Source organism: Homo sapiens, chromosome 13, assembly GCF_000001405.40.
Source record: "Homo sapiens chromosome 13, GRCh38.p14 Primary Assembly".
Lineage (NCBI taxonomy): Eukaryota > Metazoa > Chordata > Mammalia > Primates > Hominidae > Homo > Homo sapiens.
Window position 1 is genome coordinate 38,313,880 of NC_000013.11, and position 72,089 is coordinate 38,385,968.

General features: G+C 34.9%; 1 protein-coding gene across 7 annotated transcripts, besides 4 other annotated features; it reads left to right on the forward strand.

Annotated features, from left to right (window-relative positions):
* Nucleotides 35,502-35,611: a silencer, noted in NCBI's record as "silent region_5272". NCBI's record gives its function as "represses an Ori minimal core promoter by ATAC-STARR-seq in GM12878 lymphoblastoid cells {active_cell/tissue: GM12878}" and the evidence as "EXISTENCE:reporter gene assay evidence [ECO:0000049][PMID:35858748]".
* Nucleotides 35,722-35,931: an enhancer, noted in NCBI's record as "active region_7595". NCBI's record gives its function as "activates an Ori minimal core promoter by ATAC-STARR-seq in GM12878 lymphoblastoid cells {active_cell/tissue: GM12878}" and the evidence as "EXISTENCE:reporter gene assay evidence [ECO:0000049][PMID:35858748]".
* Nucleotides 35,972-49,740, forward strand: UFM1 (ubiquitin fold modifier 1). Of its 7 annotated transcripts, none has more exons than NR_104584.2 (7): nt 35,972-36,042; nt 36,120-36,176; nt 40,360-40,417; nt 41,132-41,192; nt 44,214-44,253; nt 45,422-45,454; nt 46,832-49,740. NR_104584.2 is itself a non-coding variant. In NM_001286705.2 (7 exons), coding segments are annotated over exons 1-6 (216 nt in total). In that variant the 5' UTR covers nt 35,972-36,040; the 3' UTR covers nt 46,188-46,197; nt 46,832-49,740. The 7 variants fall into 7 exon arrangements, 5 of the variants coding, with proteins under 5 accessions (NP_001273634.1, NP_001273633.1, NP_057701.1 ...); NM_001286705.2 differs by lacking the exon at nt 41,132-41,192 and adding an exon at nt 46,162-46,197; NM_001286704.2 differs by lacking the exon at nt 41,132-41,192 and having other exon boundaries at nt 36,120-36,348.
* Nucleotides 36,309-36,523: a silencer, noted in NCBI's record as "fragment chr13:38924325-38924539 (GRCh37/hg19 assembly coordinates)". NCBI's record gives its function as "represses an EF-1alpha promoter that drives an FKBP-Casp9 reporter gene in an ReSE screen in HepG2 liver carcinoma cells {active_cell/tissue: HepG2}" and the evidence as "EXISTENCE:reporter gene assay evidence [ECO:0000049][PMID:32094911]".
* Nucleotides 50,245-50,753: an enhancer, noted in NCBI's record as "OCT4-NANOG hESC enhancer chr13:38938261-38938769 (GRCh37/hg19 assembly coordinates)". NCBI's record gives its function as "activates a minimal SCP1, AML or CMV promoter by ChIP-STARR-seq in naive H9 embryonic stem cells {active_cell/tissue: H9 hESC(naive)}" and the evidence as "EXISTENCE:reporter gene assay evidence [ECO:0000049][PMID:30033119]".

A 72,089-nucleotide genomic window follows, 5' to 3' on the forward strand; every position in this document is an offset into this window, starting at 1 on the left:
GGTGCACATGTGAACACACTTTTATAAGATATATACCCAGTAGTAGCATTACTGATTATAGAGTATGCATATTTTAAAATTTAGAACACCTGGTTAAAGAGTTTTCCACAATTATTGTATCAATTTTTACTCATTCTAGCAGTTTATGAGAGTTCCAGTTTTTCCTCGTCCTTGACAACACATACTATACTATGCTTAATCCTTTTTGTATATGTCTTAATGGAGTGTGTACAGTAATACAGCACTGTTTTCCTAAAATGTGCACACTTTTCCACAGGCTTATTAGAATCTGGTTATTCCCTTTTGTAAAGAACTTGTACAAAACTCTTGCTCACTTTTCCATAATGTCTACAGTGATAGCTTTTTATTAAATCTTGTTTTAGTTACTTGTTAACACCTTTTTCTTTTCTTTCTTTTTTTTTTTTTTTTTTGTTTTGAGACAAAGTCCGGCTCTATTGCCCAGGCTGGAAGTGCAGTGGTGCAATCTTGGCTCACTGCAACCTCCACCTCCCAGGCTCAAGCATTCCTCCCCGCTCAGCCTCCTGAGTAGCTGGGACCACAGGTGGGCACCACCATGCCTGGCTAACTTTTTATATTTTTTGTAGAGATGGGATTTTGCCATGTTTCTCAGGCTGGTCTCAAACTCCTGGGCTCAAGCCATCTGCCCACCTAGGCCTTCCAAAGTGCTGGGAATACAGACATTACACCGAGACCTGCCTGCTGTTCCCTTTTTCTATTTTATTTATTAATTAGTATTGTCAGAAGGACCTCATGTTCAATTATCAATTTAATGACTGTAGTTAACATTAACCAACTATACATTTCAAAATAGCTAGAAAATATTTCCAATGTTTCTAGAGTAAAGATAGGTGATAGGTATCCCAATTACCTTGATTATATGAATGTATCAAATTATCACATATACACTGAAAATATGTAATATACACAGATAATATGTATTAATTTTTTTTTAATTTATGTTTTTTCAAAGAACCAACTTCTAGATTTGTACGTTGCTTTTTCATTAATTTCTGCTCTTCTCTTTATTTTTTTCCTTCTATTATACTCTCACTGGGTGTGATTTGCTGTTCTTATTCAAACTGCTTAAGATGGCCACTTGGATGAATACTTTTCAAATTTTCTTCTTTTCTCACATACACATGTAATGCTATAACCCTTTGTTTAAGCATGGTTTTAGCTGTGCTTTGTATATTTCATATGCCATATTTTTATTATCCAGCTCAAAACGTTTTTGAATATCTACTGTTTTCTAACATCCTAATTAAAGTTTATTGAGAAGTGTATTACTTGATGTTCAAACATTCGGAAATTTTTTAGTTTGGGGGGGTTTTGTTATTTATTTCTAGGTCAACTGCACTGTGAGCAGATAAAATATCCTGTTTTATTTTCTAAATAACTTTTCTTGAAAATACATTATTTTTAGAGCAGTTTTATGTTCACAGAAAAATTAAGAGGAGAGAGAGTTCCCATGTAGTCCTTGCCCCTACACATGTACAACCCCCCTCATTCTCAATATTCCACACCACAGTGGTACGCTTGTTACAATCAAATCAACCTACATTCACAAATTTTGAGATTTTTGAGGGCTCATCCTATAGTCAATGTTTTTAAGTGTCCTATGTGCCACTAGAGAAGAATGCACATTTTGAAATTGTTGGGTATATTGTTTTGTATATATCAGAAAGTCAATTTTGTTCATTATGATCTTCAAATTTTCTATGTCACTTCTTATTTTTTACTTTCTATTAATGTTAATTACTCAGACATGTGTATTATAATTTTGTATTTGTCAATTTTTTCCCTCAGTGCAGGTAATTTGGCTATCCATCTTTACCTATCTATAATGATTTTTTGCCTCACATTCCCTTTTCCCAATTTTCATAGACTATACTTTCCAAATCACTTACTTTCTATATTTAGGTATGCTTAAAGTTAAGGTGTTCCTTTAGTAATTGGTGTATGTTGGGTGTTTGATTTTTGTCCTGCCTGAGAATTTTTATCCTTAAATTGAAGTATGTAATTTATTCATATTTAAGAATATCACTAATGCATTTGGAGTTAAGTCTACCATCATATTACTTGTTTTATGTTGGTACCATCTGCTCTATGTTACTTTTTATCATGAAGAGGTATTCTGATTCAGTCAAAATCTTTATTTGCATCTACTAAGATTATCATGTAGGACTTGGCAAGGGGAGAGTAAACTAAAGCAACCGTTATTATCTGTTGGTCAGAATAGGCTGTTTTATGCTGCATTAACAAACAATTCTCAAATTACAGAGTTTGAACCAATAAATTCATATGTTTACCCTATATCCTTATAGTTTCACTGCAAGTCTCTGCTTCTTCCATCCTCAATCCAGGGAGAGGGAGCTTCCAGCATTTGCAATGCAGTGGTTATCATGACTGCATGAAGAGTATGGATAAATTTACACCCACTTAATGTTTCCATCTGGAAGTGACATATTTAAATTACACTATCATGTCTTGGCCAGTGCTAGTAACATAGCCTCACAGACAAGGAAATTTGAACCCCCTCTCCCTCCCAAATACTTGGAAGTAGAAAGAAACTAAATAACAGTGAATAGTTATAATACCCTCCAAATGCCTAGAGTTTCTTATTCTAATATTGTAAATAAATGGAAAGATAATGCAACATGAAGTCAGCTTGAGGTATATCTTATCCTAGTTAAAAACAGGGAATCATTGTTTTGAAAGCAAATGACATCTACAAGTGTATCCCTTTTATTCTTTCATCAAAGAGCTTGTAATGACAAAACCTTCTCATTTTAAATGTCTTTGCTGTTGCCCACGTTAGTAAAATAATAACAGAAGCAAAAATGTTGCTAAAAATTATCCACATTACCAAACAGGTTTTTGATTTGCAATGTACTTGTTACTAATCTTTAAGCAACAACTGTCTAAATACAGATGAGTTTGATAGAATAGACAATAGGAAGTAGGTAAACGTATCCAGAATAACTCCTCTGTTTTGCTTCTTAATGCAATTCATTGTATTTATTGACTTTAATATTTGAGTATAATAATTGTTTTGTTATGTGATGAGCCTGGTCATTTATTCATTCAATGAATATTTACTTCATTTATCCTATGAGCAAAGCATTACTCTAGGTAGGAACCAGGGATTCAGTGGAGGTGAAAAAGAAGTCTTCAACAAATATATATTCTCAAGTTTAACCAGATTTAGATTTTCATTCAGAAACAATTTCATTTCATTTTACCATCAGTTCTTTTGCTTTGAAAATTTTCAATGGTCATTTTATTACTGCTTATATAGAAAAAAACTCAACCTTGAAGTCCAGAGAAAGACTTATGGTCAAAATCTTTACCTTTCTCTCCTTAAATAAATACATTTTGCAAGCATGATTTAGAGTCAAAAAATACGTTATTTACTCCTTTTCTAATATTCAGTGTTTTCTACTGAACAAGAAAAGGAAAGCATGATGAAATAAAGCAACAGTAATTTTAGTAGCTTTTTAAAAAAACTATCCCTGAGTGGCTTTTCTTAATCATTTAACTTTATGATCAACAAAGGCATTTAGAAACAATCATTCCAACAAATACATAGAATCAAACAAAACAAAATTTATCTCCTAGTCTGTTGATATCCTATTATAAAATTTGAATAGAAAATTAATAGCTACTAGTCAGAAATATTCCTTGGTAACAAGTCATTTAAAACAAAATTATGGTATAAATTAGAAGCTGAAAACCAAAATAAGTTACAATTCAACTGTAGCCAAAATATCTCAGATGGGAGTATGTAGATACCTACTTTAGACTTCAAGTCAACCAAAGTCATCTGTGATACAAACCTAAGCTATTGTGACATGTAAAAGGGGAGGGAGGGGAAGAAAAGGAAGGCACCTATCCAAATTACAATAACCGGAAGTCAAGTGGTAGAATCATCTTGGAGAGATTCTATATCCGTTTCTAAGGGAAGGTAATCATTACTTGATCAATTTTGGTCACAATAGCAGGAATCCATAAGCAGAATCAATAATTTTGTGGCCAAGTGAGTAAAGTAACAGTTTTTAAATTTATTTCCAACTTTTATTTTAATTTCAGGGGTACATGTGCAGGATGTGTAGGTTTGGTACATAGGTAAATGTGTGCCATGGTGGTTTGCTGCACAGATCAACCCATCAAACAGGTATTAACCCCAGCATTCATTAGCTATTCTTGCTGGTGCTCTTTCTCCTCCCAACCCACCCCCCGCTCCAACAGCCCTCAGTGTGTGTTGTGCTCTCCCAGGTATCCATGTGTTCTCATCATTCGGCTCCCACTTATAAGTGAGAACTTACAGTATTTGTTTTTCCGTTCCTGTGTTAACTTGCTAAGGATAATGGTCTCCAGCTCCATCCATGTCCCTGCAAAGAACATAATCTCGTTCCTTTTTATGGCTGCATTCCATGGTATATATGTACCACTATTTTTATCCAGTGTATCATTGATGGGCATTTAGGTTGAATCCATATCTTCACTATTGTGAATAGTGCTGCTATGAACATACATGTGCGCGTACATTTAAAACAGAACAATTTATATTATTTTGGGTATATACCCAGCAATCTCATTGCTGGGACCAATGGCATTCCTGTCTTTAGGTCTTTGAGGAATCGCCACATTGTCTTCCACAATGGTTGAATTAATTTACACTCCAACAGTGTAAAAGCATTCCTTTTTCTCCATTTGATAGAACAGACAATAGGAAGTAGTAAATGTACCTTGAATAACTCCTCCGTTTTGCTTCTTAATTCAATTGAATGTATTTATTGCATCTGTTGTTTTTTGCCTTTTTAGTAATAGCCATTCTGACTGGTGTGAGATGGTATCTCACGGTGGTTTTGATATGCACTTCTCTGATGGTCAGTGATGTTTAGCTTTTTTTCATGTTTGTTGGCTGCATGTATGTCTTCTTTTGAGAAATTTATGCTCATGTCCTTTGCCCACTTTTTAATGGGGTTGTTTATTTCTAGAAAATTTGTTCAAGTTTCTTATAGATTCTGGATATTAGACCTTTGTCAGATGCATAGATTGCAAAAATTTTCTCTCATTCTGTAGGCTGCTTACTCTGTTGATTGTTTTTTGGTGTGTGTGCAGAAGTTGTTTAGTTTAACTAGATCCCATTTGTCAGTTTTTGCTTTTGTGCAATTGCTTTTGTCAACTTGTTCATGGAATCTTTGTCTGTGCCTATGTCCTGAGTGGTATTTCCTAGGTTTTCTTCTAAGGGTTTTATAGTTATGTGCTCTACATTTAAATATTTAATCAATATTCAGTTGATTTTTGTGTATGATCTGAGGAAAAGGTTCAGTTTCAATTTTCTGCATATGACTAGCTAGTACTCCCAGCATCATTTATTAAATAGGGAATGTTTTCCCCATTGCTTCTTTTTGCCAGGTTTGTCAAAGATCAGGTGGTTGTAGGTGTACGGTATTATTTCTGGGTTCACCATTCCATTCCATTTGTCTATTTGTCTGTTCTCGTACCAGTACAATGCTGTTTTGGTTACTGCTGCCTTGTAGTATAGTTTGAAGTCAGGTGGAGCGATGTCTCCAGCTTTGTTATTTTTTTATTTTTTGAAATGGAATCTCTCCATGTCACCAGACCGGAGTGCAGTGGCGTGATCTGAACTCACTGCAACTTCCGTCTCCTGGGTTCAAGCAATTCTCCCGCCTCAGCCTTCTCCCGCCTCAGCCCCCCAAGTAGCTGGGATTACAGGCACGCGCCACCACGCCCGGCTAATTTTTGTATTTTTAATAGAGATGGTGTTTCACCGTGTTGGCCAGGATGGTCAGCTTGTTGGGGAAACCAGCCCCACACCACCCAGCGGGTACCCCGAGTCCGGTGGAGACAGGGGAGTTAGAAAGAGACAGAACAAGCATTTAAAAGGCGGGTCCAGGGGACCAGAGCATCAGAGGCTTGCTCACTGCCCAGAACTCTTGGGTCCACCCAATTTGTTGGTTTACAAGCTCTTTGTTCTTAGGGCAGATGGGAGGGGATAAGGAAAAGGATTAATCAGTGAAGGAGAACTCGTGAGTCATTCGGTTAAGATGTATAGCAGTGGTGGTTTCTGTGAATTTCCTTGAGCAAAGGCGTGTGTCTAAACTACTTAAGAGTTTTAACTTATCGGGACTGAAATGGGTAGGAGCGGGATTCAGGAGGAGCCAAGATGTTTGATTATACTCCACTGCTTCAAGGGAGTGTCGTCTCCCTGAGCAACCTGTGGTATGCCGCTGAGCGGTTATGCTCTGGGGGTGTAAAGACATGAAGGCAATAAGGAGACTTTTCTCCTCAGAGGCCGCCCATGGCTTCCCATGGTTGTCTCACACAGGGAAGACCAACTCAACTGGCACCCCAGAAACTCTCTTTCCCACATAGCTTTGTTCTTTTTGCTTAGGATTGTCTTCGCTATTCGAGCTCTTTTTAGTTCCACACGACTTTTAAAATAGCTTTTTCTAATTCTGTGAAGAATGCCAGTGGTAGTTTAATGGGAATAGCATCGACTCTATGAATTGCTTTGGGAAGTATGACCATTTTTATAATATTTATTCTTTCTATCCAACATTTTTTCTTTCATTTCAACCTTGGAAAATCTGATAATTATGTCTCTTGGGGAGGATCTTCTCATGCAGCATCTTACTGGGGTTCTCTGGATTTCCCGAATTTGAACGTTGGCCTGTCTTGCTAGCTTGGGGAAGTTCTCCAGGATGATATTCTGAAGTATGTTTTCCAAATTGGTTTTATTCTCCTCATCTCTTTCAGGTACACCAATAAGTTGTAGACTCAGTATCTTTACATAATCCCATATTTCTCAGAGGTTTTGTTCATTCATTTTTATTTTTTTCTCTATTCTTGTCTGCCTGTCTTATTTTAAAAAGAGAGTCTTCAAGCTCCAAGGTTCTTTCCTCCTCTTGGTCTATTCTGCTATTAATACTTGTGATTACACTGTGAATTGCTTGAACCCAGGAGGCGGAGGTCACAGTGAGCCAAGATTGCACCACTGCACTCCAGACTGGGCAACAGAGTAAGACCCTGTCTCAATAAATAAATAAATAAATAAATAAATAGTTGTTTAGAGAAAACTAGGAATTAAAGGCTATTGAGAGAGAGAGGAGAGAAAGAGAGTGCTCTTTTATTTCTTCTTTTAGTCCCTCTGGCCCATGAATTCTCAACAGTGGTAATATCACTTCCAAAGGAACAATTGGTTCTTGGAAGGGAGACGGCAATAAAATCTTAAATTTTGCAATAATTTTGGCACTCCAAAGCTCAAGCCTACCTGAAAAAAAATCATATTTATCAGTATTTAGTTTCATAAGGAGAGAGATAATTAGGAAAGGACATCTAACATGGCTCCTTAGGAGGATGATAATGAAAAAAAAGTTGAAAAATACTATTGTAGACCCATATTTAGTTAACAACAATTATTGAGCATTATTTAAATATACCAAGCACACTCCTAGGCAATAAAGCAGTAAAAATTCTGTCTCACTGGAAGCATCATGTTCCAGAAGACATCTCAGCATCTTTTAGATAGCTTTAATATTTTCTGAAGCAAGTTTGACTAGATGCTCTTATTTGAAAGCAAATTCTTGCTAAGGCAATGAGCCATCCTTCCAGCCAAGCAGGAAGACATTTAATCTGATGTTACATGTAGCTTCTTTGACTCCGACGAGTACAGCAACAAGTTATTAAACACTCTCTACATGTCAGATAATTAATGTAAATTACTTTCAACCTCGGCCAAAAGTCACGAGCTAGGTATGCTTTTTTACTATTTTAAAGGTGAGGAAATTGAGATTCAAGGAGTCTAACTTGTATAAGACTTCACAGCTAAGAAATGAAGGAACTGAAATTTTTCACTAGTACTATCTGGTTCTAAAACAATGCTTTTTATACGATACCATGCTGCTGATTTGCATGCCTAAGCACTGCGCAAAAAAAAAAAAAAACCTTTCTAGTTTTTGTCATCTCCTCTGAAGTTTTGATGAGTCATTAAATTCCTCTGAGTTTTAGTTATCTCATATATAAAATCTGGAAAATAATGTCAAAATAAGGTAGATGATTTCTTAACCTAAAATTATTGTTCACTTCTTATGGGTCTGTCATACAACCGAACAATTAGAGCATAAGAGACCTCATCAACATGAGAGACCTCCTCAAGGTAATACCATTCATAGGAATGTCAGCTTGTAATTTAAGATGTTCATCTCTAAAAAAGAAGTCCAGTATTCTGACTTCAACTGTAGAAGTTTATTACTAGTATTTTTTTTTCCTAATAGAAATAGGACTCATTGGCTCTTGTATGATATGGAGAATTGTTTCATAAATCTTGCATAGTTATAGATTTTTTCCATGAGACACTATTAGGCTGGTGCAAAAGTAATCTCAGTTTTTGTCATTTAAAGTGATGGCAAAATTGCAATTACTTTTGCACCAACCTAATACTATACTTCATTTTTGACAATATCTAAATTATATTTTTAAAGATTATATTTTTGCTTTTAAATAAAAAATAGAAAAGGTCAGCATACTATTTAATTTTTATTTTTTTAAATATTTTTCCTTTCGTGCCTAGTCCCAAAGATCACCATACTATTTAAAGGAGACAGGGAAATGGATGATGGAGAAGAAAGCCTTTCTCTCTCCCCCAGTGTCTTTCTATCTCTTTTCCCATCTTTCTTTCCTTCTTTGTTAATAAAAATACTAATCCTCACAGTGCCCTGTGAAGTACATTATTATCTCTCTATGTAAAAATGACAAAATGAAGCGCAAAGACATTAAGACACAAAACACTAAGCAGCTAATGCCTTAATTAACAGAGTCAAGATTTATATGTGTGACTGTGTAACTCTACAGCCCATGCTTTTTTTCCCATGAAAACATACTGCCTCCTACAATTTCAATGTAAAATCCATTCCCCATAAAAAGAGGCTTTCCTCCATTAGCTCAACTTTTGTAACATCAATTCTTTATGAGAACTGAATTTATAATAATGAATTCCCTTCTATGCCTACATTTTCATTTCTTTTTTAGTTTTATTAGGCCTCAAGCAAAGCAATTTATATTAAAGACAAAAGTACCCTTATGATGTTTCAGGACAAAGTCATTTATCTTAGGAAACACATAAGATAGTGCAGACATTGCATATTTTAAATGAGCTCACAAATACAAATATAAGGGAAATTTTAAAGGGAAAAAAATGTGCCTTGATTGTATCAAGCCTTCTTTTGACCCACCTCCTTGCAGAAGTGGGAGGATCCTCCAATTGCTCACACATTCAGGCTCTGCAACATTCACCACAAGAGAAATGCTCTGCCTTCCATATTTCTTGTCTCAGAAGTATATGGTTATGTAACCAACAGCATAGAATATTGGAAATTCACATTCCTGTTATAAAACTCAAGTATGAATCAACCCTAATCCAACATATGTCTAAAACCCAAATGAGACAACAGACAAGAACATATAGGAATCCCTTTCTCTAGGGTACAACTTCTTAAAGAGTGGTTCACCTGTATTATATTCATATAGAGTGCTTCTCAAATAAAGAGGCAGATTCTCTAGTTTATCCCAATTTACTGAGTCAGAATCTCTGGGAACTTGGCCTGAGAATCCACTCTGGAATGAACAAGATCTGTAGGTGATTCTGATGCACATTCATCCACTCTAAGTTTCTGGTGTTTTCTTTTTATATGGCGTTAGGATTTATAGAAAGCAATACTCAGATTATATTAATTATATAGAAATGGTATTAACTGAGTAGGAACTTATTATGTAGATTTATTTTATAAATCGTGTAGATTTAGGAAATATCTCCTAAAAACACTTCTTATTTCTCTTTTTATGAGCATCCTATGACAAATTTTTCCCTTAGTTTCATTTCTTAGAAAGTATCTAAAAGAAAAAATACAGTACATATGAATCACCAAAACATAGGTCAACTACTACTCTAGGTAGAGGAGATCTAAGACAGGTCCTCTTTTAATAATATATTATAGGCACACAAATGGTGCAAAGGAGTTAGAAAGTGTTTCTCCTGGCCTTGATCATCAAAAATGTCAAATTAAATTACTGACTTCCAGTTTCATCTTCTACATAAAAAAGGCTTGAAAGCATAATTCCCATCCATGCAACAGGAAAAGGCTGGGCAGGCTTAAAATCAACCATCTTTTTTGACCCATCAGAGAACTGAGATTGCAGGACAAATTGCTCCACCAAAATTTAAGAAAGACAAACACATCCAGAGAATCATACATAAGGCCTACTAGAGCAGAAGCTGCTGGCACAATAAACTGATAGAATTCCTTAAGTGGTAATTTAGACGAATTGCTGGAGACTGGGTATAGACTAGTTTGAGAGTGAGAAACTTCTGGGGGACACATTGATAGGGGTGTCCTATAATTTTATAGCCTTTACTTCTAGGAATCAAAATTTCATGATGAAGAACTGATACAAAATCCATGATTATCTCTGGCAAGGGGAGGAGAAGTGTAATCATTGTTATATACACTCCCAGCGCCTACTTCATAACGAACACCTACTCTCAAGGGGAAAACATTTTGCCAGACCCTGTTCTAGCTGGAGGAAAAAAATTCATCACACTCCAGCTCCTTCTAGCTTTTCTGTCTCACGTAAGTGAGAGATACAGTCTAGGGTCAGGGTTTCAAGAAAATATATTAGAAGCACTGCAGCCGGAAACACCTATACCACCAGAGAAACACTTATAAACATCACAGGGTTTGGTTGGCCCTGATAAACAGACCCACTAAAAGACTTATATTTGATTATAAGATTAGACTACTTCTATTCCCCACATCTTACCACCAGGCCACCAGGGATCCAGTATAGTAACAGCGGATAACAGCTGAGAGAACTGCGTGAGAGACTCTCTCTGAGAAGGAGTGCTTAGGAAAGCCCAAAGTCAGGATAGAAGACAAAAGCAAGGAGAACAGAGGAACTGGAAACCTATGGCAACTACAGCCACATTACAGCACCTATTTACAGCAAACATGAAAAACAAACAGCCAACTCTTAACAAGAATAACATAAATCCTCACACTAAAAGACCTGTTTATCTCAGTTCTTAATAGTCAACACCACATATCCAGCGTTCCACAAAAAAAAATACAAGACATGTCAAAAGGCAACAAAAAATACAAGCTAAAGAAACAAACACAAAAAAATCACACCCAGACTCAGATATAGCACAGATACTGGAATTCTCAAACAGAAAATGTAAAATAACTATGATTAATATGTTAAGAAATAGAGTAGAAAAAGTAGACAACCTATAAGAACAGATGGGTAAAATAAGCAAAGAGATGGAAACTCTAAAAAGCAAGCAAACAAAACAATGCAAAAAGGAAATGGCCAAAATAAAAAACATTGTAACAGATACAAGAAATGATTTGATGGGCTTCATAGTAGATTCAACACAGATGAGGAAAGAATTCATAAACTTGAAGACAGATCAATAGAAACCTTCCATGCCGAAATGCAAAGAGGGGGAAAAAATAATGAAAACAAAAACAAAAATCAGATCATCAAAGATGTGTGGGACTATTTCAAAAGGTATACCAGATAAGTAATTGGAATACCAGGATACCAGAAGAAGAAAGAGAACATAAAGCAGTGAAAATACTTGAAGTAATGATGGCCGTGAATTTTCCAACATTAATGACAGACATCAAACCACAGGTCTAAGAAACTCAGAAAACAGCAATCTGGATAAACACAAAACAAATTAAAAACAACACCAACACATATCATATTTAAACTGCAGAAAGCCAAAGGCAAGGTAAAATATTGAAAGAAACCAAAGGGGAAAAAATACTTCACCTGTGGAAGAACAAGATAAGAATTACTACCAACTTCTCCTTAGAAACCATACCAACAAACAATTTCAAGAACAAAAGGGATCTGAGAAGTTGGAAGAGAATGGAGTGAAATACTAAAAGTGTTAAAATTGACCAGGCACGGTAGCCCACACCTCTAATCTCAGCACTTTGGAAGGCCGAGGCAGGAAGATTGCTTGAGTCCAGGAGTTCAAGACTAGTCTGGGCAACATAGGCTAGTTGCCCAGTTGTAAAACCAACCAACCAACCAACCAACCCTGTTTATTTTTTACAAAAGAATATTGTATTAAAAATTTTAAAAGTGTTGAAAAAGACCAACAATCTAGAATTCTATACAATTCAACCATCTAGAAATCAGTGAAATGAAGAAGACATACTTTCTCAGAAAAACAAAAACTGAGAGTAATTATTACCTGCAAGTCTCCTCAACCACATGCAGCCTATGCCTCAGTCACATGAAGTGATTTTTTTAACATAACAAATAATTCAACCTCTTTATTCATGCTGATTAGTTTTCTCAGAATATCTTTCAGCTTCCCAGTCTGCATGTCACATTTGACTTTCATATGTTTTAAGAAGTATTTATTATTCTATGACAAAGCTCATATATCTTTTCCAGGCAAAATTAATCTTTCTCCGCTGTACCAGATGTGGAAGTGAATGCTAATGCCTACAAAATAAAGGAGGAACATTCCTAAAATGGCTTGAAAGTTTCTTACTGAGTGTTAGGAAATTTTACTCAATGAAATAAGAAAACAGAGAGGAGACAGACAGACATTAGGGGAGGAAGATGCCGAATTTTGCTTTAGTCATTCTAGGTTTGACGAGCCTACTAGACTTTTAAATGAAGAGGTCTAGCTCTTGGTAAATAAAGAAGTGCTAAAATTTGCCAGTGAAGTCGCATTGAGTTGATAATAGATATGTGGGGTAGATAAGCTCCATTTATTTATTTATTTATTTATTTATTTATTTATTTATTTTTGAGACAGAGTCTTGGCTCAGTCGCCCAAGCTGGAGTACTGTGGCACTATCTTGGCTCACTGCAACCTCCACCTCCCAGGTTCAAGCAATTCTCCTGCCTCAGCCTCCTGAGTAGCTGGGATTAGATAAAGAGACAAAAGACCTGGTGCGGTGGCTCACGCCTGTAATCCCAGCACTTTGGGAGGCCAAGAGGGGCGGATCACTTGAAGTCAGGAGTTTCAGACCAGCCTGGCCAACATGGTGAAACCCCATGTCTACTAAAACTACAAAAATTAGCCGGGAGTTGTGGCGAGTGCCGGTAATCCCAGCTAATAGGGAGGCTGAGGCAGGAGGATTGCTTGAACCCTGGAAGCAGAAGTTGCTGAGATCACACCACTGCACTCCATCCCTGGGGGACAGAGAGAGACTCCATCTCAAAAAAAAAAAAAAAAAAAAAAAAAAAGAAAAAGAAAGAGAAAGAAAGAGAAAATATAGGTCAAAAAATATATAGAGCATACAAGGAAAGACTCTTAGAAAAAGAAAAAAATGGAGCAGTCAAGAGACAGTAACAACCCTAAAAATCAGTTTCTCACAGAAAACAACAAGAAAATGTTTCAGAAAGGTAAATTTGGTCAATGGTGTGAATATTGGACAGAGATAGGAGGTGAGGCTATGAGGAAGCTATTAGCTTGGCTCTTAGGAATATGAGACATCAAATTTTCCACCATTATAAATTGGCTTCTTTGGTGAGCTACAGCTCCCACGTTCTAAAGTAATTCTGATCAGCCTATGTGGTTAAAGTAAGATTTACTTCATCTCAGATTTCAGTCCTAAAGGTGTGACCCTGTCCACAGTGATTTATTCAGAAACAAGTACACAACCTGAGTTGAACCACGTATCCTGCATATTATTGCAGTAGCTATCAGGAATGATGGTTTTTTATTCTCTTCTATTTGAAAGTGGCAAGGAAATTGCGATATGTTAGGAGACACTCTGCCACAGCATGAAGAAAGACCATGTGAGAGAGAATACATTTTAATCCCAAAGTACTCTTCAGTTTTGCAACTGGCTAGCTTTCTCTCTCTCTCTCTCCTTCTTTCTTTCTTTCTCTTTCCTTCCTTCTTTCCTGATCTCTATTTCTTTCTTTTTTTCATTTTTTGCTTTTAATCCACTTTCTACAGAGTGAATATGATTTCTGTCACTTGTTACTGAAGTCATAAATAAAATAGATCATTGTAATTCAAGAGAAGAGTTTAAACAAAACGGCTGGAACAAAATTCACACGTGTCAATGAATGAATGAGGGTAGAAAAATGAAAGCATTAAATATACAGTACTCTAAAGACTTTGGGCAGTAAGTGGAAGAAATTATAAGGGGAAAGCAAGTGCCAGCATGTTACGGAGATTTTTTTAAGAACACTCTTTGTTTTCCTAAGAACAAAGCAATTTCAAGAACTAAAATGATCTGAGCACATTTTAAGGCTGGGGATAGAGAATAGAAAAAAAAGAGAATATAAGTGCAAGAATGAAAGAGATCTATGTCCTCACATTTATGTTGTTTTGAAATGCTGTATCTCAAGGTGGTAACTTCTGATAGAAAGTACTAGAACTCTTTTCAGAGTGACAATCACCTGTCTCAATCTGATTCATGGAAACAATTTCACAAGTAAATGTGAATAGAAAAGAAAATTCAGGAAGAGAGAAAAGATGTGAGATACTTTATAATATCAAACTATGACAACCAGTACATCATTTAAGGAGCCGTGTTCTAGTGTATGTTCAATGTGTATTTTTTGAGTCTTTAACTAGTGTTTTAATGCTAGAAATTTTTATTTAATATGTCATAGTTTTCACTCCAATGCCCAGCACGATGCTACAAACAGGTGTTTGTTTTAACTTTTTTTTGTGTATGATCTGAAAGTGCAAACTATATGAATATATATTTTTAAGTTTGTACTATATAAAATACAATTATATTAAATTGAATAGTTAATAAAAGTCCTACATTTCAGTATAATGATAAAGTGATTAAAGCTTGTGGACATAAGCTTCCACATCAAACCTTTATAGTTATGTCCACCCTTATCTCTTATAAAGCTCTTTTACTGGATCCTATTCTGAATGTAGAAATGCTACGTAGTAAGTTTGCTCAAGAGCTTCCTTCACAGAAACCTAAAATAGAATTTTGTTTTTGTTTCTGTTTGTGTATGTGTGTGTGTTTTAAAAATACCAGCACAGAAACTGGCTCATAGCAGGTGTTCAAATATTGTCTTTTTTATGAATAAAATAATTAAAAGATTGAATATCAATAATTAAATTACATGATCGTTTCTCTTGTTCCTTTTTTCTCAGTTTTTGAAAACTTCAAATACTGGTCCTATTCATGAATCATGTATGATTTATTCAGAGTGCAGTAAAGAAGAACGAAACATTTTCCATCATTAAGTGATACAGAATCTCACTATGCTGTCTTCATTCACAAATTCAAATTGGCTTGCTTCTATACTGTCTACACTTCTGATATATATATATATATAAAACTATATATATAAAACTATATATATAACTATATATAAAACTATATATAACTATATATAAAACTATATATATAACTATATATAAAACTATATATATAACTATATATAAAACTATATATATAACTATATATATAACTATATATATAACTATATATATATAGTTTTACATATTGCCTATTTATTTATCCCTTATTATTAATATTCTGACTTTCCAGGTTCCTAAATATCCATTTTCGATCAGAAAAGGCCTAGATATATATTTGCTACAAGACAATGTGAATTAGGGAACCCAAAATGCTAGCTCCTGATCTACTTGGTAGCGCAGGTGCTGGAATGTGAAGTACACTGGGATGGGTTCTGGGTTCACAGCTACAAAGTCCATGATCTCCTGTGTCATCAAATCCTCTCATTGTCTAGCCTCTTATCAATCAAATATTATTCTTTTCAGAAAGCTTACATATTAGGGCTTCCATATGAAAAGGCAATCCAAGGCATGCTTTTAGGTAAATCACCATGTTTCAGACAGATTTCAAGTATATTTTTATTAGAAAACAGATTACTTTCTAACTATAAAAAAGTCTTCATTCCCTAACACAAAACAGTCTTCTTAACATACTTTTGAAAATTGGGATTTTCTTTCTCTATTGTTTATATAAATTTATGGGGTATAAGGGCAATTTTGTTACATATGTACTCGTCAAGTCAGGGATTTAGGGTCTCCATTAGATTGTACGCATTAAGTAATTTCTCATCACCCACCCCTCCCACCCTTCTGAGTCTCCAGTGTCTATCATTCCATGATCTACGTCCATGTGTACACCTTTGTAAGCACTCACCTATGAGTGAAAACATGGAATACTTGTCTTTCTGTATCTGGCTTATTTCACTTAAGATAATGAGTTTCACTCCAATGGAATGAACTCCAATGCCTGTTGCTGCAAAAGACATGATTTTATTATTTTTATGGGTGAATAGTATTCCATTGCATATATATACCACAGAAAATTGAGATATTCAATATAACCATTAAAATGCAAAATCAAATTGAATTAGATGTCCAATATGACATACGTGTTGCTTTGTCAAAATCACCTCAGTGTTTACGTTCATACTCACTTCTCAACTTGTTTTATGTTGCCAAAATAACCCTGCTACCAAAATCTAACAAGAACATTATAGGAAAGAGATGTTACTGACCAATATACTTTATGAACAAAGACAAAATTATCCTCTAGAAAATGTTACTAAATTGAATTCGGCAAAACACAAAATGAATGTTACATCATGACCAACTGTAGGTTTTCCCAGGAATTAGATACTGATTTAATATTGAAAAATTAATATAATTCGCTATGTTTATAGAATTAAAAGGAAAAATTATCTAATCAGTTCAATGGAGGAAGAAAAAACATTTGACTAAAATCAACATCTATTCAGAAAAAACACTCTCAGCAAACTAGAAATTTTTAAATGAGAATAGAAGGGAACGTTATCAATCTGATAAAACGTATCTGCAAAATATTTATAACTAATATCAAAATCAATGGTGAAATACTGAATGTTTTTCCCCGAAAATTGGGAACAAGGTGATAAGGTCCACCATCGACACTTTTATTTAATATTAAATAGGAGGTCTTAGTACAATAAAGAAAAAGATTGAATTTCAGGAAAGGAATAAAAATAACGAAAAAGAAATAAAAGGCACATAGAACATAAAGTAAGAAGTAAAATTATTTTTCCCCAAGAACATAATGTTTATATAAAAATCCCAAAGAATCTACCAAAAAAAAACCCCATAAAACTAATATCTAAATTCAGCTAAATCATGGTATACAGACTCAATATACAAAAAGCAATTATATTCTTATATCCTGGCAACATTTGAAAATTAAAGTTAAATAATAAAATATAAAATAATATCAAAAGCAAAATATTTAGAAATACATTTAACAAAAAGATGAAAGATCGTCATAATAAAAACTATAAAATATTCTGAAACTCTAAAATATTTAAATATAATACATGGATAAATGTACCAAGTTCATGGACTGGAAGGTGCAGTATTATTGTTTATTTATTTATTTTGAGGCAGGGTATCACTCTGTCACCCAGGCTGGAGTGCAGTGGCATCATCATAACTCACTGCAGCCTCAAATTCCTGGGCTAAAAGAATTCTCCTGCCTCAACCTCCCAAATAACTGGGACTACAGGCACACACCACCATACCTGGCTAATTTTTAAAATTTTTGTAAAGACAGGGCCTCCCCATCCCACCCAGACTGGTCTCGAACTCCTGGGCTCAAGTGATCCTCCTGCCTCAGCCTCCCAAAATGCTGGGATAAAAGGTGTGAGTCACCATTCCTGACCTAACTCAGTATTATTAAGATACAATTTCTTCTCCTACATCCCTCTAAAGACTACACAATCCCACTGAAAATGCCAGTTGGATATTTGTTGAAATTTCCAAGTCGATGTTAAAATGCACATGGACAGAATCAAGACTTAGAATAGGCAAAGCAATCTTGAAAAATAAAAAGAAGAAAGCTGCAGTACTTATAACACTTCATATTTGGAATTACTGTAAAGCTATAATAATCAAGACTATAATAATCAAGACAGTGTATCACTGGCATAGGGATATATACAGCAAAAAGGAATAGGATAGAGAGTCTACAAGTAGAACTATACATGTACAGTAAATTGGTCTTTGACCATGTTGCCAACATAATACAATGGGGAAAGAATGATATTTTTTCTTTTTGTTCATTTTTAAAAATGGTGCTAGAACAATTAGATCCCTCTTTGAGAAAAACATTAACTTCAACCCTAGCCTTACACCACCCACAAAAGTGACCCTGAGATTGATTACAGGCCAAAATGTAAAAGCTAAAACTATTAGGCTTCTAAGAGGAAATATAAGAGAGCATATTTGTGACCTTGGACTATGTAAAGATTTCTTATACTAGATTTTAAAAAAGGACTAATCATAAGAAAAGAAAAAATGGACTTTATAAAAGATATATGCTCTTAAAGACTTAAAAAATGAATAAGCAATCCAAAAGTATAAGAAAATATTTGTAAGACATATATCTGTGGAATTCTTACAACTCAATAATAAAAATACAAATAACACAATAAGAAAATAGGCAAAAGATTTGAATGGACATTTCCCAAAAGTGGATATGTAATTGACCAACAAGCACATGAAAAAAGTGCTCAATATTATAAGGCATCCTGGAAATGCAAATTAAAACCACCATGAGTTACTACTACACAACCAGTAGAATGGCTATTTTTAAAATGACAACATTGTTTACAAAGGAAGGGAACGATTAGAACTTCAGACATTGCTGATGGGACTGAAAAATAGTACCACGACTTTGGAAATCTCTGTCACAGTTTCTTTTAAAGTCAAATGTACAACTACCCAGCAATTCCTCTACTAAAAATTTATTCAGGACGGGCACAGCGGCTCATACCTGTAATCTCAGCACTTTGGGAGGCCAAGGCGGGCAGATCACTTGAGGCCAGAAGTTTGAGACCAGCCTGGCCAACATGAGGAAACATCGTCCCTACTAAATATGCAAAAGTTAGCCAGGCATGGTGGCACATGCCTGTAATCCCAGCTACTCGGGAGGCTAAGGTAGGAGGATCACTTGAACCTGGGAGGCAGAGGTTGCAGTGAGCCAAGATGGCACCACTGCACTCTAGCATGGGTGACACAGAGAGACTCTGTCTCAAAAAAAAAAAAAAAAAAAAGCATTTATTCAGGATATAGAAAATATATGTCACCAAAATTACTTCTACAAAAATGTTAATATCAGCCTTATTTATAAGGCTATAAATAAACTCGAAGTAACCCAAATGTCCATAACAAGAGAATAAACAAATTATGTATATTTACACAATCGAATACTACTCAGCAATATGTTCCTAAAATGCAATAACATAATCATCACACTGAATAAAAGCCAGACACAAAAGATAGTTTACTGTATTATTTCAATTATATGAAGCTTTACAATAGACAAAGCTAAGTCATGGTAAAAGAAATCAGGTAAATGGTTGCTCATGGGTACGATGAATTGCCTGGAAAAGAACACAAAGGAAGTTTCTGGAGTGATGGAAATATTCTATATCTTTATTCTTTTTGTAATCTATGTACTTTATTCAAACATTTAAAAACATTATTCTTAGACAGGTTTTGTGCGATTGCCAGTAAGTTGTAAAAGCCTCATGCTAATGGCAGGACTTGAAAACTAGTTGCCTGGGTCTGGAAACTGTAGTCTTATTTACTAAAGTGTGGAAAAGAAATTTATAGACTCTATATTCTCTAGCTCGGTCTTAGCTAGGCATTAAACTGAAGCCAGAAACTGCAAGCCACAATTTCTCATTTACTAAGAAAATAAAAATAATGTTATTAGAAGATAAGCATTATGCCTTATTAGCAGTTGGAAAAAAGGTAAGTTCATCATTCCATATCAGTTATGATAAATGTTATGTTAAATCTGTATTTTTGTATCATATCCTCAATGATTACTCTCTCTCAGGTAAAGAACAATCAACACCCACTGTTATGTTTATTTTTTCCTTTTGTAATCTGAATTTTTCAGAAACATTTTAATTAAATTGCCAAGGAGACACATGAAAAGCCACAGAAGCCATCTTAAAAACATTAGAAGGTTTTCTAGCTTCTTGTAAGTTTTTGATGAACAAAAAAAGAAATAACGACACTGATGATATCATTTATAATATGACCAAATACAATCAGGCATGGGTTTTACGAAGTGTGACTATTTACTTTTTTATACTTTATTATTCCAAACAGTTTGCTTAAATTTGGAGATTAAAAGGTTACATGTCAGGTGTCCATAAACACCTGAGTGAAAGCTTTTAATAATATAAATGTTATCTTTTTAATAGTATAAATGTTCTTCTTTCATTGCTATCATTTTGCATTGAATACAAATAATTCACACAGAAAGGAAAGCTTCACAGCTGAAATATTTTAAAAAGATGTACTGAAACTTACTCTTCCAGCAACTTGACTTCACTTGATTAATTAGCTTTCAAAACTCTATTTAATTTTGAGACTTCTTTAAATCAATGCTATGAAAACTGAGACATGCTTACAGAATTAATTTTTTAAAATTTTTTTCTTAGCAAAGTAGAAGATATATATATATATAGAGAGAGAGAGAGAGAGAGATGTAATACGCATATATAAATATATATTGGAAGCCCACATGTGTAAGTCTGCTTACTAAGAAATCCAAAATGCTTCTTGCCACTTAAAACTTGTAACTAAAAATATTTATTACAGGAAATAATTGTGTTAGGATGTTTGTTGCAGAAAATTGTTTGCTCACCCAAAGTTGAATAGCACATATATTTTTAGAGGTTGTTTTATCCAAAAATCTTGTGATAATTAACTCAGTATGATCTTGCTCTAATTAACTCAAGTATGAATAACAGAATAATATAGTTTCTTAAAATTAAAAGCATAAAGGTATTGCAGCAGGCCAGGTCTCACTAACACAGGCCTCCGTAACAACTGTTTCAGCACTGACTTGGTGGTTAAGTTAAATATTAAAAGCTGACAGAGCCAGTGCCCTTTTGCAAAGGCTGAAATGTAACAAAAGCCCACCAAGAGTTTTGCCCAGGTCTTTCCTGGGCCTTAAAGCATGACAAGATAAAGAAGGACTTCTTGACAGGACCTGTTTAGGATTAGACAAGTTTTACTGGGAGTCCGAAGAAACTCCCCAAACCTCCATGGTTTAGCAGAAGACAAGATAAGGGTAATCACCCCAGCACCTGGACCCATTTAGATTAACTAAATTTACTGAGGATCCAGATGAATGGCTTTAGGACTCAGATCTTAGTTACAGAATAAAGGAAGTTAATCACTTATATCTTTAGATGAATGCATACTTACGCATAGACATATAGCTTAGAAGGTATATAAGCTCACGGAAACTTTTAATTTTGAGTTGGTCTGGCGATAATTTCCAGGCCTTCTCCCTGTAACCAGTTACAGAAATAAAAACTCTCTTCCTCCTCAGTTCATCTGCATCTTGTTATTGGGCTGCGAGAATAAGCACCCCGACCCTAAGTTTGGTCTGGGAACAGTAACCTTCTGGTAAAATTTACATGTCAAAAAATGACTCAAACAAAAGCATTTTAAAAACTGCAAAGGCTCATTTGCCTATGACAATAGTAAGTTACATTGGCCTACGGAAGCTACTGATGTATATTATCTATGATAGCAGAAACCAAGCTTCTTCAATGTGTGATTACCAGTACCTATTTAATGGCTGGCAGGGAACATTAAATATACTTATAAATATGTAAAAAGTCAATATGATCGTTCCTAATTAAAGTTAGTTTACTAAAGGTTATGAACAAATCGTGATTGTAGTCTTATTTCTCTGAACATTGGGAGTTATTTTTAAATTCCAAAATGGAGAGAAATTTTATTAAAATTTTGAGAAAAGAAAAGCTAAAATTAGAATTTTCTGACATTCAGGAAAGATGAAAAGTTAAAAATGCAAATAAGAAAATGTTAGAAGGCAAAGTAATCAATGTATTCATAGCCAGAGAATTTTAATAGTTTTGGCTTACATTCCTAATCTCAGACTGCTAGACCATCCTTCCATAGCTCCCAGGACATAAAATCAGTTAAAATTCATTTTGTGTCATTTATATTCAGTCTAAACTATCCTGTTTACCCAATGTTTAAATGTGTTTATTTTGCTACCAAAAAAAAAAAAAAAACAACTTTTGGAAAGTCTTTGACTCTATCACCTACTAGCTGCCAAGCAGCTGGTCAAGAGAGGCACAATAGTCCAAATAAAATACCAACTTTAGAAGCTATTTTCAGTTAAGAGACTGGACTCGAGAATTCAACATATCTGGAAAGTTTCCCAATAATGGAACAGACGAACTGTCTTTTTTCTCCTGCTTAGCTACAGGCAAAATCTAAAATTATAAAAATAATCATCACCCAAAACTTAACAGATTATGATGCTGAAAATCAAAACAACAACTGCACTCTTTCCAAATTTTCGGATTTCTCATTATCTAGCATTTGAATAAATTCCTTCCGAATTAAAGCTTAAACTATATTCATGAGTTAAATGGCATTATGTTAGATGTATATAGACTTACATATGAATTCCTTTCATGAAGAAACATATACTCTCTTAAGCAGGTTTCCCTACCTTTATCTAATGTTTTCCCATTTTATTCTAAGTGGAGGCCTATCTTAATCTCTGCATTGTTATTGATGTGTGTAGAACATTCACATTTAAAAGAAGTATCTACACATTTGGGCTTAAATCTACCACGTTATTATTGGCTTTCCATGTATCCTTCCTGTTCTTTTTTTGTTCTTTTTCTGCCTCCTTTGGGACTGATTGAATTTTTTACATTACATTTTTTCTCCATTTTTATTAGCTATTATTCTTTATGTTTTAGTGACTGCTACAGAGGTTATATCTCTTTCACTTATCACAAGGTAATTTCAAATATTATATCATTCACTCACATTAAAAGAGCCGTAAAATCTTATACTCCCATTTCTGACCTGTCTTCTCTCCTATTGATGTCAGATGGTTTGTTTCTATGCCTATTATAAACACCACACATTTGTATTACTTTTTTTATCTTTAAACAGTAAATTACCTTTTAAGTGTTTTTTAAAATTAGGCAAAACTATCTTCTATATTTATACATGTAGCCACTATGTTTGGCACTTTTTATTCCTATGTGTAGAGGCATATTTCATTCTGGTATCTGATATTAATAAAGTCCTTTAATATTTCTTATAATGCAGTACTATAGGCCATAAATTTTCCCAGCTTCTTTTTCTGAAAAACTTTTTACCTTTATTTTTGAAACACAAGTTTTTCTTGGTGTAGAATTCTAGATACTTTTTATCTTCTAGTACATTAAAGTTGCCACTCAATTATTTTTTGACCAGCAAGCTTTCCGACAAGAAGTCTGCTGTTTCATTCTTCTTGTTATTTTGTACATACTATCTGCTGGTTTTTTCAGTCTACCTTTAAGATTCTTCTTCTTTATTAGTGGTTTTGAGCAATTTAATTTGTATGTACCTGGTTGAAGTTTTTTTTTTTTTTTTTTTATCTTTTACTTGGGTGGTTGAATTTCTTGGATTTCTGGACTTCTAATTTTTATCAAATTAGGAAGTTTTTCAGCCATTATTTCTTCAAATGTGTTTCTGATATTCCCCTATTGATTATATATATATGTGTGTGTGTGTGTGTGTGTATGTGTGTGTGTGTGTGTGTGTGTGTGTGTGTGTGTATGAATGATATTTTCCCATAGGTCATTGATGTCCTGTTCTTTTTGGGGGGCTTCATTCTGGACAGTTTTACTGCTAAATATTCTACAATGTGGAATCAATTAATCACAACCAATAAGATTTTTTTAAATATTGTTTTCATCTAGACATTTCACTTGGGTCTTACATATTCCATTTCTCTTCTCATCATGTTCAAGTTTTCTTCTATCTTGTACTTATGAAGATAATTTCAGTAGCTTTTTAAGATCATCATCTGCCATTTCTATTATCTCTGTCATTTTGTTCTGTTTTTATTGACTGATTTTTCACCTATTTCTTGAATGCCTAATAAGTTTTTACTGGATGCTGAACATTTTGGGTGCTGAACTTTGTTTATGCCTTGAGATACTGTCGGATGCTGTCATGACATTTCAAGTTAAGTAACTTGGCATCAGTTTGTTCCTTTTTAACTTTGCTCTTAAGACTTGATGATGTGGGTAAAGCACACCAGTTAGTCTATAGTTAATTTAAAACTACTAAGGCCTAATCCTTCAGAAGATTCAACTTGATGGCCTGTGTATTAGGAGGTCTTTCCACTTGATGGCTGGGAACACACATTATTTCCAGCTCTCTGTGAGTGCTGGCCATTGCTCAGGCTTACTGCTGTCTACTTCCAACCTCTCAGCCTTGAGGAATTTCCTCTCAGGCATGTGCAGGTCAGTACCCACTGAAAGACCTTATGTGGATCTTAGGGATTCTGTCTTCTGAGCTCACTGAGGCTGCTGGGCTGTGCTCAGGTTCCTCTCCACATGCTATGGCCTATAAGCTATAAGCTACAGCAATTATAGAACTCACCGGTTTGTTTTTCTTCTCTCAGTTTTTTCCTATGTCCCAATATCTGAAAGTCGTTGCTTCATATATTTTATCTAGTTTTATAGTTGTTCAATTCAGGTGAGTAGATCTGGTAACTGTTACGCATTATGCTCAGAAATATAAGTTCTAGCTTACTAATGACTTTTTCAACTCACTTTATTAAAGTGTTTCTTTTTGTCATTTAAAGTTTTAATTTAATCGCTATGCTTTTTATTGTCAGAATTTATTATTTTTCAAAATGTGTTGCTCTTTAGAGTTAGAATGATTTTTGTTTGTTTAGTCTAACTTTTCAAATTCTTTGGTAACTAGGTTTGCTTGGTACTATTGACTTTCACTAATGGTAGCTTGCTTCCTTGCAATTTTGATTGTGTCCTGAATTAATAACCATTTTTCCAAACCAGATTTGTTTTTACCTAACTTAGGAGTCCTATGGTCTAGAAGAGAATTCTGGACCATGTGAGTAATGTAAATTTTTTGTAATTCAAGTTCCATTTCTTTGGTTGCTGAGTTTGATGTCTCTCTTTTAGGTCTTTGGTGATTCTTGGTTGTATGTATTAGGATTTTTTTTTTTTTTTTTGGTTGTTTGTGTGTGCTTTATCTATTTGCTACCGCCTTTCTCCAGTGATTTGCAGGTTGTGATGGGATGTAACAGATTAGGTGCACCTACAACAGGTCTTCTGAGTATGGGGTGTCTACATTACTGTTTGGTATTCCTAGTCCTTAAGTCAATGACCTCTAGTTTATCCTAACAGCCCAGTTTCAACTCTCGTTAGGAAGAGGGAGGTGTTATTATCTGACGCTCCTTTAGTAGTTCCCCCATCACTGACTCTATCACTTACCACGGGACTCCACTCCATTTATGCTTATTGCATGCCCCAGCCTTGGAAAAAGCATCCCCTTTCACAACAGTATTTCAATGGACACATTTTGAACCATGGATTCTGTCAAGGCTTTGATCCTTTCTCCCATTCAGAGACTTTTTGAGATTTTAATTGTACTCTGAGGACAGCACTGCTTGTTTTCCAGGATGGTGTTTATGTGTCTGTATGTTTAAACATGTAAACATATTTTAAAAAGTATATAATAATGTGCAAACATTGCAAAATATATATGTAATATATGTGTATGCAAGTGTGTAAACATACATATATTGATATATAAATACATGTAAGTAAATATATGTATAAACATGTATATTTACACATATTTTATATAAATATATGTATATTTACACATATTTTTATATATATGTATATTTACACATATTTTTATTTTTATGAATGAATAGGTATAAATATACATATAAATTTTTATATATATTGTTATTTAATAGGCATGTTGGAAAACAAAGCTTTGGGCATATACTCAATCCAAGATATATATATTTTTTTCTTTGAGACAGAGTCTTGCTTTGTTGCCCAGGCTGGAGTGTAGTGGAGCGATCTCAGCTCACTGCAGAGCTTCCGGGTTCAAGCAATTCTCCTGCCTCAGCCTCCCAAGTAGCTGGGATTACAGGTGCATGGCCACCATGCCTGGCTAATTTTTTATTTTTTTTTTAGTAAAGATGGGTTTTCACCATTTTGGCCAGTCTGGTCCCGAAATCCTGACCTCAAGTGATTCATCCGCCTCAGCCTCCCAAAGTGCTGGGATTGCAGGCATGAGCCACTGCACCCGGCCACAATCCAAGATCTTGATACAGCCTTCCAACAATAATTTTCTATCAAAAGATATTCAAATGACTCTGGTGACTTGGGCAGTTAGACTTTCTTAAGTGGGAAATGTGTCCCAGTATTTATAAATTTTAATTATGCTTCTATGTTTGGAGCAGGATAGGTTATTAGTTGTTTTTAAGTTTTTTTTCTTTTTTCCCCTGTAATTTCCCTCCTTCCTAAGAAGATAAATAAGAAACTCTGCTCTTTTGTCCTGGGAGTGGTTTGTACTACAGGACTGAAAACAAAATCTACCCAGAAACAATGAATCTATATCCCCTGTGAAAGTCTAAATCCATTCTAGGATCAGGCTAACAATTTTAGAGAGGTAAGAAAAAGAGGCCAATACCTTTCAAATCAGAAAGGAGAGAGATGTAAGAGAGACTAGCCTAAGGCTGGGGATGGGAGAGGAAATGTGTGGGTTCTGTGTTATCAGAAAGAAAATCCCATCTTAGAAAGCACAGTACCTTTGCAGCAGAGTGGGCAGATTCCCATTTTTCCAGTTGACACAAATCTTGACCAGCTAAGAGCAGAGGACCAACTTAATTTCTTAACCAACTAAGAGAGAGTGAGAGGAGTAAGCTAAGCACCCATCCTACTGATTCTTTTTATGTGTCTTGGCTTAGATGTACAGCATGCACATGTAGTAGATTGTGTTTATCGCTGCAGTCCCACCAGCTCTGTCATCAAAGAAACTGTCTTAAGTAGGGTGTAAGGTGTTGATTGTTAAACTGGTGTCCAGTGGAACTGCTATGTAGTCATTGTTCATGCTTTTATTGCCTTCATCAGTATTTTAAGAGGAAATTTAGAGAGGCTGCATTAGAAACTGCTAGCATTATACAATCTTAACCCAGAAATCCATTTTGAAAATCTTACCATATAATCATTTATGTTATTCCTTTACTAAAAACAATATAAGCTTACTCATTTAGCAAATAGTGTCCCAATTATTGCACCCTGAGGATTTTAATGTATAGTGGTGACAGTCATGACACAGAGGAGCTAATGTTATTGAAAGAAGAGTTTTATTAATTACATTTCCCAAGACAAAGGGGCATGCTGGGCACATGGAAAACACCAGGTTTGAGACAGGAGACAGAAGCAGAGGCAGAAGCTAACCTAGGGGAAAGCTTAGGCAAGAGCCTATATTGGAATTTCTACAGGAAGGCAAGTGGGGAGCGGGGTAGGGCAGGGCAGACTGTTCAGGGCTCGCTAGTTTGAGTAACTCTGGTGTGCTTTGGGCTAGAGTGGGGACTCTAGTTGCTTGGTGCCAGGATTGTTTTAGGGCAGGGAAAATGTGTTGGTTTGGTGTGTGAGATTAGATAAGGATGTGGTTGGGGATATAGACTCCTGGAGATCGGTTGGTTTGTATATGAACCACATTCTCCCAGCTGAGCCTTTTGCTATCTCAGAATTGGCTAGCCCTGGGAGAAGAAGCCTTTCCAAGGCCAGCAAGCTTTTTAAGATACCCAAACATCACAGAACATAGCAAATAAAAAATATGATTAAGAGAAGTAGAAATAGAAAGGTGTATTTATTAGCTCTTGAGACATAACTTGGTGATTAAGAAATATTCCAAAAAGATGGAAAACAGAAGTAAGCTTAGATTATAATAATTAGCATCTAATAGTTTTTTCTCCAACATTACTTGGTTATAAACAAAACACTATTTACTATGCCTCCCATAAGAAAAATTTTTAATATACTAAGAACAGTTTGAATTTTATGCTATGATAAAGATATATTAGATATAAATTAAGTCTTTGACTTAATATTAACACTAGAGAAAAGTAAAATGAAAAGCTAGCATGATTATACTCATGAGCATTCCAGTTGAAGAGACCTGGAAATGAGCAGGAGAAACATTAAATTATGCAAATATTTCTTAGAAAGGCATATATTTTTGTAATATTTATAGAAGTTTGGTGTTTATAAACACCAAACTTTAAAAGGCCCAAAGATAATAAATAAAAATTGTTAAATAAAAGGCCAGGATATACTAAATCTCTCAGGAGATGATAGTTTTTAATGGCAGTAAAAGTGAAACTTCATTAGTAAAGTTTATTTAGTAACTACAAAATAAGTAGCACATATAAGAACCAGCATTTTATTCTCCTATAAATGAAGTAGATTGTATTCCTACTTATTGTTTAAGGAAGAAGAGGAAAAAAGTTCCACCTCTCTGTTAATACTCTGATAGCTTTGGGAAGAAATTCTTACCAATTCCAAATTTGAGACCCATTCACTTACCACCATAAATTCACCTTTAAACAACTAAGGAAAAAAATTTAAAACCTTGTGTAGGACAGAATCTATTTCAGCATTTCAGAAATCAAGATAAAAGTGGCTGTGAATGCAGGAAAAAGAGGAAGAATTTAAAGGAATTGCTAGAGATTTTGGATAGAATTAACCAAACTGAGGCGAACAGAGCTGTTAAAAAGGCATGCAGAATTGCATGGGATGTAGTCACAGCAGACAGTTGATTCCCTTTGTAAGATTTCCAAGCCGTTACTGGAAACATTTAAATTCTGTACCAATTAATAATTTTAGAATGATCTAGATCAGATCATGTTAATATCTAAAAATAGTTCTTTCAAGCCAAACCTTTCTATCAATTCTCCTTCATGATATAACTCTTAAGCCATGGGTAAGGTTATCACATAAGTATTTAGATCTTCAAAATCTCTACTTTATGAATTATAACTTTAAAGCCTACTAAACAATATAAGTATTCATGTGGTTCTTTTGGCTAATGGAATTGCAACAAAACTGCTATCCCAAAATCACATCATTTACACCAAAGAATATAAACTGGAATGACTGCAGGGGACCAACAGAAAACATAAAAGTATGACTAGGACAAAAGCTGCTGAACCATTTCTGTCTCTACCAAACATAACATTCACTTGGCTGCACTACAGAGCCCAACCCAAAAACTCCCAGGACCACCGGCCATCAGCTCACAACCTCCACTTTGCAAGCCACCACCACCATGGACGCTACAAGGAAGGTTGATGTCAATAAGCAATCCTTCATCCCAAGAGGTATACAATCTGAAAGAGTCAATAATGAGATTTCTAATTTAGGGTATCTGATTCAGAATGTCACATGTCACATAAAGTAATGGTGAAGGAACATGTGAGGATATTCACATATTTTTATTTGATTGGCTTCTTTATTTAACCATATTTAATAAGAATCTTTAATTAGCCTTTCAAACCTCTGCTTTCACCAGTAGCAGTGAATTGACTGAATTGTATTATCCTTTGAATAGATAAGCCTTAAAACAAGAACAATTCAAGAGTCAAAAAATATAATCTACTGCACTAAGAGCATTTATGACTGCAGTTAATGAAATGTAAAAACATTACTGCAATTGGAAAGCATTACCAATCTACAGTATTTTTAAGTTAACATTAATTCACTCAATAAATACTATTTTAGTACATGCTATATGCCAGATATTTGTTCTGAGTGCTGCAAAATCAAAATTGAGTAAGAACTCATTGAGAAGCACACTGAATGAGTTTATAAATTCAACTATTTGTATTGTAAAAAAATACTAGTAAAAATAAGCTCATATGCAATCAAATTAGGTAAGTTTTGTAAAGAATCATCAGCAACTGTGCTTCTTCATTATTCTCTCACAAACCGTATGTAAAACCTTAGGCCTACAAAACATAATCCACTTTTGTTCATTTTCTGATTTTTAAAAGAAGTAACAGTACCCATCCCGAATGCTTTGTATTTTATTATAGGAAAAAAGTAAGTTAGTGAATGTAATAGCACTTCAAAAAGAACGAAATGCTATATAAATTTCTTACATCCCTTAGAGACAACCAACAGCCATGTTATCATGGCTGTTTCTACTGTGGTTGGTCATGATGAAGAAATATAAAAAATGTTTTGTATATCTAAGAACAGCAGTATTAAGTTGAAAATAATATTAATATTTAAATGGTAATCTAGAATATATCCCAATTCATAATATGGCAAGTTATGATGCAATTTTTAAATAATTCATTGTCACATTGGCTTTAATACTTTCTAAGTGCCTCAAAGAAGAATGACTACTAGATGACCTTGTTAATTCCTAGGGCAAAACATACAAAATTAAACATTGTAGGGATCTAGATGCTGCCTCAAAAAATAACAATAAAAAAATTATAGGGAAAATGAGCATTGCATAATTCCATTAGGGAAACTAAAAAAAAAAAAGTAAAATATTATTTAGATACAAATCTCATACAAGAATTCACAAAATACAATATTACAGAACAGTAAAATAAGAAGCTAAGAAGATAATGTTATTCTCTTTAAATTACATGCTTTACTCTGATGTGACTACTAAGTTCAGTTTGCAAAAAATTTAAGTGAAAATTTTTCAGTAAGTGTGGAAATGACTTTTTTTTAGTCAGTAACCATTTTATATTATCATTTGGAGGCAACATGCTTCAGTTTGAAGTATATTTTCCACTCCTCTATTTTTTAACTCTATATTTATATCAATTATGTCACCGTTCTTTTCATCTTATTTTTATAAGCATAATTTATTTTATTTTTAAAATAAACTGGTTTCTTTTCTAAATAACATGTTTATTCACATTTGCATTTTTTGTTTTTTTAATTATTTTAACTGCCATTTTTATTTTCTTATGTCAGTGTAATTCTATATCTTAAACATCCTTAATCATTATTTGACTTTATTAAGAATAGAACTTTAAAAGAGAGAAGCTTTCACAGACTCACTATGTGGATTTATATGCCATTTACTTCTGTAGCAGACAATTTGATGTCTGCTACAAAATGTTTTACTTATAAAATAACTCTTCCATAGGTAGATGGGAAAATAAATCCATAAATTAAGACTCTAAGAACTTTAGAAAGAAATGAGAACTTCCACTACCATCCTCATCCCCAAAGTATCACATGTCTTCAATGCACAAGTTGCCATTCTTCAGGGGATTAATTACAGGACACTTCTGAAGTGAGAACTATTTTTGCCAAAGTTCACTAACAAGTCACAAATGTTTTATTCTTCCTATACCAGTGAAGAATATAGCAAAAACTAATGGAAAAAACCTGACTGCATATAGTTTTAAATTATACCTTAGAGAAAGCATGGGAATATCCCTGAGCCCATCTCAGCAATAAAGATAGACTAACTTCCCTGTGGTAGTTATATTCATAATTGCCTAAACTTGGAAGCAGCAAAGATGTCCCTTAGTGGGTAAATGGGTCAATAAACTGTGGTTCATCTAGACAATTGACTATTATTCAGCACTTAAAATAAATAAGTGATCAAGCCATGAAAAAACATGCAGGCACCTAAATGCATATTACTGAGTGAAAGACGCCAATCTGAAAAGACTACATACTGTATGATTCTACAACATTCTGGAAAAGGCATAACCACAGAGACAGTAAAAAGATCAGTGGTTGTCAGGGGCTAAGCAGGAGGGAGGGTGAATAGGTGGAGCACAGAACTTTCAGGGCAGTGGACTATTCTGTATGATACTATAATGGTAGATACATGTCAATGTATATTTGTCTAAACCCATAAAATGTACAACACCAAGAGTTAACCCTAATGTGAACTATGGGCTCTGGGTGATAATGATGTGTCAATGTGGGCTCATCATCCGTAATAAACGTACCACTCTGCTGAAGGATGTTGAAAATGTGAGAGGCTATGAATATATAGGGATAGGAAGTATCTTTATCTGCTCAATTTTGCTGTGAACCTAAAACTGCTCTAAAAAATAAAGTCTATAAAAAAATACTCTGGGCTGGAGAAAGGAGGAGAAGAAAATGATAAACATTGTAAGGTCTCCCCGAAATATGGCCCTATTCCTTCATCCCTAGGGAAACAATCTCTAGGGAATTTCAGAATCAGAGAAAAGATGCCCAGTTCCTGCTCCCATTGAAGCCCAGGAAGACAACAAAGTTCCCTTCATTCTAGGGAGAAAACATGTTATCTTTAGTCAAAGATGTCTGAGCTCTTCTGGGTTCCCTATAGCCACAGGGTGGTACAAGAGGGCACTTTTCTTACATCCCTTAGAGACAACAAACAGTCCTAAAGTCGTCTTGCCAGCACACAAAAAGGAGTGATATCACCAGACAAAAATGAGATGTCATGTGTCTCAGATGTTTGGAGTGGACACAAATATCACTGAGAATATGGAGAGATGATGACAAAGGACCAGACGTCACAGTCCTCTGAAGCCTGTATTCTACATAAAACTGCAAGAAGAGTCATGTGGGGAGAAACTACAAATGGATCTAAAAATCTCAACTTGAATCAGAAAACCTTAAGTTAATAGAGAAAAGTAAAAATAGAACATTAATATTTACCTCATTTAGCTGGTGGAAGGATAAAAATATGTAAATGTGGAAAAAAAAAACTCATGGTTGAAATGGATTTGTCAGAGGCTACTTCAGTTTTTCTAAAAGTAATGTTTCCATTAAATGAAGAATTCGCACAATATTTAGAGAGAAAATTTAATTATACCAGACTGTTAAATTCCTGTTTTTCACAGTTCAAAATGCCATTTTGTAATAAAGATATTTTACAAATTCTGTGGTTAAAATATTCCACGTTTTGTGATTAAGCCTCAAATTTAGAAACATTGTAGTCAATGAGCTTCGTAGAAAAGTCATTTCTTTTTCTCACTGAATTTTAGAAAATATTTGGGAAAAATATGTAACTGTAACAATCAAATGTAGCACATTTAGAGCTATAGTCTTCTGTAAGGGCTTGCCTGGACTTGCTAGGCTCCGATCTCACCTGGGTTTCATTGTTCTTTTTGACTCAAAGGAATGTAAATATTCTCTAACCTTCTAGTCCTTACCTTGAAAAATAACACAGCATTTACATATTCCCAAGTACTTCTGTAACCAAATCCACTCTCTCCTCTTTGTATAAGGCTTCTTGTCACTAAATTATGACTTATAGCCAAGGCATCAAAGTTTAAAGTCTATATTTTGTCATTGATTTGTACAAAGTGGTTAATACCAGCCAAAAATAAATCTTAATGAATTTTGAGTCATTATTATCATTGCTTCAATTATATCAATGCCTTTTAGTGGATTTTGAGGGGAGAAAAGGCAATAGAAAAAAATGAACAAATTAAAGTACTATTAAAATACCAGTCAATTATTAATTGATCAGTCTATAATTTGTTCCCTGTAATATAAAGTATTTGGAATAGAACACCTTAAGATTTATTCAGGTGCAGATGTTTCAAGATTACATAATTTGACTATCAGATGGTTCTAGTCATAATCGTAAATACAATCAAATTATGGTGAAAATGAAAGAATTTTTTTTGGCATCCAGAGGAATATAAAAAATAAAGTTGGCTATAAAAATAACTAGTCAGAAGAATTTCTATGACTATGGAAGCAAATCTTTTTAGTCCTTATGTAAATTTAATTTCCTTCTGGCTTTCTTCTAATAATGGGAAATTTATATGCATTTGCAAATAGAATATTGGTATGCTTCATTGACATTTAATGAGGTCTAACATGGTCACACTGTGCACTTCTACAGTCATTTCTGCCTCTACATGATACTAATTGGATCTTTTCCAAAACACATTAGGCCATTTATGCTATTTGTTGTCTTAAAATGTTCCATTGCCAATTATCTCCAAAAATTTGCTCCAGAGTTTGCTTCTGATTACAGCCATTAAACGTACTTCAACATTTTAACTTTTCAGTAAAAGAGAAGGTCCTTGTTTTGCTATAAAATTTTCCAATTGCAAATCCCTTCACAAAGTTAAAAAAATTGATTATAAATAAATCCATTTATAATTTCTTTCTTGTCCTAAGCAAAATAAAACTCAGGAGGCTGCAGAAATCATGCTGTGACTCTGAGGAGACAAACATGAGAAGCAGAGTTGGGGACTGAGGTGAAAAAGAATTCTAAATATTTAGAAACAGCTGCTTTTTAATATCTCAAGAGATGTTATTTTGATATATTATACAAATGTATTTTCTGAAGCAGCAGAATCTGAGTACTAAAGTCACACTGTGGGACTGAATTCTGTTTTCACCACTTTTTATACATACAATAAAAGCTCTCTGATTAATATCCATTTTTCTCTTTAGGATTTTGCCACGTTTTGATTCATGAGCAGAAACCAAACTATAAATAGCAGGATGCAAATTTTGTTTCAAAATATATTATATGTAGTCTTATAGACTGTAAATATGTACACTCATCTCTTTCATTATTATTTGGCTAGCTGACAATAGGTAGACACAATCACAGTTTTATCCTTATTACTATTCTCACAAGTTTTAGTCACACCCACTAATTGAATAGTTTCAGCTATTAAGGCTGTAACTGTTGATCCCTGTATCTGTCAATCAATATTTGGCTTCATCTACATATATGGTAAGACCATTATTTTAAAAAGTGAGGATGGCTGTCATGAGAATGTTGGAGTCTTACTTGCCTACTCAGAACCAGAACTCTCTCCACTGGGAAATGTCACCATAGAAGATCAGTTGGCTGCAAAATTATTGTAAAGATGAATTTGATCTCCATTATCCCTACTACAGTTCCTTCCTGGTTCCTCTCTTAAGTATCTCTCCTTAAGAATCTGATGCATATTCTAAAGATCAACTAGATTGCCCCATTATTTTAATGCCTACCTGCTTCCTCCTTTGTCTATTCATGCTAATGTTTTAAAAGGGCATTTCAGTCATTGTGAGACAGACGCATATTTTCCAAACACAGAGGTTTAGATCTGTAATAAAGTTTAGAGGACAATTTTCTTCCGTCATCACTACACAGGATGTTAGATCCTAGAGAGTTGACGCCTACCTGCCTTACTCATCTTGGATTCCCCAGAGTTTAGCTTAGCGCCGGGCAAATAGAAAGGGTTCAAAGTTGGTTGTTAAATTGAATAAATGTGGTCAGTGATTAGCAACTCAGCGCACTGGTTTAATTAGACCATATAACAAATTACTGAAATCTCCTGTTCATAGATGTGTCTTCCCAACTAGACGCCACGTTCCCCAAACGTAGAAACCTCATTTTTTCTCACCCACCCCAGCGGGAGTCTTGGCATAGATAATTCGTACTTGATAGCTCTCTTACTTAACCGAAATTCAATAGTTATAAATCAGTATCGGAAAGTAAAGCGTGAAGGAGAAACTATGAGAAATGTAAAGGATATAACAGGATTGGTTTGCTGGAAAGACGGAAGAAAACTAATGATAAAGCAGTGTTACAATTCCTGCTTCTGGAGCACCAATTAAGCTTTTCCGCGCTCAGGTTGCCTTAGAAACTTTAGAGCGCGTCCGCCCCAGCCCCGCCCCCGGCCTCGCCCCGAGCTTCGCCCCAAGTCCATCTCGCTCTTCATCCGACTACCCCATACCCTTACTTCCGCCCCAACCTGCCAACTGGAACCTAGGGTCCTACGCTCTATGCCCACGCTTATTCTGCCTGACTAAAAATATGGTAGCAAATTACCAAAGTTAGAAAGATATCTTATAAATATAATCCATACTTTTTTCTTAGATATATAAACGCAAAAGCACAAGATATTTGTAATTTAAAAGCGCCATCTAGCATGAGCTCTTAGGGCCAATTTTCAGGCAGTGCGTTGGATAGCAACAACTTCGGAGGTCCCCAGATTGCAGAGGGAGACGTGGACGTGAGTGGAGCGGGGCGGTCCCCAGCACACTAGAGGAAGTCGTGCTACCCCCGCGGAGTTGTCGTGTGTTCTGGATTCATTCCGGCACCACCATGTAAGTGTTTGCTTACCGACTGCCATAATTCCTGGTCCAGCTGCCCGACCCTGACTCTCTCCCGCTCTTTTCCTCAGGTCGAAGGTTTCCTTTAAGATCACGCTGACGTCGGACCCACGGCTGCCGTACAAAGTGTGAGTAGCTCGGCCGAGATGGGCCTTTTGGGGCCGGACAAGACGGGGCTGGGTTGGGGATGATCCGAGCTTTTCCAACAACTACCCCACGCAGTCTTCATCTCTTCACTTCATCTACTTTCCTGGCTCGCGCCCTTCCAGGAGCCTTTCCCACCGGAGCCTGCGAGGAGAGGTCCGTACTTGCTCGCTAAGTGTCAGCTTGGCAGCTTGGCCCCGTCACGAGGGTGTGGGTGTGTTTCTGATTAGTGACCTCCCCTCGGAATTCATTTGGTGGGCAGGTGGCGCGGGAGGACAGGTGGACCAGGTTCTGGTAATTTGTTGGGATTCTTAAACAGTCCCCATCTGCTGGATATTAGAAAAGCGTTTCACCGCTTTGGCCAGCTGGTTGAGGAAGTTAAGGAAGACATTCCATCTTGATAGTCAAGACTTTGAAATTACTTGAACATTTGTTATTCCGCGGCTTCTGAGTTTCGTTGTGTATGAGTAACTCAGCAGTCGGGCATCACAAAGTAATGAGACTCAGATCACACCCTTCCTATGCTGGGATTTAATAGAGTATTTGGTAGGAATGGGAAATGCAGATAGGGGATAGTTTATCCATGTGGGGCCTTTACTTATCCTTCGCAGTTGAGTGATAGATTTTAAGTAAACACTCTTGAGGTTATTGCAGTTGGAAGTAGCATGAAATGTAGCAAAGAACAGGATTACAATAGAATTTTTTGCATAATTAATTAGTACCTTGGCCTACCTAGCTGACTGATAAATTTCAATGATTTACCAATCCATGATCCGTACAACCTCTCAGCCTTTTCCTCCCTTGATCTTTTCATCTCCAAAATATCCCTGTTACACTTTATCTCAGGTGTTCATGGTTGCAGCCTAGAACCTTAAGATTCCAATAATTGCTCCATCTCTGAGATGTCGTTTACAGGCACTCTTATGGATAAATACATTCTCTCCTACATGATTTACTATAATTTCTCATCTACAACGTTTCATTTAATCCATTAATCACAGTGATTTTTTATCTGTAGCTATCCCCACTTCTATTCCTTACCTTACTCCTTATATAGTTAAGAGTCCATTGGTCCACCTTTAAATCATTCTCATGCAAACACCCTCAACTCTGGTGGCCCTGTCTCTCCTCTCAGCATATTTTGGTTAGTGAAACACCAACTCTGAAACCAGCTGTTTGTATTATCTGTACATAGCTGACTGCCCCTGGAGAAAATAACAGACTGGAGGGTTTACATTAAATTCATGACTACAATTAATAGTACCTAGTACTTAATACATTCTTCAAGTTTGCTCATTTTCCTCCTTATTCTCAGAAAAGATTGTTTAAAAATTTCAAACTTTCCACAGCTGCTGTCTCCCTTGCTATCAAGCCATCAGAGGGAAATTCTATCATCTTTACACCAATGTAAACCTACCACTACATGGATAAATCCGTTAATTTCCCATCCTGTTAGAATGGAAAAAATGACTTCACTCCTATGAAAAACCACTTGAGCTATAGTTCCCATCTATTTCAGTCTTGTCAAGGTTAAAGTAGATGGAGTCCAGTGCCCCCTCTCTCCTCATGATTGGTTTTTCCCTTTCTACTGGATTATTCTCATCAATATGCAAATGTACTCGAAAGAGAGCGTGAGAAGGAAGGAAGAAAATGATAGAGTAGGACAATAACATTAAGAGCCTGGAACATTGTACCAGTTCAGTTAATATGTGGTGACTGAATGAATTTAGTAGGTACAACTGTTGTTTAGTATGTATGTGTGCGTGTGTAGTTGTGTGTGTATGTGTATAAGGATGTGTGTGTGGAAAATTCACATAACGTGTAAATGTGTGTACAAGGGTATCTGTGCTATATTTTCTTTTCAAAGTACATGGTAACTAGTACTTGGGTACTTGACAAGCTTGCCCTTTTAATCTTTGCTTCCTTTACACATGTTCTTTTCTGTGCTTAGAATGCAGTCTCATGATCACAACATATTTTATAGTAATAAAAATCTCACCTCTATGAAGTTTGTTTTTTTTTCTTTCTTTCTTTTTTTTTTTTTTTTTGTGAAACAAAGTCTCGCTCTGTTGCCCAGGTTGGAGTGCAGTGGCACGATCTTGGCTCACTGCAACGCCCGCCTTCCCAGTTCTTCTCCTTCCTCAGCCTCCCAAATAGCTGGGACCACAGGTGTGTGCCACCTTGCCCAGCTAATTTTTTGTATTTTTAGTAGAGACGGGGTGTCACTGTGTTAGCCAGGATGGTTTCCATCTCCTGACCTCGTGATCTGCCCACCTCGGCCTCCCAAAGTTCTGGGATTATAGGCGTGAGCCACCCCTTCTGGCCAAAGATTTTTCTAATTGTCCACAGAGTTAATCTCGCCCTTCTTGAGTTACCTGTGGACTTAGTCTTTATAATAATTCTTACCAATTTATGTTATTATTTTGTTTATATATTTATTTAAAAAACAAATGATGCCAGTAATTTACTTCAAAAATTCTCATTAATGTAAATTTATTCAAAACACTGGGATAATTTAAGTACCGATTTTATGAAATGACTGGCAAATACAACTTTAAATCTAGATAAGATCTGTGGAGTCACTGTAACTCTCATTTTTTCTAATTTTCTGCCAGTTAGAACTTGCATTAAAAGATGTTTTCATTTTTGATTTGTTTTTATTGGCTTGTCTGTGGACACTCACCAACTTAATATACAGATAGAAACTTATTTTAATGAGCATCAGTATGACATCTAGGTATATTGTAAGGACATTTCCAAGTCTCCGATTTAAAAGTGAATTGAACTCCAAGGGTTTAGAAGTTCTCCAATTGATGCAGAGTTTTAGGAAAATGAATCTCAGATTCTTAACTACATATACACTGCAAAAATACTTTGTAAAATACTGTTGCCTAGTTTGTAAACTATGACATTGCCAGTTCGTTAGTTTTTAAACAAATGGCTATCCTTTATATGTTTTTATTTTTTTCCACCCCCCAAAAACATTAGTAAAGAAAGGGTAAAAATGATACCCATTTTCATCCTTTAATAGTATTTTGGAGTTGTGGAATGAGGGCAGCCAAGAAATCTATTCACATTTCTATTACTGAAAACTGGTACCATATGCTGTTCCTGTTATAATGATTCTTATAGTCAGAGATCTGTAGACTGAGTGAGGAGCCTGGGCATATACATGAGAATAATGGTAGCTGGTATTGAGACACTTAAGAACAATACAATAATATGGTGGACAAATAGAGAAGTTTCAGTGAGAAATGTTAGCTTGTAAGTCTCCTCTGCTTTGAAAGATTGTTTTCTGTTTTCACTCATTGTAATTTATGTTACCTTAGGGATCTTATTTTTTAAAAGAAGTTTTAAAAACCTCTTACTGTGTCTTAAAGTGTTTTCTTAAGGTATAAAGTAAATTTCTGTTTTGATTTTTTTTATTGGAAAGTTCATACAGATTGACCCTGGGACTAAGTCATTAAGAAAAAAAAAATATATTTATTCATGATCTTTAAAATACTTGCCGTTATATGAGTCAGTTAACAAAATCACTCATCCCTCTCCAAAATGTTATTTCACATTTTACTTAGCCCACTTTAAATGATGGTAGAAAAATCACTTCATTATTGGCATTTTGACATAATGAACTTCATGCATTTTCATTAATTTGGTCTACTAATTTTGAACATGATTATTAAGAGTACACAGAAGGTTCATCAAAAGCTTTATGATCCAGTGATGCTTCCCAAGTAGCCTTCTACTTATAATGAAAATGATAACATTACTGGGTCAAGTGCATAGATATTTAGATGGGAGGTAAAGTGGACTGAAGACCAAGGAGAGCTTCACCTTTTTGAAATCCATCTCTAGAAACAAACAGCAGTTCATATGCTAGACTTACATGTATGAAAGTGTTAGAAATATATAAATCTACACCTTAAAGGTTAATTCTCAAGTGGAGCTCGGGCACCATCCCAGCTCTAAGGCTATTTGCTGTTTGGGTTGTTATTATTATTATTATTATTTTGAGTTAAAGAATGTAGTATGCAATCAAAATCACTAACTTTGAAACTGAAAAGACAGCTTTGTCCAGATTGGCTACAGTAGTGGAAATAAGGAACAAAGGGGCTTTTTTAGAAAATGGTGACTTTAAAAGAAACTGTTTTAAAATTCTTCTTGCAGACTCAGTGTTCCTGAAAGTACACCTTTCACAGCAGTCTTAAAGTTTGCAGCAGAAGAAGTAAGTACAGAAGTTGGAACAACCTTTATGGAATGCGGTTTGCCAATATGCTTCAAATGTCTTTAAGAGTTGCATGCACTTTGACCCATCATTTCCATGTGGCTTCATTACTAGGTTTATGTTATCAAAAAGTAGGATGATAGTTAAGACTTACTTTCAGATATAAGAAGCATGAGTTAAACAAATTGACATATCTGATTAATGCAACCATTGAAAATTATAAGAATTTAATGAATTTTTATGAGAATTTTTATGAAAACTAAAAAGGTGCTGATTTTTAAATGTTTTTTAAAATGCAACATTATATCACATTATATTCTATATACTCATATTTTACTAGTCTTGATTCCAAAATTGCAATTTCATAGAATCTTTATCATAGTTTTCAAATTTTCTATATGAGCATGTGGACTGTCAGTAAAATTTGTTGTTTTGAAAAGTTTCTAGTTTTTTAAAACATGTTTGAATTTTCTGTTTCATAAGAAACAATTTTTTTCATCCAAAATTATTAGAAATATCTATAATGCAACTTTTTGGACATGACACTTGAAAAAGTAGCTTGATCTGTTAGAAATGGCACCCAAATGTGACTTCGGAGACTTAGGGTTCCTGTTGTAGGTGCGTCATTAGTTAGCTATGTGACATGATGCAAATCCCTCTTTTTTATTCTGCAAAATGGAAGTAGTTAATACCTGTCCTTCCTCTCTGATCAAGTGATTTCGAGTAAAAACATTATTTCCTGAAATTTTCTGTTGAAGTTAAAAGTGCTAAACAGGTACGTTGTAACCCAAATCAAAACGTTTTGGTTCAGAATCTTTTGAAAAGTTTATAGTCACAGAAAAATAATTTTCTTAACTACATTAATAAAAAATAGCTTAACACACAATCCTGCCCTGTACTTCACTGATTTATGGCAAGTCAGCCAATCCATCAGTGCTCAAAGCTCCTTGTATTGTCAGGAATCACTAACATTATTTGTCACTCATTCAGAATTAAACTGCCAACTAGTAGCATTTGTTTTGTGTCTGATAGATTCTTCATGCAGAAAGAATAAGTAAAATGAGATGGGACACAAATCTGAGTATAGCATTGTCATTACTTTTTGCTGCACAGATTACTTGCAAGAAATATTCTAGTCTGGGGCATAACAGAATCCACAAATTCCAGATTTAAGAAGTAGATCTATATAAGCTTTATTTAATATTTGTTATATTTTTTAGTTACTCATTGTGTGTCCTTTATAATGCAAAGGCATTTTTTGTGATCTTGGTTTTCTAATTAAAATAGAAGAAAATCTTAACATACAGTAGTGAATAAGAAACACCACACAACCATATATATTGATTAAGGTAGTTTATAAGTAAAGCTTACAGTAGAGTAAGCTACAGAAAAGAAAATATTAAGAAAACCATAAGAGAAAGTATATTTACTATTCATTAAGTGGAAAAGGATCACTATTATGAATCATAGGTGTTACATATTTAGAAAGGATATGACTTTCAGATCGTTGTGAGAGGGGCTTTCACAAGATAACATTGTAGAATCATTCAGTGAGAACAAAAGTTGACTCAAGAAAGCAAGAGTCTGGATTTAAATCCCTCGTAAAATTGCCTTAGTAAGCAATAATAAAATTTCCCAGCACATGACTGGGGTAAGTAATGAATTGTTGAAACCTGCAAAGAGCCCTAAATTATAAGAATTATGGGGGATCGGAGGAGGAAAATAAATGAAAACAGAAGACCATAAAAGAATACTTTGCATTCAGTAGAAAACCTGTCAGTACTGTAGGACAAAAAGGAATAGATTCTACATTTTACATCACCAGTGATGCCTCCTCATGGTTTAACCATTTCTTCCACATTCTGCCTAAAGGGAAAACTGTGTCAGCAATTGCTTTTGGTTTTTAAAGTTATAGGTTGCTACTACATGGATGTGACTAAGAAAATACATAGATTATCTTAAAATGGGCATGATGTAAAAGACTCAATCAGTAGGGTAACTAAAAACTTTGTAGTACTCTAGCTTTGGAAATCTGAGAGGCCTATATAGTTCATTTGAGTGTTTGATCAAATTCTTATTGAGATTACAGCCTGTGCAAAATATTTGTGATGCATTTTTAAGTTTACTTAAGTACACTTTGAAATTCTTTAAAAATTTTAAAATCTTTAAAAGGACACAAGAGTGTACCACATTGAGATTAAAATGTGTTTATTATTAATTTGTACATAATACTATAACAAATAATTGTTCTCAGGTATGTTTAAGGCCTTATTTTAAAAGTTGATTCTTCAATTTCTAATTTAAAATAAGCTTTTAGTTTTTCTCAACTATGTATATGTAATGATTATAGATGCCTAGAGTAGTGTTTCCCAGACAACTAGAACCACACACAAATTAGTACCACCAAAAAAAAAAAAAAAAAAACTTCATGAAGAACAGGGATTACTGGTCAAAAAATACGAGAAACACTTCATTTCTGTTAGGAGTATATTAAAGGCTTTTGAGAAGACCACTAGTTAAATGTGTTTTCCAAACTTGATCACAAAACTCAACTATAATATCTATAAAGTTAGTCCATAGCACAAACATGCTTAAATTTGTTGGATAAATGCATAAACTGTGAAGACATAAACACACTTTGGCAACTGCTGGTCTCTTTAAGAGATGGAATCTACCTTTTAGCTACCAATAAATTCCATACCACATTTCATTGATTTAAAAAACACATCTTTTTAAACATCTCTGAAATAGATCAGGGGAGGCTTGCTATCACTGTTGGCCAAATGGCTTTCACTTAATTGTCTAGGTAACATCATCTACACTTAATTATTATTTCCTAATGACATAATTGGACTATTGCAATCCTTGAGCTTTAAATCAGCAAATCATTACAGAGGAATGTAAGGAATACAAGCCTTGGTTGTTACCTGAAAATCTTCGGTAGGCACCTCCCATTAAACACAGAGAGCATCTGTTCAGATCTTGCAATTTCTATGGAGAAATTTTAGGAATAATCTCATCAGTTTATTTTGCATGTACTTTTTGCTGTTCAAGAGAATTATAAATGACAAAATTGATGGATAAGTCCTAAAGAGTAAACATTGATCTGGGCATAAATTGACAGTGGTTTTTCATTTTTGTAATGTATAATATAAGGTACACTTTTATAATTAATGGTGTCCTAAATACAATCAAAAGCACTGTTTATAATACAGGGTTTTTTTTTTACAGATAAAGCATATGATATAGTCCAGTTGACCCTTGAATAACGTGGGAGTTAGGGGTTCCAACCCCCTGTGCAGTTGAAAATCTGCATAAAACTTTTTTATTTCTCAAAAACTTTACTAATAGCCTACTGTTGACTGGAAGCCTTACTGATAACACAGACAGGCGATTAATATGTATTTTGTTATGTGTATTATATACTGTATTCTTACAATAACGTTAAAGAAAAAATACTAAGAAAATCATAACAGAAAGTATATTTACTATTCATTAAGTGGAAGTGGACCATGGGAAAGGTCTTAATCCTTGTCTTGTGTTGAATATACTGAGGAGAAGGAAGAGGAAGGGTTGGTCTTGCTGTCTCAGGAGTAGCGGAGGCAGAAGAAAATCTGCATATGTCATTCAAGGGTCAGCTGTACTTTCCTTGATAGTTTCACTTATTCTAAAAGATTAATCCTACTTTAGAATTATAGAATTGGTATTTGTACCCCATTCTTGCTAATTATCTTATAGTTTTGTGTGTGTGTGTGTGTGTGTATATATATATATATTTTTTTTTCCTTCTATTTAGTTTAAAGTTCCTGCTGCAACAAGTGCAATTATTACCAATGGTAAGAATTCACTATAAAATTATGTATTACCTCAAATTTATAGAAATGGTGTAAAAGGAACCAAATTAATTAAAATTAAATACAAAAAGCCCCAAGTATATGTATATCAACATAAATGATATACTTACTGGTAAACACTAAGTCAGGGTTATTGTTAATAATTAGCTCCTTTCATTTCTTTGTATATAGCTTTTGATATAGTATAGCACTTTATAATATCTTTTGTCCTTACCAGTTCATGCCAGATTATAACTGAAAATAACTTTATTTAGCAAGTTTTTTTTTTTATTAAGTAAAGTTGTTTGGTAAATGCTTTAGAATATAGAAAGTTAAGCAGGAATGTATCTTTGCTATACCTTTCCTGATAGAAAATTGTTTCTTGTAGGCTTGCAATAATGAGAATTTTATTCCGTTTTAGGTATATAATTAAAAATCTTAATATCTTGGAACACTGATAATCAATGATGATGGAATTAGTCTTGTGAGAAAATAGTGAAATAATAAGATGAGGAGTAAAGATTGCAGGGAGGGCTTAACTGTGTTTCAAGTATACAATGCAGTATTGATGAGTGCTGATGCGTTGCCCAAGTGCAGTTTGGACAGGAGATGGGCTTAATGTGCGTGATGTAACTTAGATAAGGTAGAATTTCTCACTCTAAAATATTCTGCATTCTGTCACATTGAAGTGTTTCTCTGTTGGAAAAAAGCTGGCTTACTACCTGGAAAGTTTTAGGTCATAACTTAGTAACGTGTTGAACTAAATGACTTTGTGAGCTCTCCCAGCCTTAAGATATTATGACCTAGAACAATACGAAGATGATTCATGGCATACCTAAGGGGCTTTTTAGTTTTTTGGAAGAAAGGACAAACATTATTTTTAATTCTATATGGCAAAATAGAATTAATAACCTATATTCCATAGAACTTACCAGGATCATTGCATTGACAGACGTTTTTGTCTAACCCAGCAATGTGTATGAATGCAGAATAATAGTAGATTTCAACAGATAATTTACCTGAAAGATTGTCACTCGTGTTCTTGGATTTAAAGTGTTTGGCTTATGTCTATATACACAACAGCACTATTTTGGCAAATCTCTTTCCTTGCTACTATTTAACCATTTTAGCTTTAGAAATAATGTATGTGATTTTACAACTTATTTTCTAGATGGAATAGGAATAAATCCTGCACAGACTGCTGGTGAGTATTTGAAAACTCATAGAGGAGTGGGTGGGGTTATATATGTCAATTGACACTGAATAGTTAAGCTATTCTAATTACACTTGACAGTATTTTAACATAATGGAGCTGTTTTTTAGGGATTATATACCAGTCTTTACCTGTGTGTCTGAGTAATAAGTTGTTTCATTGTGTATATTGATTGTAGATGTTTTTGGCTACAAGTAACAGAAAACCTAATAGTGGCTTAAGCATTAAGAGTATTTATTATATATAACAAAAAGTCTGTAGATAAGATTGCTTTCTAATTGGAGTATTTTTTGACCTACCTCTTAAGGTAGTTGTGAGATAGTGACTGTAAAGTGCTTCATAGCTTGGATTATTTATAGAAAGCATTCATTAAGTGCTATTATTTTTTTTAAATATAGTCATTTACATTTCAAGGGGCTGAGTCTACATTCAGATCTTCAAACTGTTAAATTTATACAGGTGATATATTGGTGTCCTGACCAGGAGACAGGGTAAAAGTAGTCTCATACTTTATAAAAAGAAGTCTAAAACTTTTTTAAAATTAGTTTTATATTTTTAAAATGTAATCTCTTAGGCTTATAATCTAAAGTTTTAAAATTAGGCATGCTTTAATGTAACCTCATTCTAGAGCAGTAGTTATTTTTAAATTATATTCTAAAGTATTTCTTTATTGTAACAAAATTATGTTGTTTTCACAGGCCTTGCAGTTGAAATTCAGCCATAAAGAAAATGAAGTGATTTAAAATTGCAAATTTTTGTTACTTCAGTAGTTGTTAATATATAATTTTATTAAAAAGGTTTATTGAAAATCGTGAGGCACTTTATTGTATGGATGCCTTTAAACTTAGTAGACAAAGGTTTCTTTTTTTCTTAATCGAGAAACTTTCAATATTTTACAGTAGTTTGAATTACTGCTAACTCTAACATACTGCTTGTTTTATTATCTTTAAAAATTGAATGTGCATATCCTTGATATGAAGAAAATCTCATCAGGCAATTGACCCCAAATATGTCAGGGTATCTAAATTTTTGTCACTTGTAGTAATTTACATTTTTTTTCCTGTCCTTAGATATATTATTGTGTATTGAAGGAAGTATTCATGATTAAATTATTCACAGTTACTTGATGAAAGTATTCGTCAGAGTTTTCATGGCTGGTGTTATTTTAAATTTTAAGCGTATGTTGGATTGTGAAGATAGGAGAATAGGAACAAGACTTAAAAAGCTTGGAATTGGGGTCTCATGATGCTTGAGCTTTTGTACCCATTTTACTGTTTACTAAATCATTTATTATATTTAATAATTGTCAGAATATTAAGATAACTTGATTTTTAGATATCTAACTTTATGTTTTGTTTGTTTGTATAGGAAATGTTTTTCTAAAACATGGTTCAGAACTGCGGATTATTCCTAGAGATCGTGTTGGAAGTTGTTAATATCTGCTACTTGGAACATACGATTGCCTTTCAGAATAAATATTGGTATTTTTTGTTGTTGTAAAATTGAAATCAGGCATTTAACATACTATGAAAACACCAGGAGTCAATGATTAATGAAAGGTGACTCATCTGTCCCTTTTTGTTGTCCATACTCTTCCTATGAAGAGGGAATGCGTATGAATTAAGGCTACTACTGTCACAGAAGATCATAGTCTTTGATGCTACCTCACAACACAAACAGGTAGTTCGTTGGGGGCAAATGAATTAGCCAACTGTTAACTGGAAGCTTTTGATAATTTTTTTTTTTAGAACAATTTGGAACATTAAAATTTACTGAATCGTATATATTCATCTGAGATAAAAATATAAAAAGAATTATGGACCCTGGATGGCAATTTGCTTGATAGCATCTGATTTGCAGACTCATAATTTGATTTTTAATTAAATATATAGGTTGTGATGAAGTGAATAGACATATCAGTGAACAGTTAACTATATTAAATTTTTATCATTTACTTTTTTTAAGATTCAGACCTCAGTTATATAAATTTCAGTTTAATATCAACCAAAAAATTAAAATTTTAATCTAACCCTTATGTGTATAAATTGGTGTCCCATACCAGCTTTTAATGGTGGACCTATAGAATCCAGTACTTTTAATGGTGGGAATTTACAGTAGAAGCATCCTTTGCTGAGTTATACATTCCTTTATCAATCTCTTTTGATACAACATTTAAAACAAGTAGCTTCAAGAAACCACTGGTGTTTTGAGGATAGTATTTCTAAATAGCATTCAGGAACAGAGTATTATTGCACAGATCTGAAGATCAAAAAAAAGCTCAAGGAAATACAGATCGGAAGTGCTGATGAGTTATATTTATTGAAAACCCAACTTTTAAGGAAGTGCTAAGATCAGTCACCCATGTGAATAAGAAGCCAGGAAAGGAAAGATGGGGAAGCCCAGATCACCAGGCTTCTATTAAGGAGGAAAGCAACAGAGGAAACAGTGAAGGGGAACAGAAGGGGGTAGCAAAGTGTTACAGAAAAGCGGACTGGATAGACAAAACTGCAGAAGGTGTATGTTGGGGAGAACTGAAAGGGAAAACAAAATACTTGACATAGTCTTAAGTAGAAGAAGGCAGTTAGAGAAAACAAAGTATCTACTGGCCTTGTCAACATACAGACTTCAAAATACCCCTTATGAGAATCCAAAGAATGATGTGTGTAAGGGAAGATTTTATTTGCCCTTCCGGAAGAAATCAGTATCTATGCAAATCTTGAAAGACGAAATCAAAGCCCATTAATGATTCAGAATCAGTGCTTGACCTCCTGTATTCTGAATGGTGAACTCTGGAAGCAGGGATTGTGTCTGGCTCTTTTTAGAGCTGGAAATGTAGTGGCTTTCATTAAATACTTGCTGTAAAGTCTTTCTAAGACCAATTATTATCTTAGCATGTTTCAGTATCTTCTCTATCATAGGCCCTAAGTTCATTGGGGGAAAAAAAATAAGAAGATTCAACAGAATCAGCATTTGAAGTGTACCATTGGTAGTTGTTTATGAAATTACCAGATATTCATAAATGTGACAAATGAACAGCAGGATTATGAATTATCAAAGGAAAAAGTATTTGCTGAGGTGAAAAAATCTGATGTTTGAGGAAGTTTTTATTTTTATTTATTTGTTTTGTTTTTTTTTTTTTGAGGCAGACTCTCTGTCGCCAGGCTTCTCCTGCCTCAGCCTCACGAGTAGCTGGGACTACAGGCATGCACCACCACGCCCAGCTAATTTTTGTATTTTTAGCAGAGACAGGGAGGAAGTTTTTATTTTTATAAACAAAATCTGATGTTCAGAGGCCCCGTTTCTTACAATAAATGTTGAGTCTTAGTTAAGCAGGAATTTATGAACACCCATTTCCTGACTTTTTGCTTTAATTTAGATTTTTCTCCATCCTGTTTCTAGCACAAAAATTTGCCTGCTGTGTTACAAAAATAAATTTATGTTGTCCTGTGCCATAAAGTGATATATTTAATATTTTTATTCTTTGGTTTTGAACATTGTAAGTTCCTAAAAACATTTTATTAAACAAGTAGACATTTTGTTATTAAAAAAATGTGATCTGTAATTTCTTTGTGCAGAATGATTTGAAGTATTGTATTCAGTTTACATGCGTTATTGGTTTATAATTAATATCTAATGAAAATACATGTTGTTATATTGTAAACCATATTGTCTGTTCTTATTATTAGAGCTCTTAATCAGCACACCTTTTGAGTCAGTATATAATACATGTAGTAAAGAAAAAAAGGGCAAAGATGATTAATGACCATAAGTCAGAGAAATTAGTTTATAGTCATCTGCCACAGACATAGTAGTGATGTTTCGTCCAACAACAGACCGCATATATGACCGTGGTCCCATATTACTATATTTTTACTGTGCTTTATCTATGTTTGGATACACAAGTACTTACCATCATTTTACAGTTGTTTACAGTATTAGGTACAGTAACATGCTCTACAGGTTTGTAGCCTAGGAGCAATAGGCCATACCAAATAGCCTAAGTTTGTAGTAGGTGACATCAACTAGGTTTGTACAAGTACATTCTGATGTTCACATAGTGACAAAATTGCCTAAGGAAGCATTTCTCAGAATTTGTTCCTGTGATTCAGTGATACATAACAGTACTTGCAAATGCCTGTCCATTTTACAGACGGAAAAAAAAAAAAAAAAAGTTGAGAAGAAAATGGGGTTATTGTAACTGGCTAGGTTGGTAGGTTCCAAACCTGGGTGATAACAGAGTCGCCTAGGAAATTAAAAATACAGATTTTTGGAAACCACTCCTTGAATTCTGATTTATTACATCTGTAATAATATATAAAGATCCTCTGTAAACAGGAGTTCTGGTGATTTCTGCCATGCAGGTGGTTTGAGAATTAATGAGAAGGCCACCTTTTCACTTTGTAGAAGAACAGAATGAGGTCTAAGGGGTCAAAGTAAGTAGAATATGTTCTGGAATCTTGGACAGTGCACTTTCCAATGCTTGGTAAGTAGCCTGAGGTGAAGGTGCTAGCTAACAGTCTCACTCACTGCACAACCTTTGAAGTTTTTCTCCGGGAGGTGGGGGGCAGCCCCCGCCCGGCCAGCCGCCCCGTCTGGGAGGTGGGGGGCAGCCCCCGCCCGGCCGCTGCCCCGTCTGGGAGGTGGGGGGCGCCTCTGCCCGGCCGCCCAGTCTGGGAAGTGAGGAGCCCCTCTGCCCGGCCGCCACCCCGTCTGGGAGGTGTACCCAACAGCTCATTGAGAACGGGCCATGATGACGATGGCGGTATTGTCGAATAGAAAAGGGGGAAATGTGGGGAAAAGAAAGAGAGATCAGATTGTTACTATGTGTAGAAAGAAGTAGACATAGGAGACTCCATTTTGTTCTGTACTAAGAAAAATTCTTCTGCCTTGGGATGCTGTTAATCTATAACCTTACCCCCAACCCCCTGCTCTCTGAAACATGTGCTGTGTCCACTAAGGGTTAAATGGATTAAGGGCGGTGCAAGATGTGCTTTGTTAAACAGATGCTTGGAAGCAGCATACTCGTTAAGAGTCATCACCACTCCCTAATCTCAAGTACCCAGGGACACAAACACTGCGAAAGGCGGCAGAGCCCTCTGCCTAGGAAAACCAGAGACCTTTGTTCACATGTTTATCTGCTGACCTTCCCTCCACTATTGTCCTATGACCCTGCCAAATCCCCCTCTCCCGAGAAACACCCAAGAATGATCAATAAATACTAAAAAAATTTTAAAAAAAAAGTTTTTCAAGTCAAACATTCTTTAGATAAGTTTTTCTTAGAACTAGCTGTTCAAAAGAAACGTTAGTGGGAAGAAAATGCAATCCTATTTAATTCCTCTACTCCAATATTAAGATATTAAAACTTAATATCTTCGCGTAAAAAGATGTTTTTTACGCGAGGACCTTGAAGTATTCCTGAATTGGAAGCATTGTTATACTTTAATGGAGTGATTCTAAGTTAACTGATAGTGTTCCTGAGGCCATTTATAAAACCACACAAAAAATAATGATTTATATATGTAATTCATCCTAAAGAAATCTGTTGAACATCTACTGTGTGTCAAATATTTTGACGGATAATTTCATTTTTATTTACCCATTCTTTATAACAATTCCAGGTTATTTTCCCCTTTTATAGAAAAAGAAAGAGGCTTAAGTTGAGATTTGAAATTTAAACCCATGATTTGACCCAAACTCTGCACATTATACGGAGAAATTTTTAGTATATATTTTCTGTGATATACTAGATGCGTATTGAATCGCAGATTAAAAGTAAGAAAATATGTAAGGCTTAAATTCCATGTCAGAGTACTGACTGTGTGTAATGATAATGAATGGCCTTACTTTTTTAATACGTGGTGTATATATGGTATAAATATGATAAAATTCTAGGATATTAATTATAAACCAACCAGTAGTGGGAGTAGGGACTATGCCGCCATATTCATTAGCCTATCAGACATTGTGTTTTTTAATTTTAGTGTATTTTGCAAGTGAAGCTGCAAGGTTAGTCTCCTAATAGCCCACTTTTTCTACTAGATTGCTGCCCATAAACTTCTTTAATACAGAAATTCTGGAAGTGCCCTCTATTGGTTAGTGCTGGTGATGGGTAAATCATTACTCAAACTAGGCCATTAAACCATTAATTGAAATAAATACTCTTGAAAAGTTCAATCTATCCAACCTATTAACCATATCCTTCAAATTGACTAAGGTTCTCTTACCGTCAAATCTGTTACTCCTGATTTTCCTTTCTTGATGTATCAAGACAATCACAAAATTCTCTTGATGTTGTTAACAGAATATCTCAGCCATCCCCACTGTAACAAAAGCCCTCATCTTCTCGTTTATACTAAGAGCCTCTAGTCTCTTCATTTCCTCTTTCACACTTGCTGTAATGAGTTTTTTTATGCCATTTCATTAATCAAAATCCTACTGAATAAAAAATCTACACTGTCTGTGACATACGAGGCCCTTCATGAACTGGTCTGTGTTAGAGTCATCTGCTACTACTACTCTCTTCCTTACAGTTTCCTTCCCTAATTTACACCGCAGCTACACTGAACCACAAATAATGTTTAGTTATCTGTGATGTGCCATGTTCTTATGCTTTCATTTCTTTACTTACCCCATTTGTCTGCCTGGAAAACCTAGGATTTATTCTTTAAGATCAAAAGCCATTGAGCCTTTCCTCCCTCCTCCAAAGCAGTAGGTATTAACTGTCTAAGCAATTTTACATTTTGTATATTCCTCCATTCTAGCAATTACTAAATACAGAATTACTTGTCTCTAAAATATAAATTTTATAAAAGTCTAAGACCATGACTGAAACTAGGTTTCCAAATCGCTTTGCCCATAAACAAAAAGTACTTTATAATTGAAAAACTACATAAAAGAATATTTTGAAAATTAGAACTGTGTCTCATACATAAAGTAACTGCTTTTCACCAGATTATTTGGTTAACCGGTATACCCATGTTGCCCACTGTTTCTTGTAGCAGAAATTTACTTAAATTAACTACTTTTTTTAATTGTAAAACATTCTCTTATTTTTAAACAAACATTATTAGCTATATGCTGCATATTGTTAAATACTGGAGACGAAACATGATTAACATCCATTCATTCCCATTTCTTGGACTTTCCCAAATTTATACATTTCAAAAACACCAAAATTACCTGGTCTAGTAATCATGGACATGAAGATGTGTAACGAATCCCTTTTTATATGCTGGGCACAGTGTGAGGCACTTTACAGACATTGACTCATTTAATCCTTAATCCCTTCACAAATGCCAGTGTTAATTTCTTCACTTTACTGTTCAGGAAGCTGAGACTTCAGTTAATATGTTTAAGGTTACGGTGAGATTGACTCCTAGGTCTGTATGATTATAAAGTCCACAATGTGTATCATGTATTTATCATCAGTTTGCCTAGAATTGTATTGAAATACTTTTTCAAAATAAAATGAGCACATCTGGAATGAGCCTCATAGATTGCTATTTAATATTTCTGTGATCTCACTTTGCTTGCAAAGTTTAACATTCAGCAATCCACACAAACACTGCACTTATAGACTCCTTTTCAGTAAATATACACATTTATAGCAACAAAGAGAATGGTGAACATTTTAAAAGTAGATGTATGGCCCTATTATCTGCTTTGCTACATAGAGGATGTAATTTTGTTACTAGATGCAAAACACTGGCTAAGGTTGGCAGACAAATTCAGAGAGCCAGTTTTTGGCATAAATCTCTCATTTTTTGGCAAAACTTGTTAGCAGTGTAAAAGCTGTTATTGAGAGCATATTGTGATGATACATCATGTCAATATTTGTTTGGCTGAGTAACACTTGGATTTAATAAATTAATTCTTAAATGCACAATTTACAACTGATGAGCTGTGTTAGAAATAAACTAATTTTTGTTGTCAGTGCCACAGACATTTTGACAAGTCTCTAGTGGAGATACTAGCTTCTCTGATTTTTTAGATAAACGGATGGATGGATTAGGACTTTCTGAATTATCTGTAGATGTGCACATTACGTAGAAATGAAACATAAGAGACAATGAATGAGTAATTAAATGAGTCACATAGGGAAATTAACCAAAAGGACTGTAGAGAGGTCACATTGTTCTTGTGGGGAACTATATCCTTCAGTAAGGAAATACCTTATTTGTTTCTCAAAGCAATAAAAAATGAAGGCTTCAGGGAGCTGTAGTCACTATGACAGATCTGGTGTATTGCTGTCAATTCCACATACACGCAAAATTTAATCTAGAACTTTCATAATCCTGCTGTATGGGTTGGAGTAGAGAGCAAAAGAAGTGACAGACTCCCTTCAATAAAAATTGCTAAAGGCTTAATTGCAGTTGCTTCCCAACATGGAAATAATTATGTTCCAAATATTTTTATTTAATTTTTAAATTAAGCCAGTACCTTGATACCTATGAAAGGGTAATACCTGTATTCATAGAACCTTGCATTTGGGAAGTTATTTTCTAAAGTGTAATCCATCTCCCTATTATTTCCTAGTAAGATTGTATTTCTGAAACCATTAAAAAAATAGTATTTCACAGGAACTTCAATAAAATGAACCAGATTCTAAGGATGCCATCCTCTTGCTGTAAACAAATAAATAAATGTAAAATTCCAATCTATTATTCCTTACCTTCTATACTTTCTAGAGTTGACCCTTAAAGAATGTGGAGGTTCAAGGCCTTGACCCTTTGCACAGTCAAAAATCTGCATATAACTTTTGACTCTCCAAAAATTTTACTAATAGCCTACTGTTGACCAGAAGCCTTAGCAATAACATAAACAACACATATTTCATAGGTTATATACTGTATCTTTAAGCTACAGGAAAGAAAATTTTAAGGAAAAGAAAATATAGTATTCATTAAGTGGACGTGCATCATCATAAAGGTCTTCATCTTTGTCTTCACATTGAGTAGTCTGAAGAAGAGGACGGGTTAGCAGAGGCAGAAGAAAATCCATGTATAAATGGACCCATGTGGTTCAAACCTGTTTTGTTCAAGGGTCAACTGTACATTTTACCTTCATTATATACCTTCTATCTCCACCCACACTGTCACCAAAAAACATGGCTTTGTTCTGAAAAGCTGGGAGTCCCCTAAAGATTTTCCTAAAATGCAGTTTCTTTGCTCCATTTTGAAGCATTCTTTGCAATTGGTCAAATCAGCATTTAGCTTTGTTGCCTCTCCTTGTCCTCAGTCTACCTAGACAGACCTTACATCTCTTTCCTTTTTGAGTGTGAGATATTTTTTAACCCTAACTAATGCTTTTGCTAATTTCAAACAGTCCCAAACATCATCTCCTATTTTACTTGACTATACTATTTAATAGTGAGTTTATATTGACCCTTCCAAACATAGGGATTGAGGAGTATCCTAGAATAAAAAGGAATGTTTTCCATATTGTCAAATGCAACAAGACTTGAATAAACCTATAATTAGTAGATCCTTCCTCTAGATACAATTATAGTTCTGGAGCAGTTGCCAGAATTTGATGTGCCAATGAAATATATAGGGCGATGTTCCAAGGGTAATTAACATCATCACCATTTTAAACTATTTTATCTCTTGGGTTAAAATGGGTTATAATTAATTTTTGAGGGTTATGTAGTTAGTGCCAAATGAATGTGTCAGATAATGAGTGCTATAGCAATGGTTGACTGTTGTAGTGCTGTTATAGATGACTTCACAGTGGGGGGGGTGATTTTAGCAGGAACATTAAGGGAAGGCATATGGAAAGACATTCATGAATTTAGTAAGCATGAATTTAATCAGTAAGCACTTTATTTTTATCCACTACTCTTACTGATAACTAGACAAAGTGCATGGAGCTGATAGCATAACGGGGGAGAAAGCCAGTAAATCAATAAGCAAATATGTCAAGTGCTATTTTTTTAAGTCAAAGCACAGCATTTCAGTTAAGGTGATAAGGAATAAGTGCTATTTTGGATAAGATGATAAGGAATACCCTTATGTAATTGTGTGGAAGAACAGTACTCCAGATAGTAGGAAGAGAAAAGGTAAGCTGCCTTATAGAAAAACTTCAGTTGGCCCATGCACATATGAGGAGACTTCAAATATCTTGTGGAAAAAAAATGGAATTAAAAGATTTTTTAAAAGTAAATTCTATTACTTAATAGAATCTGTCAAGTTCAAGACATGTTTATAAGTGATGAGACCAGCCATTTAGTTTATCCCTGAAGAACTGAGGGTCCTGGAAATGTAGCCATGTCAATGTAGTCTTTTTTATTGGTTGAAGAAAAAACAAATAAGTGCCCTTTAAAGATTTTTTTAAGATTAGGAAACAAAAAGAAGGACCCAATCAGGACTGTAAGGTGAATGCCTAGTGATTTCCCACCCAAACTCTAGCAAAATTTCCCTTGTTTGATGAGAGTCAGCAGCAGCCAGATTTCTTCTTTTTGCTTAGTCTTGCTTTGGCTATGTGGGCTCTTTTTTGGTTCCACATGAATTTTAGAATTGTTTTTTCTAGTTCTGTGAAGAACGATGGTAGTATTTTGATGGGAATTGCATTGAATTTGTAGATTGCTTTTGGCAGTATGGTCATTTTCACAATATTGTTTCTACCCATCCATGAGCATGGGATGTGTTTCCCATTTGTTTGTGTTGTCTATGATTTCTTTCAGCACTGTTTTGTAGTTTTCCTTGTAGAGGTCTTTCAGCCTCTTGGTTAGGTATATTCCTAAATTTTTCTTTTTTTTTTTTTCAGCTATCAAAAAAGGGGTTGAGTTCTTGATTTGATTCTCAGCTTGGTCCCTGTTAGTGTATAGGAGAGTTTGTGTACATTAATTTTGTATCCGGAAACTTTTGTTGAATTCTTTTATCAGTTCTAAGAGCTTTTTGGAGAAGTCTTTAGAGTTTTCTAGGTTTACAATCATATCATCAGCAAACAGCGACAGTTTGACTTCCTCTTTACCAATTTGGATGCCCTTTATTTCTTTCTCTTTTCTTACTGCTCTGGGTGGGACTTCCAGTACTATGTTGAAGAGAACTGGTGAGAATGGGCATCCTTGTCTTATTCCAGTTCTCAGAGGGAATGCTTTCAACTTTTCCCCATTCAGTATTATGTTGGCTGTGGGTTTGTCATAGACGGCTTTTATTACATTGAAGTATATCCCTTGTATAATGATTTTGCTGAGAATTTTTATTATAAAGGGAAGCTGGATTTTGTCAAATGCTTTCTCTGCATCTATTGAGATGATCATGTGATTTTTGTTTTTAATTATGTTTATGTGTTGTATCAAATTTATTGAGTTGTGTATGTTAAACCGTCCCTGCATCCCTGGTATGAAACCCACTTGATCATGGTGGATTATCTTTTGGATATGTTGTTGGATCCAGTTAGCTAGTAATTTTGTTAAGGATTTTTGCATCTATGTTCATGAGGGATATTGGTCTGTAGTTTTTCATTTGTTTGGTTGGTTGGTTATGTCATATCCTAGTTTTAGTATTAGGGTGATACTGGCTTCATAGAATGATTTAGGGAGGATTCCCTCTTTCCCGATCTTGTGAAATAGTGTCAACAGAATTAGTACCAATTATTCTTTGAATGTCTGTTAGAATTCAGCTGTGAATCCATCTGGTTCTGGACTTTTTTTTTTAATTACCATTTCAATTTTGCTACTTGTTATTGGTCTGTTTTGGTATCTAATTCTTCCTGATTTAAACTAGGAGGGTTGTATCTTTCCAGAAATTTATCCATCTCTTCTGTTTTCTAGTTTATGCATGTAAAGGTGTTTATAGTAGCCTTGAATGATCTTTTGTATTTCTGCGGTGTCAGTTGTAATATCTCCCATTTCGTTTCTAACTGAGGTTATTTGAATTTTTTCTCTTTTCTTGGTTGATCTTGCTAATGGTTTATCAATTTTGTTTATCTTTTCAAAGAACCAGCTTTTTGTTTCTTTTATTTTTTTGCATTGTTTTGTTTGTTTGTTTCAATTTCATTTAGTTCTGCTCTGATCTTGGTTATTTCATTTAAGGCTATAGTCACCAAAACAGCATGGTACTGGTATAAAAATAGGCACATAGACCAATGGAACAGAATAGAGAATGCAGAAATAAACCCAAATACTTACGGTTAACTGATCTTTGACAAAGCTAACAAAAAAATAAACTGGGGAAAGGACACCCTATTCAACAAATGGTGCTGGGATAATTGGCAAGCCGCATGTAGGAAAATAAAAGTGGATCATCATCTCTCATCTTATTAAAAAATCAACTCAAGATGGATGAAGGACTCAAATCTAAGACCTGAAACTATCAAAAGTCTAGAAGGTAAATTTGGAAAAACCCTTCTAGACATTGGCTTAGGCAAGAATTTCATGACCAAGAACCCAAAAGCAAATGCAATAAAAACAAAGATAAATAGCTGGGACTTAATTAAACTAGAGGGCTTTTGCATGGCAAAAAAAAAAAAAAAAAAAAAAAACAGTGAGCAGAGTAAACAGACAACCCCACAAAGCGGGAGAAAATCTTCACAAACTATATATCTGACAAAGGACTAATATCCAGAATCTATAATGAACTCAAACAAATTAGGAAGAAAAAAAGCAATCATATCAAAAAGTAGGCTAAGGACATGAATAGACAATTCTCAAAAGAAGATAAACAAATGGCCAACAAACTATTAAAAAATGCTCAACATCACTAGTGATCAGAGAAATTCAAATCAAAACCATAATGTGATACCACCTTACTCCTTTAAGAATGGCCATAATCGAAAAATCAAAAAATAATTGATGTTGGCATGGATGTGGTGAACAGGGAACACTTCTACACTGCTGGTGGGAATGTAAACTAATAAAACCACTATGGAAAACAGTGTGGAGATTTCTTAAAGAACTAAAAGTAGAAATACCATTTGATCCAGCAACCCCACTACTGGGTATCTACCTAGAGGTAAAGCAGTCATTATACAAAAAAGATACTTGCACACACTTGTTTATAGCAGCACAATTTGCAATTGCAAAAATATGGAACCAACTCAAATGTCCATCCATGATTGGATAAAGAAACTATGGTATATGTATACAATGGAATACTACTCAGCCATAAAAAGGAATGAATTAATGGCATTTGCAGCAACGTGGATGAGACTGGATATTATTATCATAAGTGAAGTATCTCAGGAATGGAAAATCAAACATAGTATGTTCTCACTCATAAGTGGGAGATAAGCTATGAGGATGCAAAGGCATAAGAACGGCACAATGGACTTTGGGGACCCAGGGGAAAGGGTGGGAAGGGGGTGAGGGATAAAAGACTACAAATTGGGTGCAGTGTATACTGCTTGGGTGATGGGTGCACCAAAATCTCACAAATCACTACTAAAGAACTTAGTCATATAACCAAACACCATCTGTTCCCCAATAAGCTATGGAAATAAAAAATAATAATAAAAGAGTCATCAGCAGCAACACTGTCCTGGTGGAGAAAGATTCTCTGGAGAAACTTTCCCAGTTATTTTTTTGCTAACACTTTGGCTAACTTTTAAAAAACATTCTCATAATAAGCAGATGTTATCATTCTTTAGCTCTTCAGAAAATCAACAAGTGAAACGCCCCGGGCATCACGAAAACCTGTTGCCGCGACCTTTGCTATTGACCAGTCCATTTGTGTTTTGACTGGACCACTTCCACCTCTTGGTAGCTGTTGTTTTTACTATGCTTTGTATTCTGGATTGTACTGGTAAAGCTATGTTTCTTCTCCTGTTAAAATTCTTCAAAGAAATGCTTCAGGATCTTTATCCAACTTGTTTACAGTTTCTGTTGAAAGCTCTGATCTTATCTGCAGCCGATCTGGGAGAAACTGTTTTTGCACCCACTGAGTGAAAAGTTTGCTCAACTTTAATTTGCCAGTCAGAATGTTGTAAGCTGAACTAATGGAGATGTTTTTGGTGTTGGCTATTGTTTCTGCTGTTAATGTCAGTCCTTTTTCAATTAAGGCATTAACAAGATTAGTTTATTTCTCACAAATTAATGTGGATGGTCTGCCATTGCAGGCTTCATCTTCAGCGTTGTCTCCTCCCTTGTTAAAACAAGTTATCCATTTGTAAACTATTAGTTTATTTGGAACATTGTCCTCATAAACTTTTTGTAAAGGATCAGTGATTTCACCATTCTTCCACCCAAGCTTCACCATCAATTTGATGTTTCTTCTTGCTTCCATTTTAACAAAATTCATGTTGCTTTTATAGGGGCTCTTTTCAAACCGATGTCTTATTCTTAATGCCTCAGAGTAGATCATGTCAGACATGTTATAACAAGTTAGTACAGTTTTATTTTGGTGCAAAAAATTGAAATCCATGAATAGTTTTTTCATACTATGCATTTTCCCTGAATTTTCTGAACACCCTTCAATTAATCTAAGGTAACTCTGCCTCTAAGTTTTTGAGACAGGGTCTTACCCTGTCACCCAGGATAGAGTGCATTGGCAAGATCATGGCTCACTGTACCTTCAGACTTCTGGGCTCAAGTGATCCTCTTGCCTTAGCCTCTTGAGCAGCTAAAACTACAGACATGTGCCATCACACCCAGGTATTTTCTTACGTTTTGTAGAGGGGATAGAAGGGAGTCTCATCATGTTACCCAGGCTGGGAAACTCATTATCTCAATATTTAGGAAACTCATTTCACAGTATTTAATTGCACGCTTTCACCTAACAAAATCCCCTTATATTTGGCTTGTCAGCAACTAGCAGTTTATCTTTAGCCATTTAGATTTCTCAATGCAGAAGCTAAACACACATTCACTGTGTGCATCACATTGCAGGAATCACAGGTTAGACTTCCTGAGAGGTTCCAAAGCTCTGTTCACTATATGGAGGTGAGGGGAAGAGCTCCTATAGCTTTTTTTGATGGTGGTGGTAGAATGAGACCCTTAGACTAGCTCTTCCCAAAGAAAGCCTTTTCACAAATGCCATCCCTTGATTCACCAACTCCAATCATCACCATTGAATGCCATCAGTGATCAACTCATTCATGAAACTTGTTTTGGACTGTTTATTTTGAAAATTTTCAGCTTGATAATATCTGTGTACTTAAAGTCTTGAAAAAGTTGCCATGTTAATATTCTCTTACATATTAAATGCATCATCTCATTTAATCTTCACAAAAAACCTGACTCTAGGTATACATACGTTTTTCAGTTTAATATATGAGGGATTGAGGGTCAGACAGGATCAATGATCTGACTCTCGTCCCAGAGCTAATAAAAAATGACACAAGGATTTTAATCCATGTTTCTCTAACACAAAAGTCAGTGCTTTCCACTATCCCTCCCAGCATGATGCAGGACAAGAGTAAAGGGCAATCTTAGCGGAATTAAAATCCTAAAGATCCAGGGGATATGACCTACGACGTAGCTGTAGAACACAGAAAAACAAAAAATGTTTACCTAACTGGAAAAAAAAAGTAATAAAAAATTCCTACTTCTTTGTTGATTACAAACTAAACATGTTTCCAGCTCTTCTAAATAGTAGGTCTATGTATATAACATGTGTGGGATTTAAACCACCTTTGCAAAATTATGGCAGTAAGAGAAATCTAACATAGTTGAGTCCACGTTGCTTCTGACCTCCAAGCCGTCCTTGGTCAATCCTGGATGTAGGTCAAGGTAACTTTGGGAGAAATTTGGTTTATAGTTTAACCTTAAAGCAAAGATGATAATAGCCCTTTTCAAAACTAAACTACCTTTGTAAAAGTAATGCAAGGACATAAGGTTAGGATTATGAAAGGGGACTGAATTTGAATAAGATAGGTTCAGGGCTCATGTGACTAGAAGTCACAAGAATTGTGACTTTCCCAATTGCTCCTGTAGATAACATCACTATTGTAGAAACAAAGATTTTTGTTTGTTTGTTTGTTTTGTTTTTTGTTTTTTTGAGCTCTCTTGCAGAATGACTGCACCTGGATTCCTGATTCATGACTCAACTGATCCTGTGCGCTACCCACCTCCAGAGGCAGGCTCAGAACAGGAGGACCATTTTCCACACATCTGTAATTTCATCTCCACCAATCAGCAGCATCTATCTTCTAACCTCCTGCCCACCAAATTGTCTATGAAAACCCTAAGCTCCAAGCCTTTACGGAGATTGATTTGAGTTATAACTCCAGTTCTTGCACATGCAGTGGCCTCACATCAGTTAAACTCTTTCTCTACTGCAATGCCATGGTCTCAGTGAATTGATTTTGTCTGCACAACAGGCAGGAAGAAGCTGTCAGGTGATTACATAAACTGGAGGGGGAAAAAAAACCAACTATGGCATTTTCTTAATTTAGAACAGAGGTATGTTTATTTTTTACCAAACTTAATTACTGATTTTCATTCAATCATTCAATAAATGAGGTTTTTTTTTGTGCGCACTGTGCTAATTTTTTACATTTCTGGAACTTAAAAAATTCAGTAATTCATCTCTTTATTTTAAAAATTTTATATTTGTAGTGAATAGAAGGGCTAATTTCATATTTGTTTGTTTTTATTTCTCTGTAGACAAAAGGTCTCACTGCATTGCCCAGGCTCGTCTTGAAATCCTGGCCTCAACCAATCCTCTAGCCTTGTCCTTCCAAAGTTCTGAGATTACAGACATGAGCCACCATGCCTGGTCTTCTCTATATTTTTATGTTGACAAAGTGATGTTAGTTTGCATGTATAATATAATCAGAGAGAGGACATTGTAGTTACTGGGCCTCTACTACAAGACAATACTGTTTATGATGGAAAAGAATGTACTGATAAACTCTTTAGGTGAAAGGGGATGAGACTTTTAAGAGACATTTTTGAGCACCAATTAATTATGAAATCGCATTCTAACTGGGTAGACCTGGTAAGCTGCAAGGGTCAAGGCTGAATCTCTGAAGATTATAGGCAAGAGACTGAGGGTAGTTTTTATTCTCCAAAGAAGGGAAAAAGACGAATGAATTATTCAGGCCCTCATCTTAACACATTTTTAGAAACAGAAATACACACATCTTAAAGGAAACTGTTATCTCTGATACCAAAACCAAATATAGCACATACACAAAGGAAAGCTACAGACCAATATCACCTAGGAACTTAGGTGCACACACTCCTCAACAAAATTTAGCAAATTATATCCAGCAACATATAAATAAAATTACATACCATGACCAAGTGGGATTTATTGCATGTATGTAACACTGGTTCAACATTTGAAAATCAATGTAATCACAGCAGACTAAAAAAGAATCATATAATCATATCAATTGACACATGAAAATATTTGACAAAATACAACACCCATTCATGTTAAAAACTCCCAGCAAACTAGGAATAAAGGAGAACTTCCTCAACTTGATATTGAGTAACCACAAAAACTCTACAGTTGACATGTACTTGGTAATAAGAAACCAGATGCTTTCTGCCTAATGCTAGGAAGGATGTTTGCTTTCCCCATTCCTATTCGATATAGCACTATAATTTCTAGCCAGTGCAGCAAGTCAAGAAAAAGAGATAACAGGTACTCAGATGGAAAGGAGGAAACTATTACAGAAAGAGAAAAAAAATAGGAAGAGCTTAGAATTCAGAAATTAAGACGGAACTAAAAACTCTAAATTGGAGAATGGGTCAGGAATCAGGAATCCTGTGGGTAATAGAAATGTTAAGTCATGGTACATATTTTAGGGTATGAAGTGGCAAGAGAGGCGCATACATTGCATACATTGGTGTAGGTATGTTTCAGAGAGTGTTTAGAAATCAATTTAATTTGGCATAACTGTTTTGTCTTATGCAAAAAGCAGGAAGAAATCTGACATTAAGGACCTGATTTGTTCAATGCTTTCTGGTGGAAACTAAAGAAGCATATTAGGGAGATACTTAACATAGTATAGTATAGTATCAGTAGTAACAGGTGCAGATGCTGGCAAAACAATTATCCTCTGTAGAGACTTCACTGAAAATAAGCTATAAGTAGAATAACGGTGTCTGAATTAATTTTTCAACTGATACTGCTTTTGCATTAAGTATTTAGAGTGATGAAGTTAGCATCAATAGAATAATTTAATGTCTGAAGAAAAAAATAATTTTAAAATGTAAGCCGATGTATGGCGGGGGCTACCATAACAAACTATCAGAAACTGGGTGCCTTAAGGAACAGAATCTTATTGTCTCCCAGTTCTGGAGGCTGGACATCCAAAATCAAGGTGTCAACAAGGCTGATTCTTTCTGATGGCTGTCAAGGAAGGATCTGTTCCAGACTCCCTTTTTGGTTTATGGTCCTCTTCCCTGTGTATCCCCACATTATATTTTCTCTAACTCTGTCTCTGTGTCCAAATTTCCTCCTTTTATAAAGACATCAGTCATATTAGATTAGGACACACCCTAAAAACCTTATTTTAACTCCATTACCTCTATAAAGACCCTATCTCCAAATAAGATTACATTGTTTTTGAGGGAAGAGAGGAGTAATTCAGTCTATAACAGGCTAACTCATGCTATTTATCAACTGCAGCTTTCCAGATAAGGCTATACATTAAATACATGGATTAAAAAATGTGTCCTCAAAATTTTTGCATGCATATTACAACACACAAATTCCATCAGAAATTTATGAATAAAGTGCTATAATTTTAAAACGGTTCATTGAATGGATTGGAATAAATAGAGGGGAAAATGAAATGCATCATTTATCTCCAAATTTCACTTAGCCTCTCAAAACAATCCATTGCCTAGTGTCGCCAAGCACAAATGGCACTCTGAGTTTCACTTTTTGTGGATCACTCCCTGGAAACATTAAAGAGTAAAGCAATATCCTAAGGATAAGCAGTTGAAAAGAATGAAAGTTTGGGGTAGTAATGCATACATCATATTGATTAGTCCCCAGTCATCAGCTCAAGTTTCCAACAGAGGCTGAAAGGTTGTGCTCTGGAGATTTCTTAGCCATGTATGTTCTATGTACACAAACACACCATTCAAACAATTGAAGTTGCTTGCTTACTTATTTCTAGTAGCCATATTGCTTTCCATTGCCTACACTACTTAACAAAGATACAAAGAGTTCTGCTCAGCATTCAATAATCCTTTTGATACAGAAAAGTGTGGGCACCTAAAATACCTTCTAAAAGAACAAAGTGTAAGCAGGAAGAAGCTATTAACATAGAGGAAAATGGGAAATGGAAGCAGCAGAGCCAATTATAGGTACATTTCTGCCTGTTGAAGAGACCTCAAAATAGAAGATTTAAAAATCTGTCTCCAAAAGCTTTTTTTAAAGTAAAAATTTTAAAAAGGTATCATAGGCCATATATAAAAAAGAATATCCATCCTGTCTACCAAAGTAAGTGCTTTCTTCCTCTTCCTTGATTGAAGGCACAAGATAATTGTCTCTTCCTGATGCTTTGTTTAAGGATTCTAAATAAACCAGTCTCAGGTGGCCCCCTTAAGAGCAGTCCCCCTAGGAATCTGCCACTGAATCTCGAAACTATAATTTGTTCCAGACACTCTGTACAAAATACATTTCTTTCCCAATCTCTAAACTTGATAATTAGATGTGTTTAGTCAGAATTAAAAATAAAATCAAGTGGAAAGTTATTCAGGTGCAAGTTATTAACCTACAGTGATGGCAGAACAGAAGGGGACTTCACCAAGTAAACTCACATTTTTGGTGCAAGTCACATGTTTTAGGTACTTTGCTAAGCTCTTTATTGAACATACCGCTTTATTCTTGATGATAATCTATTAATATAATATTTTGATTTTGTAGATGTTGAGAGTTAAGAAATGACATATAGAAATAAATGGTAGAAGTAGATTCAAACCCATGTTTGTTTGACTCCAAAGCTTATATTTCTTCCTCTCAGTTCCAGAAACTGAGGCATAGGGAAAGAATGCTCAGAGCATGCCAAACTCATTTCTTACCTTCTCATCATATGCCTTAGTATGTGTATTGGGCCGCTGTAACAAAATACTATGGGCTGCTGTAACAAAATACGATGGGCTTGGGCTGCTGTAACAAAATACTACGGACTGGGTGGCTTAAACCACAAACATTTGTTTCTCATGGTTTGGGAGGCTGAGAAGTCTCAGGTCAAGGTGCCAGCAGATTGGGTTCTGGTAAGGGCCCACACCTGGTTTGCCAGTGGCCATCTTCTTAGCAAGTGTTCTCACGTGGAGGGGAGCAGAGAGAATGAGAGCAAGCTGCTGTCTCTATTTTCATAAGAGCACTAATCCCCTTCATGAAGACCCTATTCTCACGACCTAGTTGCCTCCAAAAGGCCCCATCTCCTAACATCATCTCACTGGGGGATTCCAACACATGAATTTTGGGGGAATACAGACATTCCATCTATAGCATCAGGATTCTTCAGTTTCTGGTCCTTTAAGTCTTCTTTTTCATTTTTTTTTAATTTTTAAAGTTTTTTTTAGAGACAGGGTCTCACTCTGTCACCTAGGCTGGAGTGCAGTGGCACCATCATAGCTCACTGTAGTCTCAAACTCCTGGATTCAAGTGATCCTCCTGCCTCAGTGTCCCAAGTAGTTGGGACTATAGGTGTGCACCACCATGCTTGGTTAATTTTATTTATTTGTTGGTTGGTTGGCTGGTTGAAGACAGGATCTCGCTATGTTGCTCAGGCTGGAATTATGTCTCTGCTATGCCTCTGTCTACCTACACCTTTATCTATAAGCAATTTATGGATGTTCTTATAGCCAGGCTTTGGTCATGCTATTCTTCCCGTCTGGAAAGCCCATTTATACTCTTCTTCATGTGCAAGACGTTCTTCACCAAATGTACTACCATTCTCCTAGGAGATGTTTGGAAATGTGTATGGCATCTACCATTGCCATGATGGGGGTGCTATGCTAGCAGGAAGCACCCAGGGGCTAAGGCTGCTCAGCAGTGTGCAATGTTGTGCTGTATGGGCAACTCCACACCACAGAGAATTGCTCTGTGCCAGGTGCCCATAGAGCCCCTGCTGAGAACACTGACCCTAATCTCTCAAGCCCTACTACCTCCATTGAAGTGTGATGCTCCTAACCCCTGAGCCTGAAATCGTCTGCTCCTCTTAAAAATTTCAGAAACCCTTCTTGCCTATTAATCTGTATGTTTCATGTTAACGTATTTTGAATTTAATTGTTATCTTTTTCTTTTACATACAAAATTTGACTTTCTAGTTATTTTATGTTCCTTGAGAGTAGGTATTATTTGACAGTACATATTTAATGTTCTTTCCTTCACAACTATAATAGAAAATATTTATATAGCATATATATGTTATCTACTGTTTTAAGCACTTTATGTGTGTTTTAACTCATTCAACCCTCCAAACAATCCTATAGAGTATTATTATTCCTATTTAATAGATGGAAAACCTGGGGAACAGAGAAGTTGAATAACTTTCACAAGTATCAGAGCTGTGACTCAAACCCAGAGAGTCTAGCTCCAGGGTCTGAAGCTTTTAACCACTAAATGCAATGGCCTTACCCAACAAACATGTCTCAAGTGCTTATTATAAGCACACGAATAAAACTTTGATTCTTTAGAAAATATTTGTAAAATCCGTTAAGTATAATAATGGAGTAACATACATGGAAGTCCAAAGGTGGGTTAGGTGAGTACCTAGCCCAGCTAAAGGGGATATGTGGAGCCTCCTAAAAGGAGGAACTAAACCTGGTGTGTCGAGGATGAGGCAAGGATGGGATGGACAATCGGGATGGAGAATGAGGCTGGAGAGTAGGTGGAGAAAGATCACAGAAGAGCCATGAGAAATAGCTTGAACTCTATCTCGTAGGTAGCAGGTTTTAAGTAAAAGGTGACTTAGTCAAGTATGAGTTTTTAAAAAACTTTCCTTGGGAACTAGCTGAAGAAGATCAGAGGATGAGCACAACAACAGTGAAAGCTGTCAGAAGGCTGTGGTAGCCCAGAGTGACAGATGTTTTTGAGGACGATGATAACGTAGTCTGTCAGCACTACTGTAACAAAATACTACAGCCTGGGTCATTTATAGAGAATAGAAATGTGTTTCTCAGAGTTTTGGAGCCTGGGAAGTCCCAGATCAAGACACCGGCATTGTTGTCTAGTGAAGGCTGCTCCATGCTTCCAACATGGCACCTTGTTTCTGTGCCCTCACATGGCAGAAGGCAGGAGGGCAAGAGGATCAAATGCTGTGGGAAGCTTCTTTCATAAAGGCCTTATTATTCCCCATACAGCCCGTATGCCTTGTCTTGGATGAGTAGATTGCAAATCAAACCTATAGTTCCTACACTCAAATGCTGTGGCAGCATCATATGCTGAGATGAGTGCTGGGCTAGGGATCTTAAAATTTGGATTCAATCTCAGTGTTGCTTTTTATTACTGTGTTACTTAAATTCTATTAGTATATTTCATTATCTGTACAAATAAGAGAACTAAAAGGCCGGACAATGTCAGAATAGAAGGTATCTATACCTTTTCTTGGGATAATTGCTGCTTATTTTTTGGACACTAAATGAATATTTTATTATATGTCTAGAAAGTATTTAAATGTTTTCTTTCTTATTTTGAAAGAAAGACTGCTGTGTTATTATGTTGCCTGAAACAAGCTTTGTTTTGATTATTTTTTAATCTGCAAGCTAGCCAGCCAAGCTCTGCCCTTAGTTCACTTCCTTGGAAGTTTCATGGAAATCAGTGGGATGTGGAATGATTAGCCAACAGTTGAATTTGGCCTGTGTTCCTGTGTGATTAACATGGCAGGGGGCCAGATAGAACTTGGGAGGTAAAGTGCTGCATTTGCATGAACGATGTCTCCAAAAATTAAATTCGAAAGGGTATGTATGAAGGAAATAATGTTTCTAACAGACCCGTCTGACCCTGTGTTTCCAACTTTTCCTGCCAAGCAACCTTTTCTGTAGACAATCGGAAGAAAGACATCTGTAAAAAGGATATATTGGGGAGTGTGTGGGTCTGTGCACATGTGCGTACTCTTTGTGTGTCGGTGTGACCTGTGTGCATCTGCATGTGTGTACATATTCAGGGAAAAATAGGATTAGAAAGGAATTCAGTAACAACACAGGTTCCCTTCACCTCCCCAGGGAAGCCATGCAGCAGGTAAATGTGTCACGCTTTAGCACATTTTTCCTGCTTAACTTTTATGCACATGTGTCCTCTAGTGTACTGTGTGTGACCACAGTACATGGTCTATATATTTTCACTTTGTCTCCAGTGTGATGCTTGGCACACAGGAAATGATCAAAATGTGTTGAATTGTTTTTGATCAAATCAATCCCAACTTTTATAACTAATTTGGAGGAGCTATTTCTGCTCATCTTCCTTTGCTGCTCCAGAAATTTCTCTCAAGCAAAGACAAAAGGTTGTTTTTAATGCGTGTATGTGCCTGATACTGTTTTAAGTCCTAATATGCAGTGTTAATATAGAAAGGTCTTTGAAATTCAATAAGAAAAGAAAAATACTCATTGATAAATATGAATTCATAAAAAAGAAATTAAGATGGCATATAAGAGTATCTAAACCCTTTTTTCAAAATTTCAAACTCACTAGTGTCAACCTAAAATAATCAAAAGGCATAGGATCCAGTGCAAAATGTAAGGATAGCCATCTGGGACCAATATACCCCAAAGAATGTATATTATTATAACACATTTTTTACACAAAAGCTAACACGCAGACATAAGATTCGATTGGCTACAAAGGGGATTGCTTAATGGTAAAGAGGTAACAATCACAAGAGGCTCTATCTCCAATGTCATTTAGTCTAGATATGAATGAAGAGTAGGGAGTCTGTTTAACATATACTATCTCAACACAAAGGTTAAGAAGCAATAGTCATGCATGACAGAAAGAAAAGCAGTGGTGCTATGTGACTCAGTTTCCAGGGCTTAACTTTTCACCTTGGCATAATAAATTAAGAAGGTTCTGAAATTTTATTTCAGTTTCATAAAATGAAATTTCATTTTATTTCAGTTTCATAAAATGAAATTTCATTTTATTTCAGTTTCATTAAATGAAATTTCATTTTATTTCAGTTTCATAAAATGAAATTTCATTTTCAGTTTCATTAAATGAAATTTCATTTTATTTCAGTTTCATTAAATGAAATTTCATTTTATTTCAGTTTCATTAAATGAAATTTCATTTTATTTCAGTTTCATAAAATGAAATTTCATTTTATTTCATTTTCATAAAATGAAATTGTATATTATTTCATTTTCATAAAATGAAATTGTATTTTATTTCATTTTCATAAAATGAAATTGTATTTTATTTCATTTTCATAAAATGAAATTGTATTTTATTTCATTTTCATAAAATGAAATTGTATTTTATTTCCTAATTTTTAATTTAAAAGTTAAGAAAACTAGACATTCAAAACTTACTAGAGATACAAAATAATACAATAAGATGCTATTTTATCCATCAAAGTATCAAAGATTAGAATTAAAAAATGATATTCAGAGTTGGCAAAAGATGCCAGAAACAGACACACTCATACAGGACCCAAGTAAATGTAAAATGATGCAGTCTTTCTGGAGGATTATAGGGCCATATTATCAAAAGTCTTAAATATCTTCTTTTACGCACTATCCCCATTTCTAGGAATTTATTCAATGGAAGTAATCAGAGGTGTGCATAAATGTTTCTGTGCAAAAGTTATCCCACTATTATTTACAAAAGCAAAGAAGAAAACACAAAGGAAATAACCAAAATGTTTAGTAATAGATATTCAGTTATGAAAGCATACTATTTTAAAATGAGATGAAAAATATTCATAATATAATATTAAGTTAAAATAGGACATAAAGCAAATATTACATGATAAATATTATATATATATATGGGTACTTTAGTCTTAACACTGGTAAAGTGATTTTAATTTTAATATTATTCGAATTTTTTATAAAAAGAATGCATTCCACTTATGTGTGTGTGTTTATCCGTTAATTTAAAGAGTTACTGTGCTCATTATAAAACTAGATGAAAAAAAGACTTTGATCTGCAAAGAGCTGTTCAAACTTTAGCAAGAAATGTGAAATATGTTAAAAATGTAAACACTATGGTTTGAGTTTTATTGTGTACTAATTAAAAGCAAATGTTTGCTAGCTCAAAAAAAAAGAGTTACTGTTATCAAATATTCAAAGCCGAAGGAATATTGTTGAGAAAAACATTAAGATTTTGGATATCCTAAATATTTAATATATTACCTGTAAGTATTTATTCAGAAGAAAAATGCCATAGATTCTTTTTTTTACTGCCTTAAACATATTCTAATGTTTTAGGTGCTTGCTGGGTGACAAATCAGTATTTTTCACTGTGTTAGTTAAGCTACTTCTAGATGTGTTTGTCTTTAAACAAGTGATTATTTTTATTATGTACCAGCACATTGTTATAGCAATTTTTAAAAGCATTGAATGTGTATAGAACAAAGTTGTTTTGTTGTTTCGTTTTTCTTTTCAAACTTTTAATACTTGTTTGCATAAAATTGGTGTTTATTCATTTGTTTAACAAATATTTATTGCACACTTCTACAGTCTGAGTTCTGTTCTTGGCATTGAAGAAACACTGGTGAATAAACATGTCTCTGACCTTGGATTTTAATAGAGCACGTAACAAATAAAAATAACAAAAAAATTACATAAAATCATCTCAGGAGGTGATAGGTGCTACAAGCCAACAGTACAGCAGGATGGGAAGCTCATAAGTGATGAGAAGGATGGTATTAATTAAGGTGGTCAGAGATAACCTCTTGAGGAGGTGTCATTTGAGCAGAAAGATGAATAAGATGAAGGAACAACCCATTTACATCATAGGGACAACATGACAGGCAGAGGGAAACACAGGTTCAAATCTCAGGAGACAGAAAAATTTGACATGCTAGAATCGCAAAAGCACACTGAGATCGGAGTGGAGGACGTGAGGACAAGAGCGAGGGAAAATTAGGTCCAGGCATATCACAGCAGATTTATTGAGTTCTGTGGCTTTTGTTCTAGTGTTACAGGGGGGTTACTGGGAAGATTTAGCGAGAGAGTAATGTGATCTGATTTCCGTTGTTAAAGAGTATGCTGGTTGCTGGGTGAAGATTAAACTGTAGGCAGGAAAGAGAAGAAAGAAAATAATACCAGTTTGGAGGGTCTTGCATCAGTGCAGGCAAAATACAGTTGCTTGTACCAGAAATAAAAGTGATGAGAAGTAATTTTACTCTAAATGTACTTTAAATATAGAACCAGCAGAATCTGCTGAGAAAAAGAGATGAATCAATGATGACTTCTAGGTTCTTGACTCAAGCAACTGCCTGAATGGTGTTTTCATTTCTTAGTGAGGTAAGTGGTTGGAGAAAGTGGATAGCAAAAGTTTTGTTTTCGACGTGTTGGTCTTGAATTGCATACTTGACATCCAAATTGGGATGTGGAGTAAGCAGTGAGATATACAAGTCTGAAGTTCAGAGAGGAAGTATGGTCTGGAGATATAAACGGAGAAATCACATGCACACAAATGGGATTTAGAGCCAAAGAATGGAATAAATACACCTAGAGAGTGAGGAGAAAACAAAAATATGTTCCAAGAATTATGTCCTGTAGTAATCCAACATTTCAAATTGGAAAAGGTGAAGAGTAACTAGAAAATGAGAC

Bases quoted from the DNA above. Each gene is read 5' to 3' on its own strand.
- UFM1 (NM_001286704.2), top strand. From the start codon at position 36,236: ATGATCCGAGCTTTTCCAACAACTACCCCACGCAGTCTTCATCTCTTC. The intron at 36,349-40,359 runs GTCCGTACTTGC...TTCTTCTTGCAG, and splicing joins ACCGGAGCCTGCGAGGAGAG to ACTCAGTGTTCCTGAAAGTA. The intron at 40,418-44,213 runs GTAAGTACAGAA...CCTTCTATTTAG, and splicing joins TAAAGTTTGCAGCAGAAGAA to TTTAAAGTTCCTGCTGCAAC.